We start from the raw sequence: 72,089 nt of genomic DNA on the forward strand, positions 1-72,089 counted from the left end.
TGGCCACCTCATGCAAAGTGTTGACTCATTGGAAAAGACTCTGATGCTGGGATGGATTGGGGGCAGGAAGAGAAGGGGACGACAGAGGATGAGATGGCTGTATGGCATCACGGACTCGATGGATATGAGTTTGAGTAACCTCTGATAGTTGGTGATGGACAGGGAGGCCTGATGTGCTGCTATTCATGGGGTCACAAAGAGTTGGACATGACTGAGTGACTGAACTGAACTGAATATTGACCTTTAAAATAAACTCTACTCTTGACTGGAAAATCCCATGAGCAGAGGAGCCTGGTAGGCTGCAGTCCATGGGGGTCGCTAAGAGTCGGACACGGCTGAGCGACTTCATTTTCATTTTCATGCATTAGAGAAGGAAATGGCAACCCACTCCAGCGTCCTTGCCTGGAGAATCCCAGGGATGGCGGAGCCTGGTGGGCTGCCGTCTATGGGGTCGCACAGAGTCGAACACGACTGAAGTGACTTAGCAGCAGCAAAGATTCCAGGACAATCATTAAGAATAGTATTTTTAGGCCTAGACTATAATAATAACAATGTTTAAGGCTTTGGTTTCAAATGCAAACACCCCTAAAAGTGGAATAATATAATAATATTCATACTGAGGCACACAATGCCTGATGCCAAGTATTTGGTTGGAAGTAGAAGAAGGCCAGGTACATTTTACAATTTCAACTAATAAAGTCTATATATATTACATACCAAACTATTTGAATTCAAAAACTTAATAGGGAACCATCCCTACTCTACAATTTAGATGTCAAAAAAAGACAGACCTACAAAGAAAGTATTGCGCTGTATTGTGAAAGCATTATTAACCAACCAACACGGAAACTACAGTGGAAAAGCCACAAGTCTAGGACCAAAAGTCTAGGACAAATTCACAAAGGAATCAATGTATATGTTGGGACATTAAAAATGAGTAGAATCAAGCCTGGAACATGTAATTTGAAGAAGGCTACTCCTGACAGAGGAAAGAAAAGACCCAAACATTCTACATGTGTTCTCTTTGTCTTGGAGTGAGGTGATGAACAGTCAAACTGGAAATTTCTGCTGGGTTCATAGTTTAGGGCAAATCTAATGTGAATATAGGATTGCTTAGCATCTAATATTAGGCAACTTATATTAAAGCATGGAAAAGAGAGCACAGCAGTTAAAGTATAGGAAAACAATAAATTCTTTGCTATGAATCTTAGGGATAGTCACTGATATTGAAAGTCTGCATTTGACTACAGCATGTATATTATATACATTTAATTGTTATAGCAAAAAGTGCTTGAGAGGCATATGATGGGACCTTAGTTCTTAGACAAAACAAGTAATCACAGGCAGGAGGTTACAACTGTAAGGATTAAAGGAAACACAATTTTTTCTAGTATTGCTCACCCTCTACCTTCTCTAGCAGAATCACAGTATGTGAAAAGATGAGTCCATAAAGAAGTAATATAGCAAATAAGTATGGGTCAAGCTTTAATTTTCATATACTAATAAGTTTAGACTATTGATCTTTTATCCTGAACAGAAAAAAAGTGAATTTAAAGAGCACTGCTTTTGCTTAAAATAAAAACATGAATAATAGCTTTAAATCATATTAATTGTTCTCCTACTGAATGTCATCAGTATAAAAATATGGCCTCTCAAGGACATTGGAGCGGGGGGGAAAGAAACAGTAAAGCAATTAATTTGGCTTTCTTCTCATTAAGTTCTCATAATTACATTCTCGGAATTAAGTGCATTTATGTGAGGGTCATACAGTTTTATTTGGATAGTAAAAGTGACTTTGTTCTGTCTTAAAAAAATGGACTCTTCATATAGGTAATTAAACTCAAATAAAAGTTTCCCTTAAAATGATTAAGGAAAATACAGTTCCTAACACTGCATATTTTAATGATTTGTGAGCACTTAGTATTTTCTAATACACTAAATTTCATTTACATTTACAAGATTATAAAGATAAGTAAATCTGGTGGTTTTTTTTTTTTTTTTTTTTTTTTTTTCCTGTTGAGCAATCTGGAATTCAGGAGAATGTTTGAAATAAATGAAGCTTTTGTCATATGATTAATTTAAAGAGACTGCTATTTTTTGTGTGAATGAAGAAAAAGTCAATTATTTGAATACTTAACATTTAACAAGATTCTACCTTATATTTTATTGGAAAGTATTATGTGGTGAGGGAGGGCATTAAAGATGCCATCTGAGTTTTGAAACAAATGTAATATAAATGAGCAAGATTAAAAGCCTAGATAAATAATGCAAAAGAGAGATGGAAATGCCCTCTCTATTTGTACTGAAACTGGTGGTTAATAATTTGGATTAAATCGGAGGAAAATGTGCTCTCCAGTACAGAAGTGCAGAATATGACCTCCTTATATTCATAGCAGGGAGCAGAGCAGAACGTGTGTGGGAGGAAAGGGGCAAGGAGTCATATATGGTAACTCTTCTCACAGATGGGAGGACATAGGAGGTGTGGAAAAAGAGAACTCACACCCCTGCAAACGTGATGCCCTGAAAATGCGGACCTTTGCAAAGAGAACATCCAAAACACGACTAAAATCCATAGAAAATAAATTATGTCTACCTTGGTCAGTATGTTATAGTTTGCAAAAATGGGAACTCCATGCAAGATTTTTGACATTGCTCTATAATGAGAAATAGTAAAAGTATTTTTAGTAGGTTCCCTACCTTCCATTTTATATGCTCCACAATCTGCTGTCACACACACAAATGGAAGTTATAGTTCTAAAATGCCCCTTGGCCATTTCAGTTAAATAGCTCACTGGTCTCCCCAAGATAAAACCCAAATTCTCCAACAGAAAATATAAAGTGTTCATAATTTCGTATATTACTGTTTCCAAGCACTTCTTAAGTTTCTTCTATATATTTTAAGTTCTAGTCTTACTGGACTTCTTTCATTTTTGAAAATGTGTCATGGCCTTTACAGATTTCAAGCATTCAGGTATGCTATCCCTTGGAAATAGAATGGTGTTCTGTGGTTACTATATTTGGCTAACTCTGGTTATTCTTCTTTCCAAGTTTCAGTTCAGTTCAGTTGCTCAGTCGTGTCCGACTCTTTGCGACCCCATGAACCGCAGCACACCAGGCCTCCCTGTCCATCACCAACTCCCGGAGTTTACCCAAACCCATGTCCATTGAGTCGGTGATGCCATCCAACAGTCTCATCTTCTGTCATCCCCTTCTCCTCCTGCCCTCAATCTTTCCAAGCATCAGGGTCTTTTCAAATGAATCAGTTCTTCCCATCAGGTGGCCAAAGTATTGGAGTTTCAGCTTCAACATCAGTCCTTCCAGTGAACACCCAGGACCCATCTCCTTTAGGATGGACTGGTTGGATCTCCTTGCAGTCCAAGGGACTCTCAAAAGTCTTCTCCAACACCACAGTTCAAAAGCATCAATTCTTCACTGCTCAAGACATCAATTTTCTTTTGAAACAAGATACAAAGATATCTATATATCTTAATATGTCAATATGTATATAAAATACTATGTTTCTTTTGAAATAAGTAAGATATACATATATACATAATATATAAAACTACAAGTAAGGTATATATATCTTGTATGTTATATTATATATATATAGAGAGAGAGAGAGAGAGAGAGAGAGTGAGTCTTCCCTGATAGCTCAGTTGATAAAGAATCCACATGCAATGAAGGAGACCCCGGTTGATTCCTGGGTCAGGAAGATCCACTGGAGAAAGAATAGGCTACCCACTCCAGTATTCTTGGGCTTCCCTTGTGGCTCAGTTGGTAAAGAATCTGCCTGCAATTTCAGAAACCTGAGTTTGATCGCTGGGTTGGGAAGATCCCCTGGAGAAGGAAAATGCTACCCACTCCAGAATTCTGGCTTAGAGCATTCCATGGACTGTATAGTCCATGGGGTCACAAAGAGTTGGACATGACTGAGTAACTTTCACTTTTATATATATATAAAAAGGGGTAGGGAAAAAAAGTATTCTTCCCTCCCCTAGTATATTGTTTTGTGCCCTCAACTATCCTTCTCTGACACTTGATATCCCCATTACTAGCTTGCATCACATGCTGTACAGTAATACTCGTTTACTCACATCTTCTGCTAAATACTTTACAGTGTTCAGCAAAGTGTCTGAAATATATTAAGATCTTAACAGTAAGTTTGGAATGAGTGAGAGACTGAGGGAGTGTGTACATAAATAAATGAGGGAAGGAAGACTTACATGTTATTGCAGCAGAAAGTTGATTTCATAATTTAACTAGAATAGCATTTTCCAAAACACTTAGCTTTTATATGTTATGAACAGAGGCATCCATGAATAAAGTATTTGGAGACCTGATGGACTGGAGAAAGCTAAAAATCTGGCATCAGACCTGTCCAGAGAAATGGGACAATCTTTTATGAGGCATACTCACCAATGGGTTTTCCAAAGAACATTCATATCACCAATGCTGTCTAGAGGATTTCCCCACACACACCTTTATTAGTCCATCAGAACAGTGAATTTCTATCTAGGGGCATAGCTAATAATTTCACAAGATAAAAGGTTTTGTCATATTATGTTATTATCAAAAAGAAAGAGAACGAAGTACAATGGTAATAAAGCAATAAAATATCAAGTAAAAGCACAAATAAGTATAATAAAAAGAGGATTACATTCATCTATATGAATCAAAAATCATCTGCCCTGTGCTGATCTGTGCATTATGCCAGCTGGAATTTCCAGACAAATTGCTCCATCTTTCATAGATTAAACTAATACTCCTGACTGAATGAATGCTGTTTATTGCCAGGGCATATGATGTAGAAATACTTAGACTATGAAAATCAAACAGATGGCTTGGCAAATTAATCCATAAGCAGCATGCCATAAGGTTAGTCAATGACGGTGACAGAAAAGTGTGGTCGTTGATAACGATAATCATAGGAAATGTGAAGGTGAAAAAGATCATGAAAAGGGGATGGGGAAGCCACTCTAACTTTTCTTATAAAACTACCTGATATGTCCATTCTGTATGTACTTTTTTAAAGTGACTGAGAGAGAAGAACTTTACTATTCATTAAAAAACAAGTGATAAGTGGGCTATTTGAAACTTTGTGAAAATAGAGTCTTCTCATTGTCCCAAGCACCTAACCAGGGCTTAGAACAAAGGGTCATTGGTAGAATCAAAGATAAAGTATTATTTCCATTATAAATATTAGAGTAACTTTATGTAGGATTATGTATAATTTAAAATTGTTACTTGCAATCCATCCATGGCTATTATTCCCCAAATTCCAAGAGTTCGTTATTTGTGTGATTAGAAATCTTCTTTAAAAATTAAAACATAAAAAACACAGAAATAATTAATACATGAACACAATCGTAATTAATAACTTTTTCTAAAAATGTTATCTTTGCTCATAAACATGATCATTCAATATACACTATGCAACCTGAGGTTCTCACCTAATGATGTGAGAAAAAGATGAGAAGTACAAAAGCATTGTTAAGTAAGTATACTGAAACAAGTTTGAGTGAGGTATTTTCTATTTAATCAGTGAAATGTGAAGTGAATTCACATTCTGGGTATAAGAAGATAAGTAATAGCTTTGAATATTAACAAAAATCTTATTTGTAGAGCAAAATAACTCCGTTTTTTTTTTCCCAAAGGAAAGATTTCTCCAATAAGGCAAAACTCCAGCATGTATGACTATTACCTGATGCTGTGTGCACATTGCTTAGTACCTGACACGGGTGTTTGCCAAGTTAGAGCACTGCATCAGTTTTTGATGCAAACAAGCCCACCCCAAGAACACAAAACAAGCAAACAGCAACAACAATAACAAAACCATTTATAATTGCTCACTAGGCTGGGAATTCTTCTCATCTAGGCCGGGAATTCTTCTCATCTAGGCCAGCTTGTCTGGGCCTGGGTCTTTCACACTAGCTCACACAATGTCGAATGACTGCTCCATGGCAGTTAAAGGAAGAGATGACTGACCATTTATGTCCTATTACCTTTTAGACTAGTTCTGGCCTGTTCGTGAGGAGTTCTCTAAAGCAGCAAGAGAGCAAGACCCAGTGCCCAAGTATTTTTTATCTTCTGCTTGAATCGTGTTTGCTAAAGGCCTATGTCCAATTTAAATTCATGATTCTAAAGAATTAGATCTAAGTTACTTTAACTATGAAGAGGCCACCTTACTATACACTGATACTGCCTTAAATAAATACATTTCTTATTTTTTAAAAAAAAAGCAGTCAAAATACAAACTCGAGATCTAAAATACTGACCCAGTGTACAGAAGCACTTCCTTAATGTACATCCTTCGTGATTATTTTTAGGGAAACTGATGATTAGAAACTGCCAGATTCCAATTTCAAGTAGTAAATGGGTAAGGGATATTTCAGAGAGATAAGAATTTGTGGATGCTTTATTTTGATTACTTGTATTTCATGGGAGTATCAAATGTTAAATTGATATAAGAAAATGTGACATTTATGACATTTTTGAACTGTATACTTCTTTGAAATAATACACATGAATTTCACTTGATCACGTTAAACAGATCTAAACCACTAAACCAAAAAACAAAAATATTTCTTTGTCTCAGTCAATACTGCTTTTGTGCTAGATCCACACAATATTCATGAAACACTTATCACATCTACACATAATAATTTTCAACTTTAAAAGTGATTGGATGGTAGATGAAAAATGTAATGTAGCCCACAATAACAAGATACTACTGATGAATTAAGGGACATAAACACTTCAAGCTATAACTGGGGAAAACTGGCAGATTTTAAAACATAAAAATTATATCTTCTGAATAAAGGTAAACTACTAATTCAAAATCCAAATGTAAATCAGGAGGCTATTTGAAATAAAAATAAACACACGATGTAAAAAACTGTTAACATATGTAACATAAAGAAAACTGCTGTACATTGATATTCTTTCTGTCTTCTGACAGACTTAATTCACAATTTAAAAAATGCAAATATCTTTATCTAGAAATGTTTCAAATAAAAATTAATATATATCACCCTAAAGAAACTTTGCTCACATGTAAATTTTTATATTAGAGAATTATATTCAAGCACATTTTTCCTTGAAAAGTTGTTTCATACCATTCTTATATTAACTTCCTTCCACAAATATAAAGTGAAGTAAATACAATGTGTCTAAAAATAGGTTTTCTAGAGGAGAATTATTGGCCTTGAATAATTTTTTCAGTTGTATCTTAATAAATAAAATGGAAGCTGATAATTCACACAATCCAGGTGTGAAATAAAATACATGTTTATGGTAAGGTAAGAAATATAAAAATAAAAATTCCCTGCCCTTTGACCTCCTTCTCCCCTCTTCTGTGCATTGTATCTGCATTATATATCAACCAGACTTCTGCATTGGCAGGAGCACCTGTTCAACCATAAAAAGCAACATTCTTCTAGCAATCACAGACAACTCCTTCAAAGATAACATTCCTTCTTAATCCTGCAAGGGGTCATGATGACCTACCACTTTGTACTTGCAGATCTGGATTGTGCAAACTCTAATACACAATTTAATTCATATCCTTCTGTTTCAAAAAAATTATATAACTGTCCTTTGACTTCCAACTGGTGGAACAGTTCTCTGAGCTTTCTAAGATGCTATTCCTAGGTTATAATCCTCAATTTGGCTCAAATAAAATTTTCCATTTCTTTCTTAGATCTACTAAGTAATTTTTCATTGAAATAGGAAAGAGGATCTAGCAAATACTTGATATTTGTAGTTCATTTCCTTTAATATGATAGAATTAGGAAAAATCTGTGTAATTTTTTTAAACTGGATGGATATCATGGGGATATTGTCATTCACAAAAAAAATCTCTTTCAGAATTATTCTGAAACTTAGTTGGGGGCATTCTATGGGGAGGGTAAGGATGAAATCAAGGAATGTGAACAGTACAATCTGTGTTCCACTGTTTTCTGTTGATCTCAGCCTATCCATAATCAGTGTTATGGCTGGACCAGACCTTGGATTTCTTGAGACTGTAAGATGCCCTTCAGCAGTTACCATCTGGAAATTTTGAAAAGCAAAGATTTATTACTCTCACGTTCTGGAAAGCATAGGGCATGTTGCCAAAACTTGGCCTTCGTTCACCAGTATTGAATAGAGAAGTGGAATAGAAAGTGGAGACAGAGTTTTGGGTGAAATAGAAAAGAGAGTAGTTTTTATTCCTTTGCCAGACAAAGAGAAACACAGTGGGCTAGTGTCCTCAAGACAATGTGACCCACACCAGAGGGGCTGTGTTAGTCACTCAGTCATGTCCGACTGTTTGTGACCTCCTGGACTATAGCCTGGCAGGCTCCTCTGTCCATGTAATTCTGTAGTCAAGAATACCAGACTGGGTAGCCATTCCCTTCTCCAGGGGCTCTTTCCAACCGAGGGATCGAACCTGGTAATCCTGCATTGCAGGCAGATTCTCTACCATCTGAGCCACTAGGAAAGGGTAGTGAGGGGCTTTATTCTGTTCAAGGAGCAGGTTGTAATCAGCTCATGGACAATTCTTGGATTGGTTGGTATCAAGGTGAAGTTTCAAGCATTATCGATTTTCTGGTTTCAACCAATCTAGCGTCTATGATCTCATGGTCAGCAGTTTTTATCTGAAAGGAATCTATTTCCTGTAAAAACAACTTAGGGATGTGTATTGGGCCTAATATATATAAATAAATATCTATCTTTAACTATCTATATATGTTGGGCCCTTGATGATTTGCTATGTGGCAGAATTATAATCTAACTCGTTACCAGTTCCTTAGTTCAACACTATTTGTTTCTACATCTTCACATTTTCCAATTAACTCTTTAGTCATCATTTTATTTCAAAGGATCAGGACACAAGGACTTGCACATGGTTTTATGGCACCTATGGCAACACAATGAGGTTTCTAGGGTGGGGGAGAGAGAAGGAGAGAGAGCACTCACACTTGGGGATCTTGCATTCATTGAGGTTGAAGGTAGGGGTCCAGGGCTCTGTGGGCTCACTCTTTGTTAGTGAAATTAAATCGCAAGAGTGGGGAATTTAAAGAACTGGGAAGAGAATAAACAAGTGGCCTAAATGGACAGCTAGGTAAGTCAGCCACGATTTCTAAAACAAAGGAGCCTGGCTCTGGATCTAGTCTGTGGTTGGCATGGTGTTCCCTGGAACACCTTGGAATGCCTCTTTGAAATGGATGTTTCAGCAATCAGAGCTGAAGCCAGATATTTGCTTTACAAAAAAGAAAAATAATTGTCAGGGCTGGCACCCACTGGAGTTGAAACTTTGTAGTTAATGGCAGTTTAGCAAATTAATCTTGTAGTCTAATCAGAATAATTACGAATTTTTTTTTAGCAGCAAATATACAAAAGCTTTGTGACTGCAGAAATGCCCCGAATGACTTATTTTGGATACACTCTCTTTGTTAGAGCTGCCTAAATGCTGTTAAAAAGCTGTACCAAATAAACTATTAAAACAACAAAAACAACTAATGAGGACAATGCTGATAAATCAGACCCCTGGGTTGAAAGGAATTAGACATTGTTTACATCATTGTTGAAAAAAGGAGACACTTATAAATCTATTCTTTTTAGACATTAGCTTCAAAGCAATGTTTACCTCATAAAACAAATGTTTAGTGTCTGCTGATAAGTAATTCACTCATAAACACATACACTTTGCATGCATAATTATCACAGAGTTTTCTGTCCCGCTTGTAAAATGATCATGTGAATGAAAATTCAAGACTTGATGAAAGCTACATTTCCTAATGTTAACTAAATTAGCTTTAACCTTGACTTTCCAAAGTCCATGAAACTTTATGACAAGGCTATATCTTCAGATAAAAAGATGCCATTCCCTATCTGTCTTTCATCATACTTTAGACTACTTAAAGATGGCCTTGAGGGTCTTATATAAATGGAAGAAGAAATACATAGGTACATCTATAATTACTCTCTTATCTCACAAATTGTCTTTCAAAATCTAATATGATAAAGCCCTGAAGGTTTTGGAAAATATGCTGAGTACATGTTCCAAGATTCAAAAGATTTGGATGTGATTATTGTTTCTCTGACCTTTTTTAATGAAAATGTGTATGTAACTCCAGGAAATAAATCATATAGTATAAAAATGGTAATATGAAGAGAAGATGAAAAGAAAGAAGGCTAAAGATTCAAAATCAAGTCAGAATATTATCTTCAAAGTCTGCAAAAAGCAATCCCTATTGATATTTTAGGAAGAAATGACCTTTAACTCTAAATATAGAAATTTCAAACTCTTAGATATTTTACAAGTAATTGTTTCTGGTATTATTAAGAATTTATATCTAGATGGTCAGCTTCTTTTAATGGTTAGAGATAAACTGAGATAATACCACTTCAAACTCTTGGCAATAGTAATGCTACCCCAAGGGCCCTAGATTTTATAATATGGGCTCTTGTGTTCAAAAATGCGGTAGCTAAGCTGACCCTTAATGAATACAAAAGGGTGAGTGATGAAAGCAGGGGTGAGTGATGATGCCATGCAATCAGACAAAGTAGATTAAATAGGCATGGGGTGGACGGTGGCAGTTTTATCTCTATTTGCGTATCTAATTGGTGGCAGAAGCAACTTAAAGGAACCTCCTTCAGAATGGCACAGTTCCATATACAAATTATACTCCAGAGTTTTGCATACCCTTTTCAACTATTTCCTACCTTACCTATTGTCTTGACTATTCTGACATACTTGACTATGTGTCTACCTACCATCAGGGGAAGATTACTTGCTATTTTTGAGAAATAATTTAGCCATATGTCAAAAAGTCAAGTCCTATAATATTCAGAATAATGGTCAGTAAATCTAAACTTTCTAAATTATAGAAAATTACTATGGCTGCCCACTTCTTGGAGAAGGCAATGGCACCCCACTCCAGTACTCTTGCCTGGAAAATCCCATGGACAGAGGAGCCTGGTAGGCTGAGTCCATGGGGTCACTAAAACTATGACACGACTGAGCGACTTCACTTTTTCACCTTTCACTTTCATGCACTGGAGAAGGAAATGGCAACCCACTCCAGTGTTCTTGCCTGGAGAATCCCAGGGACGGGGGAGCCTGTTGAGTTGCCGTCTATGGGGTCGCACAGAGTCCGACACGACTGAAGCGACTTAGCAGCAGCAGCAGCCCACTTCTTAGCATTTATATACATGATTGTTAAACAATCTGTGTTTTATGGTAAACAAAAATATATTGATTTTTTTTTAATCAAGAATATTATTCCAGGTTATAGTAATTTCTCACAGTAGCAATTAATTCTGCACAACACTGTCTTTAATCAGAAATTAAATTATTTTGTTAAGAATCACTTTGTAATCATTAATCACAAGGTGCAGAAATAAGGTTAAGCAATATCTCCTGATCTTGAGTGATTTTTGCCACCACAAGAACAATTCATGAATGAACAATTGGAATGATTCTTGAATTAATATGGTGTTATGAGTGATACAGTCAGAAACACAAACATTAATGGTTTCAGCTCTTTGGTTTTTCACTGTCTACACTACATCTTACAGGTTGCAGCTGTTGAGAAGAGTTGGAAACCTTGAATTGGAAGAGTATGTACTTCCATCTGATATGATGGAATACTGTTTGAAAACTATTTAGGATATCCTTCTTTCTTAACTACCAGCATTTTACACACCGTGCTTATAAACTCACAAACACATGTGTGAATATTCATACATGCAAATATGTATGTACACATACACAAACACATACATGTACAACCTTTCACACTTGTTAGTACTCTTGAATTTCTTCCCATTGGAGGAGCTTCTAGTTTCTATACATTGCTTTATGAAAGAACTGTTTTAACAGAACTACAGCAGAAGGGTTTTGAATTTGAGGTCATGAGTGAAATAAAATTTAGAGAAAAACATAAAAGGGAATCTATAAATTATTATTCTGACTAATAAAAAAAAAGTAATTGAAGTCCTAGACTAGGGGTGTATGCATGCTCAGTCATGTCCAGCTTTTTGTGACCGCCAAGGATTCTAGCCCAACCAGGCTCCTCTGTCCATGGGATTTCCTAGGCAAGAATAATGGAGTGGGTTGCCATTTCCTCCTCCAGGGATATTCCTGATCCAGGGATCAAATGTGGTTTTCTTGGGTCTCCTTGACTAGGTGGGAGACAAGTAAAAAGAAACATAGAGTGAATAAATGCTAACAGGTTCCTGAAAAGGGACTCTGTTTCCCAAACTGCCTCTACTCTTCCACATCGCTCTTCATCCTGACTCAAGCTTGGAGGAAAGCAGTGACAGAAACCACTTGCTTTTGAAACCCAAGGACAGGAGACCTTTGCTTTCTCTCTCAATTAAAGCCTGGGAAGGAGTGAAGACCTCATGGTGAGAATGGCTGCATGACTGGTTTGATCTCTCTGAGATTCCACTATGGCCCCAGCAAGGTGTGGAAAAAGTAGAATTATTTCTGTGTATGCAAAAGCAGCATGAAAATGGTGAAGGACTATCAGAATACTAGGTGAAAAGGCAGTAAAATAGATCCTAGCTATCTAGGAGAACATGAGAAATACTGAAAACTAGGATGCTTCCTCAAATCACTCAACCACGTGCTAGGCTTGACATCTTCATAACAGGAATATAACATCATCAGATATCAGTGGACAATGCATTGTATTATTTAATTATTACAGAAACATTAACATAATTTACAGATGGCACAGCTAGAATTCAAACTTAGAAATCTCTAATCATCGTTATCCAATGATGCCTTAATTATCCTATTTGAACTCTAACTCAGTTCTATTTGTCAACTGAATGCATGAATGAATGAGTGTAATTTAATGAATTTTTCTATAAGAGCAAAGATACTAAATAGATTAATGATAGTAAGTAATTGAAGATTATGAAGCAACTTCAATTTAGTTTGCAAGTGATTTGACAGAAATTTGATTTTGAATGTCATACAATAGTCTAGTCCTTATTTAAATTTCTGTCAGGTAAATGTTGCTTTTAGACTATATCATGAGGTATATACTTTATCCAACCTAGTTCAAGGATACATGTCTGGGAAATAATGGCCATATTCTGGCACCCATGGCTCTATCAAAATTTTCATTTTATGTTAAAGTTAGTAATGCATACAGCCAATTAGTTTCCATTATCCAAACTGAACTATTCTTAAAATCTTTCTATAATATAATCAAGTTTAACTCCATATCTGCAAGTCAATTTCATCAGTGTTATATGCTTGTTGCTTTGTAAAAGGAAAAATTACTTATGTTTTTGAACTATGAGAGACTGGTAACAGGATTATTTATAACAAAGCCAGAAGCAATTGTCTCCATGGAATGAAAAGAGCATGTATTTTTATCTCAGGGAGGCAAGCCATTTTTCCTCTGATGAAACATCCATAATCATATAATAAACACCATGCCACTGACTGATGATGTAAATGATTTTTAAATATTTTTTATATTTTTAATATTATTGTTTTTAAGATATTTCTGCAAAAAGTTTAGATTTAAGTGAAAATGCTTATCTTTCCCAATATTCATTATAGGTCTATTTCTAAGATGCTCTTATTTTTCCTTGCAGGCATCCACTCCTTTTTTAGCAACATTTAATAATCAAACATTATTCCTAGCATACAGAAGTAAAAACTGAAGCTCTAGAGTTTTTCTTTTAAAAAATAATAAATGTTATCATTGATAATTTATTGTCCCATAAATTTAAAAAGTGTCCTCATTCTATCTCAAATGATGATTAAAAATGTATACTATAGTTTTAAAACCAACTATATGCTAATTAAGTTAACTTCACATACATAAGAAAATTCTACTCAACTGAAATGAAAATCTCATCCATATAATGAACTATTATAACCTTAGAGAGTATACTTGATCTTCAAGTACTTACTCTTCTGTTCTCCTAAATGTGGAATCAGCCTGGAACAATTTCAAATTTTTGTTTCACCTTCAGCCACTATGGCCTCCCCTGATAGCTCAGTTGATAAAGAATCCACCTGCAACACAGGATACCCTGGTTCGATTCCTGGTTTGGGAAGATCCGCTGGAGAAGGGAAAGGCTACTCACTCCAGTATTCTGGTCTGGAGAATTCCATGGACTGTATGGTTCATGGGGTCAAAAAGAGATGGACATGACTGAGCAACTTTCACAAGTCTAAGTCAGCCACTATATTTTTAAGCATGTAGGCTCATGGTCAAGAAGAAGATGCGGGAACAAGTTAGTTCCTGTTAAAGAGAAAAGCACAACAGCCATGCAAGAAGCATGACAAGAAATCCTGGAACATGAACTGACAAAGTGTGAAATACAACAGTGACAAAGATGAAGAGTTTTGACACAAATGACAGTCCATTTCTCACTAATGTCTGACGTCTCAGGCTCCAAATCATGAAAGTGACTATAACATGAAGAATCTATAGGAGCTTCCACCCAGAATGGCTGTTGGCCAACAGAAGGATGGAACGGAATAAACTAAATCAAAGATTAAAGGATTAGTACTTAATGCCAGCTGATGAACGACAGAGAAATACTACATACACTAAGCTTCCCCATTTTACTAAATAACACAAAAGTGGCTTGTTATTTAATAGTTATATTTTAATCTTGCCAAATGCATGTAATGATATTATTTGAACTTCTGAGAATATTCATACAACAGAAATAGTTATCAAGTCTGTATATATGGAGGAGAAGAAGTAGCTTTACTTTGTAATTCATTCTATAAAATTACGAAGATTCATGTGACGAAGAGGACCTTACCATTCTCCTTAGCTGGACTAAAATTTAGATAATCTTCTTCCTGACCACAGGACCCCAGCTTCCCTTTTCTTAGAATATATACTTTAGAAAACTTACAGTTGTAAATTCTTTCTCTCTCTGATATTTTGTTTTAATTTCTTTGAGATATATGAAAATCTTAAAAAAAAAATCCTCTTGCCAGTTTTATGACCAGAAATGCCTTTCTCAAGGACCTAGGAGGAAATTCTTTAAAACGATACTGGATGCTTGGGGCTGGTGCACTGGGACGACCCAGAGGGATGGTATGGGGAGGGAGGAGGGAGGAGGGTTCAGGATGGGGAACACATGTATACCCGTGGCGGATTCATTTTGACATTTGGCAAAATTAATACAATTATGTAAAGTTTAAAAATAAAATAAAATTAAAAGAAAAAAAAAAGGTAATCATCAAGAAAGATTAAGACCTGTATGTCTACTCTCTGTTAAGGAATCTAATTTCAGTGGGTGCGAATTAGCAAACACAGAAAGCTTGATCACAAAGAAAACCATTTGCAAACTCAGGAATAACTCAGGGTGCTCCACATTCCTATTGATCAACCTCCGTAAGCTTTCTACTAGCTCCCTCCCCTGCTTAAAAAATAAGAATAAAAAAAGAACAGGAGAGGGAGGGAGAGAGAGCAAGAGAGGAAAAATAGAAAAAGAAAAATAGACGAAGTGTAGACCTCTCACTTTTACTTTTGGTGGAGTTGACCTCAGATTTCTGGGGCTCTCTCCTCTATTGAAATATCCTTGAATTAAGTTTTGTTTGCCTATAACTTTATGCACTGCAAGGTTTGCCTTGACACATGTGTAAGCAGCTCCTTTGCCCCTCCTTTTCTTTCTTGTAGAAAAGGGACAAAGGAGCTGCTTGTTTTTCCTTAAACCTTAATCATAAAGATGAGATCTTCAGGCAACATGTAACTTAGCTCCTAATTTCTGTTTTTCTAAGTATACACAAAACCTTACCTAACTTGTTGTTTCTTTGTCTGGATTAGAAGGAATAAGAATGAAGAATTGAGTAGTCAGAGGATGACTGACTCACTACCCCTGTGCATGTTCAGTCACTTCAGTTGTATCCGACGTTTTGTGACTGCATGGACTCTAGCCTGCCAGGCTTCTCTGTCCATAGGGATTCTCAAGGCAAGAATACTGGGATGGGTTGCCATGCCCTCCTCCAAGGCATCTTCCAGACCCAGGGATCAAATTTGAGTCTCTTGTGTCTCCTGCATTGGCAGGCAGCTTCTTTACCACTAGCACCACCTGGGAAGCCCCTAGCTTCCCCTTAGTAAATTTTCAGGCAGACCACATGGGCAAGAGAACATCCAATTACAGTCAAATCATGAGAACAAGACAGCTTCCCATGACACAATGCAAAAATGAGGAAGAATCTAATCTCCTGCCTTAATAATCAACTGAGATTATTTCCCCTTTAAAAATTGTCATGGTTGAGCAGAATCTTCAGAGTTAGTCTCGAATTAACAACAACAAATAAAAGCACAACATGCGAATTGCAAGTTGTTTTATTTGGGGCAAAACGAGGACTGCAGTCTGGGAGACAGCACCTCAGATAGCTCTGAAAAATTGATCCAATAAGGCAGGGGGGAAGATTATATACATATATATATATGTATATATATATATATATATATACATACATATATATTTTTACAGGCGTTTTCTGCTAGTCACAGGGAGCAGTCATCACCACAGATTTTAGGGCTTTCTATATTTGAGGGGAAGCAGGAATCAGGCTCATAAAATCAGCTCCTGAAAATATCTAACCATCTGAAGACCTGTTCTGCCAGTTTTTCCCAGAACAAAGAGTGTCTCATTTCTACTCTTCCCTCTGAATTTGTTTCAGGGGGTGTTGAAAATTAGCATCTGCAACAGCATCTGATTTAATCCTTGTAGCCCTAGATGGCAAGTGCCCATGGCAAATGCCAACTTGTAGTTGATGTTGGTCTCTGTTCATAAGTCCACCATCTCCCCAGATGGCTTGCTTTTCTGAATAAAGTAACTGTCTTCTCTACCAAAGCTTGCCCCTTGATTTATGGACTATTGAGTGGTGAGCTGCCAAACCTGCATTTGGGTACACATGTATGCATCCATATTTTGCATCTTCACAATCAGAAATCTCTTGATTCTATTTGCAATGTATGAGTGAAAAGTAAGGATTTTCTTTGGAAGAGAAAGATTTTTATCCACTATACAGACTCAAGATCTACCCAGGAGTTTTCTATTCATTTTGTTCCTTTATTTCTCTTGTTTGCTCTTTTGTTTTGCTTGGTTGTCTTCTCTAATTTGGAGTCCTAAAAGGGACCTAAACCCTTTTAACAAACCTGCAAACAGAAACTTGAGAACATTGTTTGTTTGCTTTTAACAATGATTTTGGCACCAGTAGAAGAGCTTTACGGAGAAGGCAATGGCACCCCACTCCAGTACTCTTGCCTGGAAACTCCCATGGACAGAGGAGCCTGGTAGGCTGCAGTCCATGGGGTCGCGAAGAGTCAGACCCAACTGAGCGACTTCACTTTCACTTTTCATTTCCATGCATTGAGAAGGAAATGGCAACCCACTCTAGTATTCTTGCCTGGAGAATCCCAGGGACAGAGGAGCCTGGTAGGCTGCCGTCTATGGGGTCGCACAGAGTCGGACACGACTAAAGCGACTTAGCAGCAGCAGCAGCAGAAGAGCTTTTATTCATTTGTTTTTGTAGTTATTTAATCAATTGCTTCATTGATATTCCTTCCAGTTATTAGCATGCGAACACACAAAGCTGAGTAGGTGCTTTGTCTTTCTGCTCATAATTTCTTAGAGAGGGAGATCTAATTGAAATTTTATGTGTAAATGATCTTTGAGAGAGAGCAGTGGGCTTGAGGCAAGATCTTCATTCCCTGCCCAGGAATTGAACCTAGGTAGCCTGTATGAAGTGGAGAAGAAAAGACAACCCACTCCCACTATTCTTGCTTGGGAAATCCCATGGACAGAGGAGCCTGGTAGGTTGCAGTTCATGGGGTTGCAAGTCAAATATGACTTAGAAACTAAACAACCACCATCATCAGTCTGTATAAAGACTAGGAATCCTAGCCACTATACCAGCAAGAGCTAGAGGTCAGAGGCAAATTTTCCCTGGTTTGTGCCTCTGTTTGAAAGCAGGAATGTGACAAGGAGGCAAAAATTGTAAAGACAGGTGCCAAATTTATTATTAGAGACACAACACAACAAATGGGAGAGCACAGCAAGAAACAGTTTATTCAAGACAGAAGTCAGGCTGAGATACACTTCTAGACAAAAAGGGTGTGGGTGTCCTCTCTAGTGAGGAGGAGCACAGCAAAGAGGTGGTTAAATCATTTACATAGGACTATTCTTCTGGCTCTTTGTTTTGTTGTTGTTTAGTCACTAAGTCATGCCTAACTCTTTTATGACCCCATGAACTCAGCCTACCATGGATTTCCCAGGCAAAAATACTGTAGTAGGTTGCCATTTCCTTCTTCAGGGGATCTTCCTGACCCAGGAATGGAAACCGTTCTCTGCTTGGCTGGTGGATTCTTTACCACTGAGCCACCTGGGAAGTTGTTCTTTGTTTTGACCAATTATCATTTTCCACACCTAACCTGCCAGAAGACTCTTCCTGACTTGGGTGTGCAAATATTTTCCAAGATGGATTCCAACTCAGAGGCCTATGGGAAGCCTTGGCATCACTGATTTTGGGGGTTGTGCCCCCTCCATTTTGAACCCCCAAGGACTCTTTCTGCATATGTACAGTGTCTCCCTTGCACCAAGGATGGGAAATATGTGACCTCTTGATATTTTTCTCAAACAGGGTTTAGTCCCTCTCTGCCCTGTCATAACTGTTATCTTAAATTGTCCAGAGGAAGCAGAGACTACCTTTGCCCTATTCCTGTTATGGATGTGACTGGTGATAGAAGCAAGGTCCAATGCTCTAAAGAGCAATATTGCATAGGAACCTGGAACGTTAGGTCCATGAATCAAGGTAAATTGAAAGTGGTCAAAAAGGAGATGGCAAGAGTGAGTGTGGACATTCTAAGAATCAGTGAACTAAAATGGACTGGAATGGGTGAATTTAACTCACATGACCATTATATCTACTATGTGGGCAGGAATCCCTTAGAAAAAATGGAGTAGCCATCACTGTCAACAAGAGTCTGAAATGCAGTATGTGGATGCAATCTCAAAAACGACAGAATGATCTCTGTTCATTTCCAAGGCAAACCATTCAATATCACAGTAATCCAAGTCTATGCCCCAACCAGTAACGCTGAAGAAGCTGAAGTTGAACGGTTCTACGAAGACCTACAAGACCTTTTTGAACTAAAACACAAAAAAGATGTCCTTTTCATTAGAGGGGACTGGAATGCAAAAGTAGGAAGTCAAGAAACACCTGGAATAACAGGCAAATTTGGCCTTGGAATACGGAATGAGGCAGGGCAAAGGCTAATACAGTTTTGCAAGGAGAACACACTGGTCATAGCAAACACCCTCTTCCAACAACACAAGAGAAGACTCTATACATGGACATCACAGATGGTCAATACCAAAATCAGATTGATTATATTCTTTGCAGCCAAAGATGGAGAAGCTTTATACAGTCAACAAAAACAAGACTGGGAGCTGACTGTGGCTCAGATCATGAACTCCTTATTGCCAAATTCAGACTTAAGTTGAAGAAAGTAGGAAAAACCACTAGACCAGGTATGACCTAAATCAAATCCCTTATGATTATACAGTGGAAGTGAGAAATAGATTTAAGGGACTAGATCTTTGCGTGAACTATGTACCGAGGTTTGTGACATTGTACAGGAGACAGGGATCAAGACCATCCCCATGGGAAAGAAATGAAAAAAAGCAAAATGGCTGTCTGGGAAGGCCTTCCAAATAGCTGTGAAAAGAAGAGAAGCGAAAAGCAAAAGAAAAGGAAATATATAAGCATCTGAATGCAGAGTTCCAAAGAATAGCAAGAAGAGATAATAAAGCCTTCCTCAGTAATCAATGCAAAGAAATAGAGGAAAGCAACAGAATGGGAAAGACTAGAGATCTCTTCAAGAAAATTAGAGATACCAAGGGAACATTTTATGCAAAGATGGGTTTGGTAAAGGACAGAAATGGTATGGACCTAATAGAAGCAGAAGATATGAAGAAGAGGTGGCAAGAATACACAGAAGAACTGTACAAAAAAATCTTCATGACCCAGATAGTCACGATGGTGTGATCACTCACCTAGAGCCAGACATCCTGGAATGTGAAGTCTAGTGGACCTTAGAAAGCATCACTACGAACAAAGCAAGTGGAGGTGATGGAATTCCAGGTGAGCTATTTCAAATCCTGGAAGATGATGCTGTGAAATGCTGCACTCAATATGCCAGCAAATTTGGAAAACTCAGCAGTGGCCACAGGACTGGAAAAGGTCAGTTTTCATTCCAATCCCAAAGAAAGGCAATGCCAAAGAATGTTCAAACTACCACAAAATTCCACTCATCTCAAACGCTAGTGAAGTAATGCTAAAAATTCTCCAAGCCAGGTTTCAGTAATATGTGAACCGTGAACTTCCAGATGTTCAAGCTGGTTTTAGAAAAGGCAGAGGAACCAGAGATCAAATTGCCAACGTCCACTGGATCATGGAAAAAGCAAGAGAGTTCCAGAAAAACATCTATTTCTGCTTTATTGACTATGCCAAAGCCTTTGACTGTGTGGATCACAATAAACTGGAAAGTTCTGAAAGAGATGGGAATACCAGACCACCTGACCTGCCTCTTGAGAAATCTGTATGCAGGTGAAGAAGCAACAGTTAAAACTGGACATGGAACAACAGACTGGTTCCAAATAGGAAAAGGAGTACATCAAGGCTATATACTGTCAACCTGCTTATTTAACTTCTATGCAGAGTACATCATGAGAAACGCTGGGCTGGAAAAAGCACAGGCTGGAATCAAGATTGCCGGGAGCAATATCAGTAACCTCAGATATGCAGATGACACCACCCTTATGGCAGAAAGTGAAGAAGAACTAAAGAGCCTCTTGATGAAAGGGAAAGAGGAGAGTGAAAAAGTTGGCTTAAAGTTCAACATTCAGAAAACTAAGATCATGGCATCCAGTCCCATCACTTCATGGCAAATAGATGGGGAGACAGTGGCTGATTTTATTTTTTCGGCTCCAAAATCACTGCAGATGGTGACTGCAGCTATGAAATTAAAAGATGTTTACTCCTTGGAAGGAAAATTATGACCAACCTAGACAGCATATTAAAAAGCAGAGACATTACTTTCCCAACAAAGGTCCATATAGTCAAGGCTATTGTTTTTCCAGTGGTCATGTATGGATGTGAGATTTGGTCTATAAAGAAAACTGAGCGCTGAAGAATTGATGCTTTTGATCTGTGGTTGGAGAAGACTCTTGATAGTCCCTTGTACTGCAAGGAGATCCAACCAGTCCATCCTAAAGAAAATCAGTATGGGTGTTCATTGGAAGGACTGATGTTGAAGCAAAACTCCAATATTTTGGCCACCTGATGCGAAGAACTGACTCATTTGAAAAGACCCTGATGTTGGGAAAGATTGAAAGCAGGAGACGAAGGGGACAACAGAGGATGAGATGGTTACATGGCATCACCGACTCAATGGACATGATTTTGGGTGGACTCTGGGAGTTGGTGATGGACAGGGAGGCCTGGAGTGCTGCGGTTCACTGGATCGCAAAGAGTCACTCATGACTGAGCGACTGAACTGAAGTGAACTGAAAATGAGACAAAGTTCTACAATCATCCTATTAATGCCAGCTATTTCAAAATGTTAAGAAAGACTCAAAAAGTTAAATAATATATTTTGATAGGAAAATCTATTTTGATAGCCACCTAAAGTAAATCAGGTGTCTGAGTGGCAAAGAGTCCACCTGCCAAGCAGGAGATGTGAGTTCAATCTCTGGGTCGAGGAGACAGCCTGTAGAAGGAAATGGAAACCCACTGCAGTATTCTTGCCTGCGAAATCCTTAGGTGAGAGGAGCCTGGCAGGCTGTAGTCCATGAGGTCACAATAGAGTCAGATGAGACTTAGCGACTGTCCAACAAAGTAAATCTACTACCTCATGTACATTTGATGGTGATTCCCTAATTCAAGGGTGAAAAGGGAAATGTTAGTGGAATCTGTGAAACAGATTAATGCTTTTGGACTAACCAATCAAGAGGAATTGAAATACAAAGCCCATTCACCCAGATAAAGAGTCTAATGAGGTTAAGGATTACAGAATCTCCTATGCAGATTCTGATTATGTGGAACTTCTGCCTCAAAAATGAGAGAACTAAAACACACATTAAAAAAAGAAAAATTGTTAAGACCTAGCAATTACAACTTGTGGATTCCTTTTTACTTGTAAAAAGAGAAGCACAATAAAAGTATGAAAACCTGCTCATTGTACAATAATTTTTAATAAGTAAAAACTTTAAATTACCTAAATGTTCAATAATAGAAGAATAATTATGTAAATAAAGGATGTAGTTATAATAAAAGGAATACTAAGCAGATATGCAAAATCATGTTTAAAAAAATGACACAAAAATACTCACCATATAATTTTAGGGGACAAAAGTAGTGGGCAAATGCAATTTATGCTATTAGCATAAGTATAGGATATCATGTAAATATACATGTAGGCAACATTAAAATTTGTGGTAAAATAAAAATGTTACCCTCTTTGTGTTCAGAGATTATATATATTTTTTTCTCACATGTTTCCTCATGTTTGTAAACTCCTTGCACTAAGAATACCAGACCATCTGACCTGCCTCTTGAGAAACCTATATGCAGTTCAGGAAGCAACAGAACTGGACATGGAACAACAGACTGGTTCCAAATAGGAAAAGGAGCATGTCAAGGCTGTATATTGTCAACCTGCTTATTTAACTTATATGCAGAGTACATCATGAGAAATGCTGGCTGGAGGAAGCACAAGCTGGAATCAAGATTGCCGGGAGAAATATCAATACCTCAGATATGCAGATGACACCACCCTAATGGCAGAAAGTGAAGAGGAACTAAAAAGCCTCTTGATGAAAGTGAAAGAGGAGAGTGAAAAAGTCGGCTTAAAGCTCAACATTCAGAAAACTAAGATCATGGCATCTGGTCCCATCACTTCATGGGAAATAGATGGGGAAACAGTGGAAACAGTGTCAGACTATTTTTTTGGGCTCCAAAATCACTGCAGATGGTGATTGCAGCCATGAAATTAAAAGATGCTTACTCCTTGGAAGTAAAGTTATGACCCACCCATTTAGCATATTGAAACGCAGAGACATTACTTTGCCAAAAAAGGTCCGTCTAGTCAAGGCTATGGTTTTTCCAGTGGTCATGTATGGATGTGAGAGTTGGATTGTGAAGAAAGCTGAGCACTGAAGAATTGATGCTTTTGAACTGTGGTGTTGGAGAAGACTCTTGAGAGTCCCTTGGACTGCCAGGAGATCCAACCAGTCCATTCTAAAGGAGATCAGTCCTGGGTGTTCTTTGGAAGGAATGATGCTAAAGCTGAAACCCCAGTACTTTGGCCACCTCATGCGAAGAGTTGACTCATTGGAAAAGACTCTGGTGCTGGGAGGGATTGGGGGCAGGAGGAGAAGGGGACGACAGAGGATGAGATGGCTGGATGGCATCACCAACTCGATGGACGTGAGTTTGAGTGAACTCCGGGAGTTGGTGATGGACAGGGAGCCCTGGTGTGCTGCAATTCATGGGGTCATAAAGAGTCGGACATGACTGAGCGACTGAACTGAACTGCACTAATAAAATACTGCTTTTATTATTAAAAAAAAAAAAGAAACCTAAAAAAATTAAATAACTACAAAGTTTCAAAGCTAAGATTTTGCTCTACTTGTAAAATTAAACTGTTAGTCTGTCACAACTTCATAGATGCTATAGAAAGAGAGGATTTTGTGTCAGAAGCAAAGGACCTTATTATGCCTGACACAGCAGGCAATGAATTTCACATTCACATGGGGTCTCTCGTCCTGCCATGCTCCACAGTAGTGAGGCAGAGAATGCTGTGTGTAGACAGGAGCCCAGGGATTCAGTTTAGAAATATGGAAGCTTGGGAGCTTCTAGGAAATCATCCCAACCTTTGCCCATTAGAGAGACAATATCATAGCCTTCAGGGAACAAATACGCTCTCTGCCTCAGAGGGAGACACTATCTCTTATCTTCCAAAGCTGTTAGCTATGAAAACATCCTTCAAAAGATAGTTTGAGACATATATAAAATATACTATGTATAACAGCTTTATACTATATATAATAGTTTAATACTATATATTTAGAAAGAGAGAGAGAGAAAAGAGAAAGAGTAAATGTAAACTATGCCAGAATTACTGATGATAGATATTTTTAGGAACTAATAATATTGTCTCCCTGTTTAAATACACAGTTTAGTAGATGCAATTAATAAATATACCAATGAATTTATATATATATATGTGTGTGTGTGTGTGTGTGTATAATGTATATATCAAATTTATTACTATTACACATTGTTGTTGTTGTTAAGTCACTTCTATCCTGTCTGACTCTGTGCGATCCCACAGACGGCAGCCCACCAGGCTCCCCCGTCCCTGGGATTCTCCAGGCAAGATCACCGGAGTGGGTTGCCATTTCCTTCTCCAATGCATGAAGGTGAAAAGCGAAAGTGAGGTCGCTCAGTCATGTCTGACTCTTTGCGACCCCATGGACTGCAGCCTACCAGGCTCCTTCATCCATGGGATTTTCCAGGCAAGAGTACTGGAGTGGGGTGCCATCGCCTTCTCCGACTATTACACATTATATATATATATATATATATATATATATATATATATATATATATGTATAAATAAATACATACACATATATATGCCTCTCCAGTTCAGTTCAGTCGCTCAGTCGTGTCCGACTCTTTGCGACTCCATGAATCGCAGCACATCAGGCCTCCCTGTCCATCACCAACTCCCGGAGTTCACTCAAACTCATGTCCATCGAGTCGGTGATGCCATCCAGCCATCTCATCCTCTGTTGTCCCCTTCTCCTCCTGCCCCCAATCCCTCCCAGCATCAGAGTCTTTTCCAATGAGTCAACTCTTCACATCAGGTGGCCAAAGTACTGGGGTTTCAGCTTTAGCATCAGTCCTTCCAAAGAAATCCCAGGGCTGATCTCCTTCAGAATGGACTGGTTGGATCTCCTTGCAGTCCAAGGGACTCTCAAGAGTCTTCTCCAACACTGCATATATGCCTCTAATATGTGCCTATTAGCCTTTGCCTCCACTCCATAGAATGTCAAGGTAGCAATTTTCAGAATACTGATAATCAGTCCTGTGAAATGATTTGATCATTTTACTATGTTATATTAGGCTTTCAAAGTGATTTATTTGTAGCATCAAGTCAACTTTTACTTGATTGTGATTTGTTTCATCTTTTAATGTTCTTGTCCATTGCTAAATAAAGCATTTTGATATTTGGCAAAACTAATACAGTTATGTAAAGTTTAAAATAAAATAAAATTTAAAAAAAAAAAACAAAAACATTTTCCTATAACATTATTTTAATTTTCTGGCCCTTTGCAGAACCCATAGTAGTCTTCGGGAGGACTCAGAAGCAGTCATATGTATGATTCAGAAACACTTCTGAAGGAGGCAGTTGGATAGCCACAGGAGTCAAGTTCACCTTGGAATGGACTCTGGAAGAGTTATAACTCTCCCTCACAAAGAAAATAACCCCAGGGCATCATTGCAGCTGCCCCCAAACTGTGTGATACGCTTACAAGACACAGTGCCACATGGCGAGAATGGAAGCTTTCAAGTGTGAGGATTGCTGATAAAAGACAGTTGATGGCACTGGAGAAAAGATGTGTTTTCAAAGTAAGTAGAAGTGAGCAGTGCAAATTATACCTTAGAGGATCTAGAGTTCAAAAAGAGTCCTAACCTAACTGTAAGTGAGGAGACAGAAAGTAGTTCCAGCAGCTATTTTTTAACATATTTTTAAATTAATGTAAAAATCGGGAAACAACTGTTTGTTATAGTTAGCATTTCTGGAGTTCAGAAAGCAAAATTTCAACATTCTTTCTTTTATAAGACATCTTTCCAGCCCTCAAATTATGGTTGAGAATGTATTAGGAAACAAGTATATGATTCTTCGTCTAAATCATGTTTGAATTTGATACTGCAAAAGTAAGACTTGTAGAGGGATAGATGAAACCACTGTAGTGCAATGAATATGCTATCACTTTAGCATGTGTGTGTTAAGTCACTATAGCCCTGTCCCAACTCTCTGTGACACTATGGACTGTAGCTTGCAAGGCTCCTCTGTCCATGGGATTCTCCAGGCCAGAATAGTGGAGTGGATTGCCATGCCATCCTCCTGGGGATCTTCCCTCCAGGGATCTTCCCGACCCAAGGACTGACATGTCATGTTTCCTGCATTGACAGGCAGGGTCTTTACCACTAACGCCACCTAGGAAGCCCAGATAATATCCCCTCAGCTGTGTCAGTCTTCAGACCTCTTAAAACCAGGCATCTGCAGATTCCTTAGAATACTCTGTTTATTCTCTACATTATATTTTTTTTTATAAATATGCACTCAGATAGAGGATTCAGTACAGATTTTTTTCCCCCTGAAATTGACCAGCATAGTGCTTTGTATGACATGTTCAATAAACAGCTATTCAGTGGATAAATGCCTAAACAAGCACTTATAGTTGGAAGGGAAAGGAAAAAGATTTAAGGTAAATGCCATAGGATCAATTTTGCTAGAAAAGTCCCAATAAATCACAAATCATTTAGTCTTTACTTCCATGTTAATTTAATAGCATGTCCTACTGGCACTGGAAACTTCCAAATTTGGCTGAGAATCTTGGGCAACTGAAACCATATATTTGAATAAGAAATCTTGTCATTTATTCAAATTGACCCATCTGTTTTATCTGATCATTTCTATTATGAAGTCAAAACAAAATATTATGTAAATATTTAAGCAGCTTTTAAAACAAACATGGGTGATTGCTTTCTAATGACATCTCAGTTACTAAATTGATGTTTTATTAGCATTTCAATATTATCAGAAATAGCTGTATTCTTTGGGAATATGAAACCATACCATAAAGAATTTCAAATTACCAAATAAATGCTTACTATTTCCATTGCCATATGTTTACTCATTGACAATCTCATCAGTTTCTTCTTAATTTTAAACTCAATGGCAGAAACTCAAATTTTAAAAATTAAATTAGAAACATCATGAAAATCAAAGATATAATCTTTTGGGAAGAAAGGCTAATTCCCACATCTTTATTTCAGGAATTTTGTCATGCAACTTTTTTTCTCCATTTTTTTTAATCTTTTCCTAAAGATAATCTTATTTCTTAGAACAAATTTTTATTATGAAAACTCAACTATATATACATAAAACTTTGTTTTTGCCAGTCACATGAAAATGGGATCTTTTTCTGTTCAAGTGTGTTTTAGGTACAAATGTTTGTTATGAAAGGGAGCCACTGAGTGCAGTGAAGAACAGGGCAGGGTCAGTTGGAGGCTCTAACCACAGAGAATCAGACAAAGCTCTTCATCCTGGATCAAAAATCAGGATGAATTGTAAAATACTAGACAAGAGTACAGAGTAAAATTCAGAAGGCAGAATTTTGAACACAAGCCAGTATGTCTCCAGGTTATTCATAAGACTCTGCTGCTGCTGCTGCTGCTGCTAAGTCACTTCAGTCGTGTCCGACTCTGTGCGACCCCATAGATGGCAGCTCACCAGGCTCCCCCATCCCTGGGATTCTCCAGGCAAGAACACTGGAGTGGATTGCCGTTTCCTTCTCCAATTTATAAGACTCTAGAATCTACAAATTCAGCCAAGGTCAAGGGGAAATAGTTGTCTATATTAACTGGGATTCTCTGGATGCAAGTAACTGAACCAATTTAACCAAGGGAAAACAAGAGAAATTGATTTTAAGGATACAGAGGCTGACTTTTGGTATTCAACAATGAGATGGCAATAGAATCTCAGCAGAGGACTGAGAATTAGAGCTGGGAAGTTGGAGGAATCTTCTGATCTGCCTCTGTCTCTCTCTGAAACATTTTCAAAGTTTCTTTCAGAATATGTATTCTCCTTGTTCATCCTTTTATACACAGTAGGTAAAAGACTACCCACCTTCCCTCAAGAAACTACACAAAACTGAATTAGGATTTCCTCATCCTAATTCCAAGTATCCAAGAATGGTAATCTCATTCATTCAGCTTAAGTCAGTTATCAACACCAAGCGTATTCAACCATGACTGATAGGAGACCATTAAGGTAAGAAAATAGGAAAATGGGACAGGGTGGTGGAAATGAAACTCCTCAAGTGTTTACTCTGAAGTCTTAGAGTTCAGATAAGGGCATAATTCAGTGTGGAAGATATTATCAAACTATGTGGGTAGAAATAAAAGCTTCTGGTTGAAAATTTGGAAATGAGCATAAGCATTAGAAAACAACCTGATGACTGAGAAATTATTTTTTAGTAACTCTGAAACAAATGTGTAAGCTTTGCATAAAATGAAGGTACAAGATTGTTAATCACATCTTGTTTACAAGAGCAAAAACAAGAAGAGCCAAACTGGGCTTTTAAAATGGTGGTATAATCAGAGAGTGCTAGGATTAAAATGATACTGAAAGCTCAACAAAGGTCCGTCTAGTCAAGGCTATGGTTTTCCCATAGTCATGTATGGATGCGAGAGTTGGACTGTGAAGAAAGCTGAGCGCCAAAGAATTGATGCCTTTGAACTGTGGTGTTGGAGAAGACTCTTGAGAGTCCCTTGGACTGCAAGCAGATCCAACCAGTCCATTCTGAAGGAGATCAGTCCTGGGTGTTCTTTGGAAGGAATGATGCTAAAGCTAAAACTCCAATACTTTGGCCACCTGATGTGAAGAGTTGACTCATTGGAAAAGACTCTGATGCTGGGAGGGGTTGGGGGCAGGAGATGCTGGGAGGGGTTGGGGGCAGGAGGAGAAGGGGACGACAGAGGATGAGGTGGCTGGATGGCATCACTGACTCGATGGACGTGAGTTTGAGTGAACTCTGGGAGTTGGTGATGGACAGGGAGGCCTGGTGTGCTGAGATTCATGGGGTCACAGAGTCGGACATGCCTGAACGACTAAACTGAACTGAAAGCTCAATATAATGTGAGAATTATTAGTCATTTCAGTAAGAAAAATGAAGTAAGTTTAGAAAATATTTATAATGTATTCCATTGACCCCAGATTGAAAAATGTCTTATTTAAGTTGTGTCTAACTCTTTGTGACCCTATGGGCTGCAGCATGACAGGCCTCCCTGTCCCTCACCATCCCCTGAAGTTTGTCCAATTTCATGTCCATTGCTTCTGTGATGCCATCCAGCCATCTCATCCTCTGACACCCTCTTTTCCTTTTGCCTTCAATCTTTCCCAGCTATCAGGGACTTTTCAAAGAGTCAGCTGTTCACATCAAATTATCAAAATACTGGAGTTTCAGCTTTAGCAACAGTCCTTCCAATGAGTATTCAGGGTTGATTTCTCTTAAGATTGACTAGTTTTATTTCCTTGCTGTCCATGGGACTCTCGAGTCTTCTCTAGCACCGCAGTTCAAGGGCATTTGGTGCTCCACCTTCTTTACAGTCCAGCTCTCACACCCATACATGATCACTGGGAAGACCATAACCTTGAATATATGGACTTTTGTTAGCAGAGTAATGTCTAAAGAAACTACAAAGGTTTGATCTCTTAAATAATAAACATTGATTAATTACAGTTTTTATTTTTTATTGCCAGAAGGCCTAATACACACCAGAGCACTTCAAAACCACAAATCATATCCCTCATTTAGTCGTTGATAGGCAGCTGTTTTAGGAAAGGGTTATATTTGCTTAAGTTACATGTGAATTCCTTTGCTTTTTATGAATTAGCCATTGCATATACATCAGTTAGTCTGAAAAGTCCAAACTTTTTTCAGGTAAATATATATTTATGGCAAGAGTATTCAAACAAAATTTTGATTCTAAAATTTTGAAATGCAAATTGATTTAAAGTGTAAGCACTTTAGCAATTCTGTGATCAAGAAAATGTCTCTCTGAGGACATGAAAACTAAAGTCAGAGAATTGAAGATTATATGCTTATTGGGGAGGGTGAGCAAGATACTGAGGCAAAAGCAAAAACCTATGCAAAGTTCCAGAGACAGAAATATATATATAAATAAAATTGATGTTTATACCCAGAGCATAACAAATCCATCATATCATACCAATATAAATATTATAGTGGCCACAGACTGGAAAAGGTCAGTTTTCATTCCAATTCTAAAGAAAGGCAATGTCAAAGAATGCTCAAACTACAGCACAATTGCACTCATCTTACACGCTAGCGAAGTAATGCTCAAAATTCACCAAGCCAGGCTTCAGCAATACATGAACCATGAACTTCCAGTTGTTCAAGCTGGTTTTAGAAAAGGCAGAGGAACCAGAGATCAAATGGCCAACATCCGCTCAATCATGGAAAAAGGAAGAGAGTTCCAGAAAAAACATCTATTTCTGCTTTATTGACTATGCCAAAGCCTTTGACTGTGTGGGTCAAAATAAACTGTGGAAAATTCTGAAAGAGTTGGGAATACCAGACCACCTGACTTGCCTCTTGAGAAACCTGTGTGCAGGTCAGGAAGCAACAGTTAGAACTGGACATGGAACAACAGACTTGTTCCAAATAGGAAAAGGAGTATGTCAAAGCTGTATATTGTCACCCTGCTTGTTTAACTTATATGCAGAGTACATCATGAGAAATGTTGGGCTGGATGAAGCACAAGCTGGAATCTAGATTGCTGGAAGAAATATCAATAACCTCAGATATGCAGATGACACCACCCTTATGGTAGAAAGTGAAGAATTAAAGACCCTCTTGATGAAAGTGAAAGAGGAGATTGAAAAAGTTGGCTTAAAGTTCAACATTCAGAAAACAAAGATCATGGCATCTGGTCCCATCACTTCATGGGAAATAGATGGGGGAACAGTAGCTGACTTTATTTTGGGGGGACTTCAAAAATCACTGCAGATGGTGACTGCAGCCATGAAATTAAAAGACACTTACTCCTTGGAAGGAAAATTATGACTAAGCTACACAGCATGTTAAAAAGCAGAGACATTACTTTGCCAATAAAGGTCCATCTAGTCAAGGCTATGGTTTTTACAGTGGCCATGTATAGATGTGAAAGATGGGCTATAAAGAAAGCTGAGCACAGAAGAATTGATGCTTTTGAACTGTGGTGTTGGAAAAGACTCTTGAGAGTCCCTTGGACTGCAAGGAGTTCCAACCAGTCCATCCTAAAAGAAATCAGTCCTCGGTGTTCATTGGAAGGACTGATGTTGAAGCTGAAACTCCAATATTTTGGCCACCTGATGCGAAGAGCTGACTCATTTGAAAAGATCCTGATGTTGGGAAAGATTGAGGGCAGGAGGAGATGGGGATGACAGAGGATGAGATGGTTAGATGGCATCATGGACTCAATGGCCATGAGTTTGGGTAAACCCCGGGAACTGGTGATGGACAGGGAGGCCTGGCCTGCTGTGTTTCATGGGGTCGCAAAGAGTCAGACATGACTGAGTGACTGAACTGAACCTAATATAAATAAAGGATTGAATTCATGGATAAATGAAAGAATGAATGAAATAAAGAAAGAAGAAGAGACTAATCTATGTATATAAAAGGGAATCCTCCTACATTGTTGGTGGGAATGTAAATTTTTGTAGCCACTATGAAAACTGTATGGAGGTTTCTCAGAAAACTAAAAACAGAGTTTCCAGATGAAACTGGAGTTCAAAAAAATGCATGCACCTGTATGTTCACAGTATGCACTATCCATAATAGCCAATCATATAAATAACCTAAATGTCCATCAATAGATAAATGGATAAAGAAGATGTGGTACATATATACAATGGAATATTACTTAGCCATAAAAAGAATGAAATAATGTCATCTGCAGCACCATAGAGAGATCTAGAGATTATCATACTAAGTGAAGTAATTCAGAAAGAGAAAGACAGACTCTCCATTACTTGAATGTGGGTGACCTCCTTCCAAAGACTACAGCATGGAAAGGAAAGAAAATCAAACTAGACACTAACTATCTTCAGTAAATAAACATGGCACACACCATCTCAATCAGGTGAACGAGTTTAATGTCAGCAAGGATAAGTCATATTAATAGTATGTACACTGGATATGAAAACGAAGATCATGCCATCTGGTCCCATCACTTCATGGGAAATAGATAAGGAAAGTGTCAAACTTTATTTTTGGGGGGCTCAAAATCACTTCAGATGGTGACTGCAGCCATGAAATTAAAAGACGCTTACTCCTTGGCAGGAAAGTTATGACCAACCTAGATAGCATATTCAAAAGCAGAGACATTACTTTGCCAACAAAGGTTCGTCTAGTCAAGGCTATGGTTTTTCCTGTGGTCATGTATGGATGTAAGAGTTGGACTGTGAAGAAGGCTGAGCACCGAAGAATTGATGCTTTTGAACTGTGGTGTTGGAGAAGACTCTTGAGAGTCCCTTGGACTGCAAGGAGATCCAACCAGTCCATTCTGAAGGAGATCAGCCCTGGGATTTCTTTGAAAGGAATGATGCTAAAGCTGAAACTCCAGTACTTTGGCCAACTCATGCAGAGAGTTGACTCATTGGAAAAGACTCTGATGCTGTGAGAGGTTGGGGGCAGGAGGAGAAGGGGACAACAGAGGATGAGATGGCTGGATGGCATCACCGACTCGATGGACGTGAGTTTGAGTGAACTCTGGGAGTTGGTGATGGACAGGGAGACCTGGTGTGCTGCAATTCATGGGGTCTCAGAGTCGTACACGACTGAGCGACTGAACTGAGCACCAGATATGATGTGAAGAAAATGGTACTTACCTGATAATTTTGCTCCAAAACACCCAGAGCCTCAGATTAACAATCAGAAACAACATAAAACAAACCCAGACTGACATCCCACAAAATATCTAACTAGTATTCCTCAGAATTTTCAATGAAAGTCTGACAAAACATGACTATTGATGGAATATGAAATCTTGGATGTGATACTGAAAAAAGAAGAAAGGCATCAGAGGATAACACAGGAAATCTAAAAACACAGATTTTTGTTGATGATAATGTATCAATATCGGTTCATTAATTGTGACAAATATACCATACTCATGGGTGATGTTAAATAATAGGAGAGACTGTGTGTAGGGTATGAGACAGTTCTTTATACTTTTTTCATAAAAATTCTATAAACCTAAAACAGTTCTAAAAATTTTAAATTCTATGTTAGAAATGGCATTTAAGAAAAACTAAAAGAAGGAAACTGTGGGACTGCTGCATATAAGACAGAAAAACTGCAGCATAAACTGAGAAACATTTATTCCCAAACTAGAAGACTCTTAAGAGTCCCTTGGACTGCAAGAACATCAAACCAGTCCGTCTTAAAGGAAGTCAACTCTGAATATTCATTGGAAGTACTGATGCTGAAATTCCAATACTTTGGTTACCTGATGCAAACAGCTGACTCATTGGAAAAGACTGATGCTGGGAAAGATTGAGGGCAGGAGGAGAAGGGGACAGGAGAGGATGATGGTTGGATGGCATCATTGACTTAATGGACATGAATTTGAACAAACTCAGGGAGATAGTGGAGGACAGAGAAGCCTGGCATGCTGCAGTCCATGGGGTCACAAAGAGTCAGACATGATTGAGCGATTGAACAACAACTAGTGTTACACACGAATTTTCAACTGCTTTGAAGGTTGGCATCCAAATCTCCACATAGTTCAACTGTATTTCAAAACTCTTGATTTATCTGTATTTCCTTGAGCTCTATGAGTTGATGCTTTATGTTAATGAAATTTTTGTAATGCACGTTTATTTATTTTTTCTATTTTTTTATTGAAGGATAATTGCTTTACAGAATTTTGTTTTCTATCAAACCACAACATGAATCAGCTATAGGTATATATATATATATATATCCCCTCTCCCTTGAGCCTCCCTCCCCATCTGGCCCCTCTATACTGATACAGAGCTCCTGTTTGAGTTTCCTGAGTCATACAACAAATTCCGGTTCCCTATCTCTTTTACATATGGTAATGTAAGTTTCCATGTTACTCTTTCCATACACCTCATCCTCTCCTCCCCTCTCCCATGTCCATAAGTCTATTCTCTGTGTTGGCTTCTCCATTGCTGCCCTGTAAATAAATTCTTCAGTGCCATTTTTCTAGATTCCATATATATGCGTTAGAATATAACATTTATCTTTCTCTTTCTGATTCACTTCACTCTGTATAATAGCTTCTAGGTTCATCCACGGCATCAGAACTGACTCAAATGCATTCCTTTTTATGGCTGAATAATTATCCCACTGTGTACATGTACCACAACTTCCTTATCCATTCATCTGTTGATGGACATCTAAGTTGCTTCCATGTTCTGCTGCTGCTGCTGCTGCTAAGTCACTTCAGTCGTGTCCGACTCTGTGTGACCTCGTAGACAGCAGCCACGTTCTAGCTACTATAAATGGTGCTGCAATGAACAATGGGATACAGGTATCTTTTTCAATTTTGGTTTCCTCAGGGTATATGCCTAAGACTGGGATTGCTGGATCATGGCAGTTTTCTTCCTAATTTGTTTAAGTAATCTCCATACCGTCTTTCATAGTGGCTGTATCAATTTACATTCCCACCAACAGGGCAAGAGTGTTCCCTTTTCTCCACACCCTCGCCAGCATTTGTTGTTTGTAGACTTTTTGATGGTGGTCATTCTGACCAGTGTGAGGTGATATCTCATTGTAGTTTTGATTTGCATTTCTCTAATAATGAGCAATGTTGAGTATGTGTTTGTTAGCCATCTGTATGTCTTCTTTGGAGAAATGTCTGTTTGGGTCTTTTTCCCACTTTTTGATTTTTTTTTTTTTTTCATTGAGTTGTATGAGCTGCTTGTATATTTTGGAAATTAATCCTTTGAAAGTTGTTTCATTTATTATTTTCTACCACTCTGAGGGTTGTCTTTTCACCTTGCTTGAAGGCAATGGCACCCCACTCCAGTACTCTTGCTTGGAGAAGCCCATGGATGGAGGAGCCTGTTAGGCTGCAATCCGTGGGGTCACTGAGAGTCGGACACGACTGAGCAACTTCACTTTCACTTTTCACTTTCATGCATTGGAGAAGGAAATGGCAACCCACTCCAGTGTTTTTGCCTGGAGAATCCTAGGGACGGGGGAGCCTGGTGGGCTGCCGTCTATGGGGTCGCACAGATTCGGACACGACTGAAGTGACTTAGCATAGCATAGCATAGTTTCCTTTGCTGTGCAAAAGCTTTTAAATTTAATCAGGTCCCACTTGTTCAGTTTTGTTTTTATTTCCATTACTCTAGGAGGTGGATCATAGAGGATCTTGCTTTGATTTATATCATAGAGTGTTCTGCCTATGTTTTCCTCTAAGAGTTTTATAATTTCTGGTCTTACATTTATGTCTTTAATCTATTTTGAGTGTATCTTTGTGTATCGTGTTAGGAAGTGTTCTAATTTCATTCCTTTATATGTAGCTGTCCAGTTTTCACAGCACCATTTATAAAAGAGGCTGTCTTTGACCCATTGTGTATTCTTGCCTTCTTTGTCAAAAATAAGATGCCCATAGGTGCATGGGTTTATTTCTGGGCTTTGTAACTTGTTCCCTTGGTCTAAATTTCTGATTTTGTGCCAGTACCATACTGTCTTGATAACTGTAGCTTTGTAGTATAATCTGAAGTCAGGAAGGTTAATTCCTCCAGCTCCATTCTTCTTGTTCAAAACTGCTTTAGCTATTTGGGGTCTTTTGTGCTTCCATATGAATTGTGAAATTTTTTGTTATAGTTCTGTGAAAATTGCCATCAGTAATTTGATAGGGATTGCATTGAATCTGTGGATTGCATTTGGTAGTATAGTCATTTTCACGATATTGATTCTTCCTACCCAGGAACATGGAATATCTCTGCATCTGTTTAAATCATCTTTGATTTCTTTCATTAGTGTCTTATAATTTTCTGTGTACAGTTCTTTTGTCTCCTTAGGTAACTTTATTCCTAGATATTTATTCTTTTTGTTGCAATGCTGAATGGAACTGATTCCTTAAATTCTCTTTTTGAAATTTCATTGTTAGTATATAGAAATGCAAGTATTTTCTGTGTATTGATTTTATATTCTGCAAATTTGCTAAATTCACTGATTAGCTCTAGTAATTTTCTGATATTATCTTTAGGGTTTTCTATGTACAAAATCATGCCATCTACAAACAGTAAGACTTTTACTTCTTCTTTTCTGATCTGGATTCCTTTTATTTCTTTTTCTTCTCAGATTGCCATAGCTAGGATTTCCAGAGCTATATTGAATAACAGTGGTGAAAGTGGACACTCTTGTCTTGTTCCTGATCTTAGGGAGAATGCTTTCAGTTTTTCACCATTGAAAATGATGTTTGCTGTAGGCTTATCATATATGGCCTTTACTATGTTGAGGTAGGTTCCTTCTATGCCCATTTTTTGAAGGATTTTAACCACAAATGGGTACTGAATTTTGTCAAAGGCTTTTTCTGTATCTATTGAGATGATTACATGGTTTTTATCTTTCAATTTGTTAATATGGTGTACCACATTGATTGATTTGCATATATTGAAGAATCCTTGCATTCCTGGAATAAATCCAACTTTACCATGGTGTATGAGCTTTTTGATGTGTTCCTGAATTCTGTTCACTAAAATTTTGTTGAGGAATTTTGCATCTAAGTTCATCAGTGATATTGCCCTGTAGTTTTCTTTTTTTGTATTGTCTTTGTCTGGTTTTGGTATCAGGGTGATGATGGCCTCATAGAATGAGTTTAGAAGTGTTCCTTCATCTGCAATTTTTTGAAAGAGCATTAGCTCTTCTCTAAATGTTTGATAGAATTTTCATGTGAAGCTATCTGGTCCTGGGTTTTTGTTTGTTGGGAGATTTTTTATCACAACTTCTATTTCAGCGCTTGTAATTGGGTTATTCATAATTTCTGTTTCTTCCTGGTTCAGTCTTGGAAGATAGAATTTTTCTAAGAATCTCTCCATCCTTCCAGGTTATCCATTTAATTGTCATGTCATTGTTCATAATAATCTGTTATAATCCTTTGATTTCTGCATTGTCTGTAACCTCTCCTTTTTCATTTCTAATTTTGTTGATTTGATTCTTCTCTCTTCTTTTATTGATGAGTATGGCTAAAGGTTTGTCAGTTGTATTTATCTTCTCATAGAACAAGCTTTTAATTTTATTAATCTTTACTATTGTTTTGTTTCTTTCATTTCTTTTTCATTTATTTCTGCTCAGATTTTTGTGATTTCTTTCCTTCTACTAATTTTGGGTGGGTTTTTTTTTTTTTTGGTTCTTCTTTTTCCAGTTGTTTTAGCTGTAATGTTAGGTTGTCTATTTGATATTTTTCTTGTTTCTTGAGGTAGGATTGTATTACTATAAACTTCCCCTTAGAACTCCTTTTGCTTCATCCTATCGGTTTTGAGTGGTCATATTTTCATTGTCATTTGTTTCTAGAAATTTTTTTATTTCCCTTTTGATTTCTTCAGTAACCTGTTGGTTATTTAGAAACATGTTGTTTAATCTCCATATGTTTATATTTCTTACAGTTTTTTTTCTTGTAATTGATATCTAGTCTCATAGCATTGTGGTCGGAGAAGATGCCTGATACCATTTCAATTTTCTTAAATTTACTGAAGTTTGACTTGTGACCCAATATGTGGTCCATTCTGGAGAATGTTTCATGTGCACTTGAGAAGAAGGTGTATTCTGCATTTAGATGGATGTCCTAAAGATATTAACGAGTTCCATTTCATCTAATGTATCATTTAAAATCTGTGTTTCCTTATTAATTTTCAGTTTTGATGACCTCTCCTTTGATGTGGGTGGGGTGTTAACATCTCCTACTATTATTGTGTTATTGTCAATTTCTCCTTTTATGTCTGTTAGTGTTCGTCTTATGTATTGAGGTGCTCCTTTGTTGGGTGCATAGATATTTACAATTGTTATGTCATCCTCTTGGATTGGTCCCTTGATCATAATGTAGTATCCTTCCTTATCTCTTGTAATATTCATTATTTTAAGGTCTATATTTTGGAACCAGTCTGTTGTTCCATGTCCAGTTCTAACTGTTGCTTCCTGACCTGAATACAAATTTCTCAATAGGTAGGTCAGGTGGTCTGGTATTCCCATCTCTTTCAGAATTTTCCACAGTTTATTGTGATCCACACAGTCAAAGGCTTTGGTGTAGTCAATAAAGCAGAAATAGATGTTTTTCTGGAACTCTCTTGCTTTGTCAATGATCCAGTGGATGTTGGCAATTTGATCTCTGATTCCTCTGCCTTTTCTAAAACCAGCTTGAACATCTGGAAGTTCATGGTTCATGTATTGCTGAAGCCTGGCTTGGAGAATTTTGAGCATTACTTTACTAGCATGTGAGATGAGTGCAATTGTGCAGTAGTTTGAGAATTCTTTGGCATTGCCTTTCTTTGGGATTGGAATGAAAACTGACCTTTTCCAGTCCTGTGGCCACTGCTGAGTTTTCTAAATTTGTTGGCATATTGAGTGCAGCACTTTCACAGCATTATCTTTCAGGATTTGAAGATGACACCACCCTTTTGGCAGAAAGTGAAGAGGAACTAAAAAGCCTCTTGATGAAAGGGAAAGAGGAGAGTGAAAAAGTTGGCTTAAAGCTCAACATTCAGAAAACTAAGATCATGGCATCTGGCTCCATCACTTCATGGGAAGTAGATGGGGAAATCATGGAAACAGTGTCAGACTTTATTTTTTTGGGCTCCAAAATCACTGCAGGTGGTGACTGCAGCCATGAAATTAAAAGGTGCTTATTCCTTGGAAGGAAAGTTATGACCAACCTAGATAGCACATTGAAAAGCAGAGACATTATTTTGCCAACAAAGGTCCATCTAGTCAAGGCTATGGTTTTTCCTGTGGTCATGTATGGATGTGAGAGTTGGACTGTGAAGAAAGCTGAGTGCCAAAGAATAGATGCTTTTGAACTGTGGTGTTGGAGAAGACTCTTGAGAGTCCCTTGGACTGCCAGGAGATCCAACCAGTCCATTCTAAAGGAGATCAGTTCTGGGTGTTCTTTGGAAGGAATGATGCTAAAGCTGAAACTCCAATAATTTGGACACCTCATGTGAAGAGTTAACTCATTGAAAAAGACTCTGATGCTGGGAGGGATTGGGGGCAGGAGGAGAAGGGGACAAGAGAGGATGAGATGGCTGGATGGCATCACTGACTCTATGGACATGAGTCTGGGTGAACTCTGGGAGTTGGTGTAGGACAGGGAGGCCTGGCGTGCTGCTATTCATGGGGTCGCAAAGAGTCGGACACGACTCAGCGACTGAACTCAGAACTCATTGCCATTTTCTTAATAGTTTGGGGTTGATTTTGTAGATCTTTTTTCTTCTCTTGTATTTCTTGACTATGTAAGTCCATTTAACATTTGTTTTAAAGCTGGTTTGGTGGTACTGAATTCTCTTAACTTTTGCTTGTCTGAAAAGTTTTTGATTTCTCCAACAATTTTGAATGAGAACTTTGCCAGGTACAGTAATCTTGGTTATAGATTTTTCCCTTTCAGCACTTTAAATATATCCTGTCATTCCATTCTGGCCTGCAGAATTTCCGCTGAAAGATCAGCTGTTAGCATATAGGGTTTCCATTGCATGTTACCACTTGCTTCTCCCTTGCTGCTTTTAATAATCTTTCTTTGCTTTTAGTCTTTGTTAGTTTGATTAGTATGTGTCTTGGTGTGTTTCTCCTTGGGTTTATCCTGTATGGAACTCTTTGTCCTCTTGGACTTGATTGACTATTTCCTTTTTCCATGTTGGGGAAATTTTCAACTATAATCTCTTCAAAAATTTTCTCATAGCATTCCTTTTTCTCTTCTTCTTCTGGGACCCCTATAATTTAAATGCTGGTGCATTTGATTTGTTCCCTGACATCTCTGAGACTATCTTCAGTTCTTTTCTTTTTACTTTATTCTGCTCTTCAGCAGTTATTTCCACCGTTTTATCTTCGAGCTCACTGATTTATTCTTCTGCTTCAGATATGCTGCTATTGGTTCCTTCTAGAATGTTTTTAATTTCAATAATTGTATTGTTTGTATGTTTCTTCTTTAATTCTTCTAGGTCTTTGTTCATTGATTCTTGAATTTTCTCCATTTTTTTTTCAAGGTTTTTGAGCATCTTTACTATCATTTTTCTGAATTCTTTTTCAGGTAGTTTTCCTATTTACTCTTCATTTATTTGGACCTTTGTGTTTCTAGTTTGTTCTTTCATTTGTGTAGTATTTCCTGCCTTTTCTTTGTTATTTTTTTTTAACTTATTATGTTTGAGGTCTCCTTTTCCCAGGCTTCAGGGTTGAATTCTTTCTTCCTTTTGGTTTCTACCCTCCTAAGTTTGGTCCAATGGTTTGTGTAAGCTTCTTATAGGGTGAGATTTATGCTGAGTTTTTGTTTGTTTTTCCTCTGATTGGCAATGCTGAGTGAGGGGGTACTCCTGTCTGCTGATGATTGGGTTTGTATTTTCGTTTTGTTTGTTGTTTAGATGAGGAGTCCTTCACAGTGTGCAAATGGTGGTTGGGTGATGCCAGGTCTTTTAGTCAAGTGGTTTTCTTTGTGTGGCTTCTCACTATTTGATATCCTTAGGGTTAGTTCTTACCTAGTCTAGGGTCTTGGAGTCAGTGCTCCAACTACAAAGGCTCAGGGCTTGATCTCTGGTCAGGAACGAAGCGTCTACAAGTGGTTTGTTATGGCAGCAAATGAGATTAAAACGAATATCCAGAAATGAAAAACCAAAGATGAACCCCAGGCAAATGGCAGTTACAAAATCAGGCAAATGATAATTTATATATATATAACACATATACATATACACCCATGAACAAAGTCAAAACAGTCCAACACAAATAAAGTACAGTAAACTGACCTGGTGAACAAAGGAAATCAAAAATTATATTTACCATTGAAAAACAAAACTAACTAAAGCACAAACTGGAAAACAAAACTAAAGCAATGTAATCAAACCTAACAAATATGTTGAAATGAAAGGAAAGAACAAAAAGAAAGAATAGATATGTAAAGTTAAATAGAGGTAGGTGAAGATTTATATACATTAAAGATTAATTGCAAGGAGAAGATAACAGTAGGAAAGCAAACAAAGGGTTTAAATGTGGAAAATATATAATAGGTTGAAAAATTAAAATTATAAAAAAAAGGAAGAAAAATGGAAAACTCCACAGAACTGCAAAAGCCCAATGTAGAAGCATAGGCTTATAACAACAATAAAAAGTGTGACTGAATATACACATGTACATATACACCCATAACCAAAATCAAACAGTCCAACAAAAATAATTACAATAGATTGACCCAGCAAACAAACAAACAACAAAAAAATTATATCTACCAGAACAGAACTAACTAAAGCACATACTGGAAAACAAAACAAAAGTAAGGTGCCAACTGGGGAATAAAACAATGAAAATAAAACTAACAAATATGTTGAGAGGAAAGAAAGAAAGAATAGATATGCAAAGTTAAATGTAGATAAAGAAGTTTTATATACAGTAAGGATTAACTGCAAGGGGAAAAGAACAGTAGAAAAAGCAAACAAAGGAATAAATTTACAAAAATGATAATAGGTTTAAAAAATTAAAATTAGAAAAAGAGGGGAAAAAAAGGAAAACTCCATAGAACTGCAAAAGCGCAATGTAGTGGCAGAGGTTTATAACAACAATAAAAAATGTGACTGAGAGGGAAAAAAAAAGTTCAAAAGCTTAATTAGGTTTCATAGTGCCAATAAAATGGACAAATATGGGATATCCCATAAATATCCCATTTATGGACAATAAATGGGATAAAAAGGAAAAAAAAATCTACAAAACAAGTCAAAACATAAGAATAGTAAATGTTTTTCTTGAGTTACTGCTGTCAGAGTCCTTTCCCTCACTGGGAGTCACAGTCCAGCTCACCTCCCTAGGATGCCCTCCGACACTGCTGATCTCTGGACCTGCTACGGGGCAGCTCAGATTCTAATCTGGTCCTACTCCTGTGTGTTCTTGCCTCCAATGTCCACAGCTATCAGAACTAGTGTGTTTTCTTTTGTGAGATCTCTCAATGACCTTTAATATATTCCATAGACACAAAGTCTCCTTAGTTGATCATATGGATTTAATATACAGCTTGTACAGAAGGTGGGAAGGCTTTGGGTCTTCTTCCTTAGCCACGCTGCCCCTGGGTTTCAATTGTGGTTTTATTTCCACCTCTGCATGTGGGTTGCCCACTGGGGTTTGCTCCTGAGACTGCCCTGGAGGACGTGGGTTTGCCCCGGTGAGGGCCAGCTGTGGAGGTCATGCGGCTGCTTGGATTGCAGGGGTTCTGGCAGCTACAGGTACTCAAGGGAGTTGGTAGATAGGGCAGCAGGAAATATAGTGCTCTAGAAGGTTATGGCAACCAGCATTGACCAATATGCTCCAGTATTCTTGCCTCGAGAACCTGCCTTACCTGACAGAAGCCTGGCAGGCCACAGTCCACAGGATGACAAAGAGTTGGACACTACCAAAGCAACCCTTTGCACATAGATGCAAGACTTTTTTTTTTTTTGCCTGTGGCAGCTCTGTCCCAGCGAGAGTTGAGCATGAAGGTGGTGCAGTTGCTTGGCTTGCAGGGACCCTGGTGGCGCCAAGTGTGCAGGGACACGTACTGCCTCTGCCTCGGGAGTTATGGCCCTATCAGAGTCTTTTTTCCGAGCATCTTGTAGCTGGCGATCAGAAGGCCTCTTTGGCCAGTCTTTCTCTGTAGTTCAACCTGCTCAGGCTCCCTTGCCTAGGGTCCTTCTCTATTGTTCAGTGCATCAGGCATCAGAGGGGCCCCCCTGGCTGGGGTCCTACTCTGTAGATCAGCAGGTCAAACTCCTAAATGGGAACCCTGGGTGGGCTCTTACTCTGTAGTGCCACACATCAGGTGTTTGATGGGCCTCTCTCTCGTTCAGCTGCTGCTGATGGCCTGTGGGGAAGAGCAAGGCTACGGTGAAGGCTCCACCCTCTATGTGTGACTCAGCGGTATCGCCTTGCTTCCATGGCTGCCCAGTTTTCCTCCACAGGCATTTCCCACAACAGTCTCCTCCCTCACATCCCCTCAGTCCTTCTCTCCACAGTCAACAGCAGCCCTCGCCCTGGGATTGCTCCACAATCCCTAAACTCCAGCTCCCAGTGGCTGCTCCTTTCAGGGGAGCTGCACCCCTGTTTGGGGTATGTAAAACTGTGGCAAGGACTGTCTGATTCTCAGACATTTAGGCTGCCACAGATCAGCCATTTTACTCTCTGCCTTAAATTCTTCTCCTCTGACTCAGACAATTGCCCTGATGTGGGGATCAGACCCCTGCTTCAGTTCCCCCACCCCAGAAGGCAGTCGATTCCTACTAACTCCTGTTTTTCCCCCTACTTCCTTCATTCTACAGAGTTTTGCATGGCTCTATTTTTTTCATTGGTCAGGTACTCCTGTCTGCTCTTAGCTGGTGTTCTGCATGCACTTCTGTGTCTGAAGGTGTATTCCTGATGTATCCATGGAGAGAGATATACTCCATGTTCCCCTACTTCTTCACCATCTTGTTCTCTGTAATGTGCATTTATGTTTATAATGGTTTTATATGCCTGTTCAGTTGTTTATTTAGCTTCATTTTCTTTCACTGATTTTCCCCTTTAATCTAAATGTAATATTATTACATGGTACAATTAGAAACCCCAGTGCGTTTTATTTCATATTTTCCCAAGGCAAGAATATTGGAGCATTTCCTTCTCCAGGGAATGTTCCCCACCCAGGGACAGAACCCAGATCTCTCATGTCTACCTGCATTGGCAGCTAGGTTCTTTACCACTAGCGCCACCTGGGAAGCCCTCATATTTTCTACCTTTATCCAATTTCCAAATTTTCAGTTTTTCTCAAATTTTGTTCTGTAAATTTATTTTTTCAAATTTTGACAACATATTGTTGAATCTTTTAAAATTAATTAGAGAGTTTTTGCTTTTGAATTCATGAACTTGCCTCTTCTAACTTTACCATAAGTACAGGTATATTGAGACTTATTTTTGATCATTATTTTTTTTTTCCATTTCTTTTCTTGCATTTTCCCCTTGCCTATTGATTAACTCTAGTTTTTTTTTTTTCCTGCTTTAAGATCCATATTATTTATTATCTATTATTTTCTGAAATTAATATTTACAGTCATTTTACCTACTTACCTGTTTATACTTGTGAATATCTGCTCTGTTACTATTATTTAGCCTCTAAGTTATGTCCAACTTCTGTGACTCCATGCACTGCGGCCCAGCAGGCTCTTCTGTCATGTGATTTCCAGGCGAGAACACTGGAGTGTGTTGCCATTTTCTTCTCTATGGGATCTTCCTTCATCAGGGATTCAACCTTTGTCTCCTGCATTGGCAGGCAGATTCTTTACCACTGAGCCACTGGAGAAGCCTGTCTGTATTATGTACCATATATTTACTAGAATATGTTCTCATTTAACTTCTAACTACCATACTGAAATAGTGTTCATTTTATTTTCTGAGTCGTTACGGATGTATTTCTTGTTCTCAAATAAGAGCCTTTTGGACAATAATAAATTTCATAAGTTATTTGATCACCTTTTAGTCCCTTATATCTTTTCACACTTCCTGAAATTAATTATCTCCTTTAAAAACTTCATTCCAGAGTATTTGCAAAGTGTATTTCTGTATTTATTACATTCTCACATTTAAATGAAAAATGTGCCGGCTATAAAATTACAGGTTAAAAATCCTTTTTCATCTATCTATAAACAAGAGCAGGCTACAGTAAGTTTTTACAATAAACTAGCCTGAATATCACAGTAAAGTTTATTTGTTGGTCATGTCACAGTCTGAGGAAGATCAGGCTGCACACCCAAACATCCCTCTCCACACAGGGACTCAAGGAGCCAGGACAGAGAAGAGAGAGATCTTCACTTTCTACTGAAGTATTCCCCAAGTCTAGAAGAGTGCCAAGCACTTAGTGAGCACTCAATGGATACTTGTTACATTAACTAGTGAATAAAAAGTAAAGGAAACTATAGATAGAAAATAGGAAAAAAAAATGTAGAGTTTTGAGTACTACTGAGGGAGTTAGTATTTGTAAAATAATAGGTGGTTTATTTAATGTGTCAACATATGCTAAGAGGAATCACTTGGGGACTTTCTTCTAATTTAGAACACAATAAATTTGCATCTTTAACTGAGTGTGAAAAGATGCCTAGACATGTAACCATGGCGGTGGTTTTCTTAACAATGTGAGAACACTTCTTAAAATTCTAGTTCATTGTTGGATGTGAAAAGTCGGAGAATATAGAACATATAAGTCTTGCTGCTGCTGCTGCTACCGCCAAGTCACCTCAGTCGTGTCCAACTCTGTGCGACCCCATAGACAGCAGCCCACCAGTCTCCCCCACCCCTGGGATTCTCCAGGTAAGAACACTGGAGTGGGTTGCCATTTCCTTCTCCAATGCATGAAAGTGAAAAGTGAAAGTGAAGTCACTTAGTCGTGTCCAACTCTCTGAGACCCCATGGACTGTAGCCTACAAGGCTCCTCCATCCATGGGATTTTCCAGGCAAGAGCACTGGAGTAGGTTGCCATTTCCTTCTCCATTATGATAAGTCTTATCAGTTTTCAATTTCTCCATCTCCTTCTTTAAATCACTTTTCCTCTAATTATGCTCCATAGTTTACTATCCCACACATTTTCAGTAGAAGTGTTGGGTAATATTTATTTTGATTTTGTTAAAAATCCAAAATAAAGTGTAGTCATTTTTATTATTAAATCAGGTTTATTCATTTGTATTTCTAATTGTCATAAACTTAATTGTAACTCTTAAAGAAATATCAGTTTATAAAATATATCTTAACATAAATAAACTTGTTTAGCTATAGAAATGTACTACCTAATAAGAAATCACAATCTTAACTATCACATCTTTTATTTTATATTCATGGCTGCACATTAGAAAGCTCAAAATGTGGATTTAAGCAAAAAAAAAAAAGTTACATTTTCAAAGAACTTTAAGAGAATTATTTCCACTGTACTTCCTATTAATAAGTGAATAGTCTATCAATAAATCATTGCCTAAGGAAGCACTGGAACACCCTATAGAGGCAACTTTGCTCTTTTATGCTTCTGACTGTAATCCCCAAATTGCTGCTCCTTTAGCAAGGTGGATTTTCTGACATTTCATATATCATTAATTCTTTTTCTATTTTGCTTAATCTTACCACCCTCAGTAATTTGTCAGATCTTTTGAATTCAGACACACACGGTTGTATGCTAAAGGGACTGAAACACATCAGGAATCTAATTTTTCCTGACAATTACATTATGTCACCTCGAGCATTGGTATATTTTACATTTCCATGTTTCTTCCTGATTTGATTGACATTCAACATACTAAATTGCCTTAGCTTTTGAATATATTTTCTTGATTATAGCCCCAAGAACTCTACCCCGATACATGCATATGCTCTGATTTTCAGAAGCAAATATTCTCATAATTAAAGAAAGCCTCTCTGTTATCCTTACTTAGCAGTGCCAAGCAATGGCTTTTAATTTAGGATTGGAGCCTTAAAACTTATTGGCTTATGAATACTATAATTCAATGTGATGCTTGGAGTAACAAAATTTCCCAATTCTTTAGCATTTAGCTTTTAGTTTAGGTAAAATCCCATAGTATTTATTGTCTATTCTATAAGAAGTACTAACTTGAAGTCTTATTTTTAAATGGATGTCTGAAAAAAAATCTAATTAATATACTGACTTCACCTAGCCACATTCCAAGCCTACACCATAAATCATTTTCCTGAAGATAGCAAAGTGATAAGGAAACTTCATTAAAAATTTCTTTAAATATGTGAAAATAAGACTGTTGCCTTTCACCTTTGTAGGGGAGCAAAACATGCTATTTGCAAATGCTTTTTGTATGTGGATTATTTTGAGCTGAAGATAATCAAGGACCAAAAAGACTCTTAGGAAGAAATTTTGACCTTCCCTTTAACTGCCTAAAATAATTTAGATAGAGGGTTTATTTCCTTAATAGAGCTATCACCAGAGATATCTGCAAAGAATACTGAATGAGTATGATTAGGAAATTCCACAGGGCCTAGGAAAGAGTCCCCTTTGTGTCTCATTGTGTCCAGAAGGCACTGCCAACATTTGTTTACAACACATTCACTCTTCCATCTCCCTGCAAATTGCCTTCCTCCCCTTTTAAGTCCCAAACCACAGCCGGAAGCCCTCTTCTGTCTTCAGTTGAAGATGGTATTTAAGGTGAGGGCTTTGGCCTCTTTGGTGACTAACTCAGCCTTCCTGGCTCTCTCATGTATATAAGTTATTACCCATTTGTTTGATTTTCTCCTATTAACCTGTCTCATATAAATTCAATTCTTATACCAGCCATAAGAACCTAGAAAAGGGTCTAGGATTTTTTTTTTCCCCCTCCCTGACACAATGATACAATAAAAAGGACGTTTTAAAAAGAACAGGGATTTAAAGAATTTGAATGAAAAAATAAATTGCTCATGGTTTCGGTACTAGCTTCCTACGTCTGCCATATCAAATTACCCCAGACTAGGTGGCTGAGAACAGCAGAAATTTATTCTCTCACAGTTCCAGAAGCCAGAAGTAGAAAATCAAAGTTTCTTCAAGGCCATGCCTCCTCTGTAGGTTCTAGGGAAGAATCTTGCCTCATCTCTTCTTTTTTTTTTTTTTTTTTTAATTTTATTTTATTTTAGACTTTACATAACTGTATTAGTTTTGCCAAATATCAAAATGAATCCACCACAAGTATACACGTGTTCCCCATCCTGAACCCTCCTCCCTCCTCCCTCCCCATTCCATCCCTCTGGGTCGTCCCAGTGCACCAGCCCCAAGCATCCAGTATCGTGCATTGAACCTGGACTAGCAACTCATTTCATACATGATATTTTACATGTTTCAATGCCATTCTCCCAAATCTTCCCACCCTCTCCCTCTCCCACAGAGTCCATAAGACTGTTCTATACTTAACTTCTATCAGCTTCCAAGAACTGCATCACATCAACCCCTGCCTCCCTCTTCACAAGGTCTTCTCTCTAAGTCTCCATCTCTGATTCTCTCTCTGTTTTCTTACAAACATACCATCATGGATTTAGGGTCCACCCTAACATAATAAGGGTTTCTCTGGTGGCTGAGAAGGTAAAAAATCTGCAATGCAGGAGATCCAGGTTTGATACCTGGATTGAGAAGATCCCCTGCAGTAGGGAATGGCTACCCACTCCAGTATTCTTGCCTGGAGAATTCCATGGACAGAGGAGCCTGGCAGGTTACAGTCCATGGGGTCACAAAGAATCAGACACAACTGAGTGGCTAACATTTTCACTTTCACTAAAATAATACCAACTCTTCTTAACTAAGCAAGTAGGCAAAGACATTTGGCTCAAATATAATCATATTCTGAGGTTCTGGCTAGACATGAAATTTGCAAAGCACTACTCAAATTGATCTCAGGTGGCCTTGGTCTGCAGTGGTTTGAAGCAGGGCTTTGGTTCCTCATCAGAGATTGAGGTCAGGTCATGGCAGTGAGAGAGCTGAATCCTAGCCACTAGACCAGTGGTTTGTGACAAGGCCTTGGCCCTTGGGTTTTGAAGAAATGAATTTCCACAAAGATGGAAAGTAGTGAAACAAGTAAAGTGTGTATTAGTAGGAGGAAAAGGAGTAAAGTATGTGTGAAAGGACACAGGGGTGGACTCAGAGAGAGCTGCACCCTCATGGTAGTTGACATCAGTTATGTGGGACATTTCTCCCTGATTTTCTTTGGTGATCATTTTGACTTGCCTGGTTCGAGTCCATATTTGATATATCTCAGGATCCTCCTGTGTGCACATGTACATCTCTTAACCAAGATGGATTCCACCCAAGAGACGTATGGATAGACTTTTTACCACCAATGAGCTTTCTAGTTGGGAAGATTTCCTTGACTTCAAGAATGAGAAATATGTGGTCTCCTACCTTTCATCTGGAGCTTCCCTTGTAGCTCACTTGGTAAAGAATCTGCCTGCAATGCATCTGTGCAGGGCTCAGCCTCTTCTCTAGATTGTCCTGCTACTGATATTTTGCAGTTTCCATCCACAAGGAAAGAACTCAAATGCTTTCCTCGGTGGGCCTGGGGAGGTCCATCTACCTCCTACCTCAAAAACTTTGTAATCTCCATTTATAAAGTAGAAGGCTCTACAAGAAAATGCTTCAATCAAATGACTCTCAAAGATGAATCATTTTTAAAGCTAAGATTAACTCAATCATCCATTCTTCATTAAATCCTAGTTAATACTACCATACTTGCTACAAGCAAACACACCCACACTACCTACAGCAGCATGTAAGGGACACCCTAGTACTGTCTGTGCTCTGGCTGGGACCCCCCCTTCCTTGGTGTTGGCACTGCCAGCTTAATCATTACAAATCAGTCATTTTAAAGGCTAATTATAAAAAAAGGAATCTATAATTAGAGCGGGTTGCCAGCTCACTTCTAACAGAACACTCAGCACAAATCCCATCTGTTTTTTATACCTATTTATTAATAACCTCACTCATTTGTAAGTAGGGTGATCTTATAATTGAGCTTCCAAATTAGGATACTTCAGAAAGTGCAAGGAAGTACTATTAGAAATTACACTGAAATAACAAGCATGAAAGAAAGTAGGCAATCAATTCACTCTCCCAATAATTGCCCCTTATCAGCCAAGTCTTTCTAGAACTCTAGCCACTAGACTAAATACAAGTGCAACTCCACTCTCTTCATTTCAAACCCTTCTGTGACTGCTCCAGTGTGTACGGGCCATCACTAGTGAAGTGGATTATAATCCCAAACTCACTCTGAGTGTTCCCTTCACCATCTTGTTCAATATGAAACACGGCAGCAAACCCCTCCCATGTGAATTATCCTCACATTTTTCCTACTAAGCAGTCAGAGGTTGAAATAAGTGTCCTCCTTGTTTTTCAGAATGCCATTTGCTCAAAATACCATTTCTTTCATAAAAGGCATAATTGACATAATACCACTGAGACACCCAACACTTCTGGGGTTATCCAGTGACCTCCAAATCATGCCCCCTCCTTTCTTGGAAATTTTATTGTTCGGTTCACTATTTCTGTCTCTCCAGTACTATTTTCATTGTGATTTTAGTGACTAATGATTCCAACTGTATCACCCACCAAACACACTGGTTGTTCAGCTCCTTCGGTTCATCACTTCTAACAATATTTACCTCCATCTTTCATTAACCACCCATTCCCATGCAAGACAGCACTCTTCCTCAGCAAAATCTCAGTTTTAAGCACTCACTCTCAAAGCATCATCTCCTATTTCTCTAGAGTATTGTTCAGTTTTCTCCCTGTTCCTCCCACATCATCAATGCATCCACTTTTACTGGAATATTCTTATTACCATATAAACACTGCTGCAATATTTTTCATCTAAAGGAGGAACATGCTCTTAATTCCCACACTGCATCTCTAGCTCCTATCTCTTTACCTAATTCACTTCATAGCAAAACCCTTGGTAAACATTGTCTACAATCCTTGACCAACTGCCCTCTATAGTCAATCACGTTATGCTTTCATCCCAATAAAACTTCACTAAGGTGGGAGGAGGAGGATCTCTTGACATTCTAGCCAAGTTTTCACCTTGTCAATATTTTTGGACTTCTCATGAGTACTGACACAATGAATTCTTCCCTTCTTCTAGAAATACTTACTTCACTTGGCATTCTAGACACTACATTCTCCTATCTGTCTTCCTGCTTCACTGTCATCTTCTCCGTATCTTTTGTGAATTATCAACACTAAGTTGCAACAAGACTACTACTGTTTTCCTTCCTCTTCACTCTTTCTATTCACTCCCTGAGCCATCTCTTTCATTACCCCGGTTTTATGTTTCTCATATATGCTATGATTATTACACTTATTTTCCTCCAACCTGGATAACATTACTGAGGGTTGCAGACTCAGATCATCTACTTTTGGAAGTCCTGATATACATCCCAAGTTGAACACAGCCAGAAAAACTCCTATAGACACCTTCAATCATTTTTTTATTCTTCACCAACCTTCTATTAATCAATAATATCACCATCATTCACCTACTTCCTCAGTCTAAATATTTAGCAATCAATGTTGCAGTTTTTCTTTCCTTCTCATGTCACATCCAATTTATTAAAATGAGCGTACTTTAGAGATATTGTGGGTTTGGTTCCAGACCATGACAATAAAGACAATATCACAATAAAGTGAGTCACACAATTTTTTTTGTTTCCCAATGCATAGAAGAGTTAAGTTTATACTATATTGTAGTTTATTAAGTGTGCAACAGCATCGTGTCTGAAAAGCAATGTGCATACTTTAAAAAAGACTTTAGCTGGAAAAAGCTCACCATCATCTGAGCCTTCAACAAATCATAATAATAACCTCAAAGACTGCTGATCACAGAACATCATAGCAAATAACATAACAAGGAAAATTAAAAAGACCGTAAGAATCACCAAAATATGACACAAAGTGAGCAAATTCGGGGAAATGATACCAGTATACTTGCTCAATACAAGCTGCCACCAACTTTTAATTTGTTTTTTAAAAAAAGTAATAAAGCAAAGCTTAATAAAGTGTATTTATTTTATTATACACAATACAAGGTTTGTATTGTTGGATCTTATTTCAAAATATACTATACATCAGACTACTTCTTTCCATCTGTTACTACTCCAAAACTAAGATGTAGTCATAGTGTTTGTGAAATACAAAGTATCCTTAGGGGTCTTTCTTCCTCCTACTCTTATCTGAAAACTATTTTCAGCACAGCATCCTCAGTAATTGTTTTCAAAAGTAAGCAGCATCTAATCCCTCCCTTGCTTCATCCTCTCTATCACACTTAGAAAATGTCAATTCTTCATTTTGGCACACCATGGCTGACTTGGTCTACCTGCTGCTTACTGCTCCAAACTCACTTCCTACAATGTCTTTTTTTTTTTTTTTTCACTTACCTCTCTTCAAACTGACTCTCTTTCTTGATGCTTCCTCAAATCTACTTAACTTTTTCTATTTTAAAATCTTTCCAAATTTTCCCCTCTTCCTTGAATGTTCTTTCCCTAGAAATTCAAAGAGTCCACACCCATGTCTTTCAAATCCTCTCAGCTCTATCCTCAATTCATTCTTTCCTCCCTCCAATAACCTTTTGTAAAAGGTAAAATCAAGACTTTCATAGAATTAGAACCTCAGCAAGAATAACATGTCAAAAGCTATAGTTCATTAACAAAGGGGGAAACTAGTAACATATTACAAGTAGTTCAAAGGAGAATTCAAAGACTCATACATATATTTAGGCAATAAGGAATTCTGAAGTGAATGTATAAGCAGATGCCAAATCAGTCTAGCCACAGGGCAAGGGTCAGTAACATTCCACCGTATACATTCTACTTGAAATTTTATGAATGCAATTTTTATTACTACCAGTTTTATCCATTTTAGAGTTGTAAATTAGCTCAAAGGCAATGAAAGAAAGAGATTCCTTGGAAGAGTGCACTGAACCGGAAACTCAGTAATTATTTTTCCACTTTACTGGAATTGTTTACTGACACTTACCATCTTTAATGTTTACTGACAAGTACCATCTCCCTATATTCCCTTACTTTTATTAGTGAACTTATCACTCCCTGAAAATATTGTATGCATGGTATACAATATGGTATACATTCACACTTTTATTGTCTGTCATTCCTTTAGAAAATGATCTCCATAAGAGCACACAATTTTAAAAGTGCTTGGCAGAGAGGGATTCCTCATAATTTGTTGAGGGACTGTATATATTTCATAAAGATTTTAAAACTATCTGTTAATGAATATATATTTTTTAAAAAGGTAAATCATGACTCTCATCAATATCAACCAAATACATGTCAAAGATTTTACTTAAATCTTTAGTTAGCCAGTTAGATATTAAAGCTAGTTCAAAGGGGAATTCAGAGTAACCACAAATACTTGGGAAATCAGGGATGCTGAAATAATTTGGTTATGGATATAAAACTAGCTCCGGGGAGCCCATCATACCTTAATTGGACACATTCATTTTGCATTTCTATGAAAAATAAACATTGGTATTACTATCAATTTTCTACAAGTCTGGAGGGTTTTAAAATAGCTCAAATATAATAAAATATGCAGATAACCTGAAATAGTAGATGAAACACCTAGTAATAATTTACCCCATTTCAAAACCTTTAGCAATTTTTTTCCAACATCATATGGACCATAAAAATATAAGATTACCATCAACATAAGGGTTATTCCCAGTTACAAAATATACCTAAACTCTGAATGCTAGTCCTTAACCTAATATTTTGTATTTTCATTATTGCATATCAATTATCAGTCAAATAAAACCATGTGATAAGTGAAAACGTGTGCTTTTTTACCACAAATTTTGTATTTTTATGTATGTTTTGCTAATTACCTTATCTGTCTTAGTTTATAGAACAATAAGTTCAAGTATTCTAGTTTGGATCTCTATGGAGACTAGTGGGCTATTTTTTCTCTTTCTTAGTTATATTAAACCCTTTAGTTAGTTCTACCTCTCTTGTATAGTAGACTCTTGACTGCAAGGGATTGTGGAATATATTCCCAGATTTAGCATGAATCCATGCTCATTCAATAATTCCAACTAAGAGTATAACATGGCATGAAGAGACAGGATTCTAGAATTGGTTCCCCTTATCTGTTTACATGAGCACCAGAATCTGAATTCTTATAAGAAAGTGGGGACCATCTACTCCAAATATTTATGTGTGAGATAATACATAGGATGCTTGTTTATACTTTCATGAATATGATAAACAATAAATTTATTAGGCATTTAATTGTGTCTCCCAAGGAAAGGCAATGCCAAAGAATGATCAAACTATTGCACAGTTGCACTCATCTCACACACTAGTAAAGCAATGCTCAAAATTCTCCAAGCCAAGCTTCAGCAATAAGTGACCCATGAACTTCCAGATGTTCAAGCTGGATTTAGAAAAGTCAGAGGAATCAGAGATCAAATTGCCAACATCTGTTGAATTACTTAAAAAGCAAAGGAGTTTCAGAAAAACATCTACTTCTGCTTTATTGATTATGCCAAAGCCTTTGACTGTGTGGCTCACAACAAACTGGGAAATTCTTAAAGAAATCGGAATACCAGACCACCTGACCTGCTTCCTGAGAAATCTGTATTCAGGTCAGGAAATAACAGGTAGAACGGGACATAAGACTGGTTCCAAATAGGAAAAGGAGTACATCAAGGCTGTATATTGTCAGCCTGCTTGTTTAACTTATATGCAGAGTATATCATGAGACATGCTGGAATGGATGAAGCACAGGATAGCATCAAGATTGCAGGGAGAAATATCAATAACCTCAGATATGCAGATGACATAACCCACATGGCAGAAAGGGAAGAACACCTAAAGACCCTCTTGATGATAGTGAAAGAGAAGAGTGAAAGTTGGCTTAGAACTCAACGTTCAGAAAACTAAGGTCATGGCATCTGGTCCATCACTTCATGGCAAATAGATGGGGAACAATGGAAACAGTGAGAGACTTTACTTTGGGGGACTCTAAAATCACTGCAGATGGTGACTGTAGCCATGAAATTAAAAGACGCTTGCTCCTTGGGAGAAAAGTTATGACCAATCTAGACAGCTTATTAAAAAGCAGAGACATTACTCTGCCAACAAAGGTCTGTCTCATCAAAGCTACGGTTTTTCCAGTGGTCATGTATGGATGTGAAAGTTGGACTATAAAGAAAGCTGAGCGCTGAAGAATTGAAGCTTTTGAACTGTGATGTTGGAGAAGACTCTTGAGAGTCCTTTGGACTGCAAGGAAATCCAACTAGTCCATCCTAAAGGGTATCAGTCCTGAATATTCATTGGAAGGACTGATGCTGAAGCTGAAACTCCAATACTTTGGCCACCTGATGGAAAGAACTGACTTATTTGAAAAGACCCTGATGCTGGGAACGATTGAAGGCGGAAGGAGAAGGGGATGACAGAGGATAAGATGGTTGGATGGCATCACCGACTCAATGGACATGAGTTTGAGTAAACTCCGGGAGCTGGTGAAGGACAGGGAGGCCTGGTGTGCTGAAGTCCATGGGATTCCAAAGAGTCATACATGACTGAGCCACTGAATGGAACTGAACTTATAATTACCTATAAATATTTCTTGTCAATTCTGCTATTTCTCTCTGCTGTATTTTTCAACTGTCTGGTGATAACGTGGTCCTCTCTGGATACTAAACTTTTTTTTTTTTTTTTTTGTAATATTATCTTAGCCTCATGTGGTCTGACTGAGACAGAAGCAGATTTGTTCTGTCCTTTCTTGTAACTTAGACTTCATTTTTATATTGACACAAGGTAGAGCTTCTGATCACTGAATCTTTAAGATGATTTTAATGGCTATTTAACAGTGTAAGTCTGCCTCTTAATGTGGACACTATAAAGGCCTCTCTTCAGTGAATTCTATTCTCCAGTGAGTCCACCTCTGCTCTCTTAACAAGTATCACAGAGCTAACAGGCTAAAACACTTTGAGAAAAGAATGTTACCAGACAGGAGCCCAAAACTGAAATAGAGGTATGTGAGTTGTGTCAAACCATACCCTTTATAACCTCATTAAACCTGTCCCAACCAACATCAGTAGCTCAGAATACTACAAGTACAATATTTTACAGTCTGTATAGTATAAGTTACACTGGGTCAGTTCAGTTCAGTTGCTCAGTCATGTCCGACTCTTTGCAACCCCATGAAGTGCAGCACGCCAGGCCTCCCTGTCCATCACCAACTCCCAGAGTCCACCCAAACCCATGTCCATTGAGTCGGTGATGCCATCCAACCATCTCATCCTCTGTTGTCCCCTTCTCCTCCTGCCCTCAATCTTTTCCAGCATCAGGGTCTTTTCAAATGAGTCAGCTCTTCACATCAGGTGGCCAAAGTATTGGAGTTTCAGCTTTAGCATCAGTCCTTCCAATGAACACCCAGGACTGATCTCCTTTTAGGATGGACTGGTTGGATCTCCTTGCAGTCCAATGGCCTCTCAAGAGTCTTCTCCAACACCACAGTTCAAAAGCATCAACTCTTTGGCACTAAGTATTGGTCATTAACACAATTTACATACATAACACGAGATAGAGCACACTCAATATATCCTGAAAATCTTTTCCCAGGACCACATGAATTTGTATAATATTTCAGCAATCTTTCTATATTATTTTAGCTTGCTTTTCACTTCTCTTAAATATTAGAAAGAATATCAATCAGAGAATTTCCTTGCCCTTGGATCTTTACAACATTGATTTTAACCAACAATATGACACAAAATTAAATTGTATTGCTAACATGTGCTATGATTAAATTATTATTAGACAATAATGATGTAAGCCAAGGGAGATGAGAGTATTTTAGTGTTGGAATATGATCTCTATAAAGTAGTAACAAAACTGATGCTGGCCAGGGCTATAAATAAATCAAACCCAAGTACCTTTATATGTATGTGTATGTATGTGTGTATGTGTGTGTGTGTATTTGCTCATGTGCTCATGCTATTCTTTGTCTCTTCTTCTATCCTTTGATCTTTATTTAAAAAATGCATAATCTATGGCAACACATTTACCTAAGTACATGTTGATTTAGTTTTATATTTTTTAATCAATACTACTTGGCATAATTATGTATCTGTACATAGTTTATGTGCATATAAATGTGTATATAGATATTTAGATAGATATAGATATAATGGTTTTATCAGAGTTTCTAAAGGTGGTTTTACACTAATTTATCTCATACTCCTAGAGTTACCTGGAGGGTATTTAAACAAAAACATCAAATACTAAATATATCAAAGAGCACAGATTTATATGCTATAATTCTTAGCATCTTAGCTTTTCTTCATTTTTCTACTGGCTTTCTATTGTCCTCTATGATAAATATAAGTGTAACAGTAAGTAGGGGAAAGAATATCCTGTAATAGATACAAGATATGAGCAAATACACACACACATACACACACACACACACACACACATACATACACATACATATAAAGCAGTACTTGGGTTTGATTTCTACGGGCTTTCTATTGTCCTCCATGATAAATATAAGTGTAATAGTAAGTAGGGGAAAGAATATCCTGTAATAGATACAAGATGTTCTGTAAATAAAAACACTGTGGTGATGAAACATCAATCCCTCCAGGAAGTCTTGACTGACATTCTCTCTGAAGTGACATGATACTATTTAATGTATAATTGCTCACCTGTGGCCCTGTGGCCTCAGGAGAGAAAGCTCTTTGGAGTGTAGTAACTGGGCTACTAAATAGTGCGTCTATTTCCTAGCATGCTGCCTACACCAGATCCAGTACTCAATCTATATCCTCTGATAAAGAGGAAAAGACTACATAAGCAAAGAGCTGAAAACAAGTGCACTGGGACGACCCAGAGGGATGGTATGGGGAGGGAGGTGGGAGGAGGGTTCAGGATGGGGAACACATGTATACCTGTGGCGGATTCATTTTGATATTTGGCAAAACTAATACAATTATGTAAAGTTTAAAAATAAAATAAAAAAAAAGAATTAGCCTTAAAATCAAAAGGAGAACAATGATTAGAATTGATGTTTATATCTCCATTGAAATATGCTGCCTCACAATCATTTCAACAAAGGTAGATTAAACATCAATTATTAAAATTAGTATAAATGGACTAGGTACTACATAAGTGTAAGGGTCAAAGGTGTTTTTCCTATATCTGAATAAAATATGACATGTGTGCATGCATGCATGCTAAGCAGCTTCAGTCATGTCCAATTCTGTGCGACCTATGGATTGCAGCCTGTGAGGCTCTTCTGTCCATGAGATCCTCCAGGCAGGAATGCTAGAGTGGGCTGCCATGCCCTCCTCCAGGGAATCTTCCCAACCCATTGATCAACCTCAGGTCTCCTGTGCCTTCTGCATCACAGGCAGATTCTTTATGCCTAAGCCACTGGGGAAGCCTCCAAAACATGACATAGTCCATTAATTTTATAGGATGTATTCTATGTAAGGTGTACAGTTTATGGGAGAGATGAAGAACACTGATTACAGCTAAAGGAAAAGGAAATATGAGAAAGACATCTGAAAGGAGCAGAGCATACAACTGAGTGTAAAATAATCAGTGCCCCATAGGAGTGGGCTCTCATGATGGCTCAGAGTGTACAAAGCCCACCTGCAAAGAGGGAGACCTGGGTTCTATCCCTGGGTTGGGAAGATCCCCTGGAGAAGGGAATGGCTACACACTCCAGTGTTCTGGCCTGGAGAATTCCATGCAGAGAGGAGTCTGGCAGGTGACAGCCCATGGGGTCACAAAGAGTTGGACACAACTGAGTGACTTTCACTCTCATTGCATAAGTGGAATTTGGAAACAAATTATTGCTTTTATTGATTGATCAGTATTAATTGACTCATTCCTTGTCTCACTCTGTACTGAGTTCATTACCAAGGAGACTGTTATCCTTGGTTATGATAACACACTGTTATCATGTGTTTTTACCTAGCAAAGTTAATAATAAGAGGGTGGCAACAAATTGCAGTTCCAGGACTTGACATAATAAATGTTTGAGGTAGGAAACAAAAGTATTTAATTTCTTGATTTGAGGTAGAAAAATTTATTTTCTAAGAAATTAAGTAGAAAGCTGGTGCTGCCAAGTCTCTGAATTACAGTATTCTGATCTCTGTTGTGACAATTTTTTACAAGGTACAGTTGAGCAAGTATCATGTACCTAAAATTATTCATCTATGTTTCTTTTGTCCTTTTACCTCTAAGGGCTTCCCTGGTGCTCAGTGGTAAAGAATCTGCCTGCTAATCCAAGAGATACAAGAGATGTGGGTTTGATCCCTGAGTTGGAAAGATCTTCTAGAGAAGGTAATGGCAACCCACTCCAGTATTCTTATCTGGGAAATCCCATGGACAGAGAAGCCTGGTATGCTACAGTTCATGGGATCGCAAAAGAGTCAGATAGGACTTAATGACTAAACAACAAGGACAGCATATCTTTTGTATCTTGAAATCTTTATCTCAGTGTCTTCTTTTTATGTGCACCTCTAAGTATGTCTGTGTGTTTACATACATGTAAAAGGTCATATACTGAACTTAAATAAATGTGTGTGTATGCCCAGGCACTCAGTTATGTTCAACTCTTTGCAATCCAATTAGTGGGGATCTTCTGACTCAGGGATCGAACCTGCATCTCTTGCATCTCCTGGATTGGCAGGTGGTTTCTTTAACACTGTGACACCTGAGAAGCTCATACAATATTTGAATATACATAAGTATTTATTGAATGGATAATATGTATTAGTCATCATATGAAGACATTAAGGAAAATGAAATTTAGTCTGGTTTCATAGTGCTTGGTCTCAGTATGGGGAGCTGAACACATTCAAAAGTATAAGAATGCACAGTAAACAAGTTTGACAGAGATTTATGTAACAATCTACGGGAAGTCAGGAGAAGAAGTGCGGCAGGATATTTATTGAAGGGAAGCAAAGAGGACTTCACAGATATTAAAATACATGAATGCAGTCTCCAGGAAAGAGAAAGAACACACAGGGCCCACAACAAAAAGAGGTAACATCAGGTAAGAGAGTAGCAGCTGTACAGACATGGAGGGGCCTGAGAATGAGACACTGTTTGGAAAACCACCTGCAGGCTGGTATGACTACCTCTTCACAGATATATACAGAGATTACGAAGATTTAAATAAATGCGTGCAGATTTTTTTCTCTCCATGTTTGGTATATATTCGTCTCTATCTTCCCTCTAATAATTGTAAAGAAAAAAATGTTAAATTTTCAAGGACATACATAAGAAACCTGGCTTCTACTTCCTCAAAGCAATAAAGCGACAGAGCAATGTAATTCAATCCAACAGTTTCAGGAGACTCTACTCCCTTTCATTACTCCATAAAACATTTTGCCTATTTGTGAGGAAGACATTTCACTTTCAACTGAGATTCCAAACTGCTCTCATAAAATAAAGGTGCTTCATGCTTGAATTTTGTTTATTTATTTATCAATGATAGTCACAGCTATCACTTTTTACTTGTCCTAGGAGTAGGCTATTTTCTCCATCCTCCCTAAGTTTAAAAAAAAAAATCACAACCTAGAAATGAAAAAATAAAATCTCGATTTACCAGTTTCAGCTTTAGTCCCTGAAGCATTTCCTCATTTCTTTCTAGGCACCTTAAAAAATATTTACATCTTCAATGATACCCAAGGTCATGTGAATCTCTGCAGGCTATCTTTGACAGAATTTTTTTTACTCGGTCTGACAGCAGAGAAGAGAGCACTGAAGCTCACACCTCACAAATGTAATTTGGAGTGTTAATTGGAAAGAACCGAGCTGACCCTGTGATTTCTGCTCCCTAAGAATGGGTGACAAGATGTCTCATCCTTCCTTCTGAAGTTGGTGGACAGAAATGATAAGAATCATGGGGGATCTGACTGGGGAGGAGAGAGATACAGAATCTGGGAAATAGGAGAAGAGAAATGTAAAAGGGAATTTTTGTTTGGTAACGAGAAGTGAAAACAAATCATGTCACTACAGAAGTGATCTGAAAATGGTTTGGATTAATCCAATTTCCATTCAACATTTGTTTAAGATAGTTAAGAAAGAAACCCAGAAGTTCTGTGACAGAAAAGTGAGGGGGAAAAAATAAAAAGGAAGTGGACTTGTAACTTCTCAGTAGGAATAAAGTAGGGAATAAAGGAGGCATCTAATTTCTGATTTCAAAATATTTGGTCTGAAAATAATAGTTAACACTTATTAAGTGAATACAATGTCAGTTACTGGTCTAAGCACCTTGGAAATATTAACAACTTAAAACCCTATGAAGTAGATTACAAATATCCCCCACCCCCCCCACCCCCACCATTTTCTATAAAAGGAAACAAAAGCACAGATGGAGCCAGTACATTTAATTTCCTGTGGCCCCACAGGAATAAGTGGGAAAACCTGAAATCAATTGCCGTCAACTTGGCTTCAGTGGCTGCCTGAGACTGATTTCTCCGAAGAATCACTCCTACTTATATTTTTAGACAAGAACAGAAAAACTAGTTATGAAACAAATATATTTTAATGACTTTTCCTCTAGTAAAACTGGCAAGGAATTGGAATTGAGTAGTGTGACAATATCAGCAATTTGAATACTGACTAAGCTTTTAACACTTTTAGACACAATTTTTTAGCACAATTAGACAAGTTGAGGATTTGAGTTCAGAAGACTGAGAAGTACCTTTGATGCCTCCCTGGTAAAGTTTAGAATCATAGGGTAAATGCAAAGCATCTTCATATACCAGCTAATTGGATGATTACTTAAGCTGTTAATATTGTCATAAACTTGTAGGGTCCATAAACTCCATGAATCCTCATGACAAAAGTCCCTTGATATCTACTAGATATTTAGTAGATATCTAGTAGATATCAAGTAGATATCTAGTCTAGCCAGGATATCTTTGGTGGTTGAGATTTATTATATCCCAGAGCAATACTTTCCGATTTTGGAAAAATTTGTCTCAAATTCTTTATTAATTTGAACTGAAACAAGTTAACCAGTAGCATTTAAATTGGCCTCTTTTCTAAATCCCATGAAGGAGTCTTCCAGGAGAATCAACACATTTACCTTATCATTGTAATAAAAATACTGGATATTTTTGCTTCATAAAATTATAATTAATTAGTGGTTGATATTGTTGAGAAAAATCACCATTTGTAGAGCAGAAAATGGTGAATCATTTAAAGTGCTGAATGGAATTTTTCAATTAAAGTAGCCACATTCCCTTTTCTTGGTTGCAGGTTTTGAAATGTACTTATTTTACATTTCAGCTTATAAATGAGGGACAGAGTATTTTTAAGGAAACAGGATAGAAAATATTTCTCAATAGGATTTTTTATCCTACAAAGTTAGATATGCTGTGTCATCTAGACCAGGCAAGCATGAAGAGCTTAATTCAAAATTATGGAAAATATGATCCAGGGACTTCCCTTTGATCCAGCAGTTAAGAATTCACCCTGCTATGCAGAGGATATGGAAATGATCCCTAGTGGGAGAACTAAGATCCCACATGCTACAGAGCAACTAAATCCATGTGCCCCAACTACTGAGCCTGTTCTCTACTACTGAGCCTGCACACCACAGCTAGAGAGCTCATACAGCAACGCTGCAAAGGAAGATCTGGCATGATGCAACAAAGACCCAAAACAGACAAATAAATAAATAAACATTTAAAAATATATAAATGATCCAAGGCAGAGGTAAATAGAAATTTCCAGGGCCCAGAGAAAGTCCTGCTAAGCACACTAAAAGTGCATAAGGGCACTGGGTGCTGAGCATGGTGGTGTGGACAGAGCGGAAAATGCTATGAATAAAGCGAAGAAAAGTAACCCAAGGACAGAGACAGGCTTGTGCCACTTTTCTCCCAAGTGAACAATTTTCTTACTCATGAATGTAACCTGTTGAATGAAAAGAAATTTTACTCTGAGTAAAAGTCATGGCATATGCAAGGGGAAGTATACTTGTTTAGATCATACACTCTTTGAAATGAAGTAAGAAATTGACAAAATTTATCCTGTAAGACAGGCTTCCCAGGTGGCACTGGTGGTAAGGGACATGCCTGCCAATGCAGGGAACATAAGAGATGTAGGTCGATCCCCAGGCCAGGGAGATGCCCTGGAGAAGGGCACAGAAACCCACTCCTGTATTCTTGCCTGGAGAATCCCATGGATAAAGGAGCCTGGTGGGTTATAGTCCATAGGGTCGCAAAGAGACAGACACTACTGAAGCAACAGCATGCACACATGCATATATCCTGTAAAAGTTCTATCAGTCAGATCAGATCAGATCAGTCGCTCAGTCGTGTCTGACTCTTTGTGACCCCATGAATCACAGCATGCCAGGCCTCCCTGTCCATCACCAACTCCCAGAGTTCACTCAGACTCACGTCCATCGAGTCAGTGATGCCATCCAGCCATCTCATCCTCTGTCGTCCCCTTCTCCTCTTGCCCCCAATCCCTCCCAGCATCAGAGTCTTTTCCAATGAGTCAACTCTTCGTATCAGGTGGCCAAAGTACTGGAGTTTCAGCTTTAGCATCATTCCTTCCAAAGAACATCCAGGGCTGATCTCCTTCAGAATGGACTGGTTGGATCTCCTTGCAGTCCAAGGGACTCTCAAGAGTCTTCTCCAACACCACAGTTCAAAAGCATCAACTCTTCTGCGGTCAGCCTTCTTCACAGTCCAACTATCACATCCATATATGACCACAGGAAAAACCATAGCCTTGACTAGACGAACCTTTGTTGGCAAAGTAATGTCTCTGCTTTTCAATATGCTATCTAGGTTGGTCATAACTTTTCTTCCAAGGAGTAAGCATCTTTTGATTTCATGGCTGCACCATCTGAAGTGATTTTGGAGCCCAGAAAAATAAAGTCTGACACTGTTTCCACTGTTTCCCCATCTATTTCTCATGAAGTGATGGGATCGGATGCCATGATCTTCATTTTCTGAATGAAGCTTTAAGCCAACTTTTTCACGCTCCTCTTTCCCTTTCATCAAGAGGCTTTTTAGTTCCTCTTCACTTTCTGCCATAAGGGTGGTGTCATCTGCATATCTGAGTTCTATCAGTACGGACTACTAAATAGATTGAGAAAATAATTTCTGCTACTGGTCTTAAATTTTTATAGATGTTCCTAAAATGTTCATTTAGCTCACCTCTGCTAACAGATTGAGCAGAATGATTTATGAACAAGGCTGATTTCCATACCACTGATGGATGCTTAATTCACTTAATGATCGCTGGCAAGCAGCAGCTACTATAAAACTTCAAGTATCACTAATAGGACTTTTTAGCTCTTATACTGTAAAACACAATTTGTTTTTTTAAGCATTGTTTTTTTTTAAGACATAAAGCCTTAAAGAAAAAGAATTTTACTTTTTCCATGTACTAAGCATTTTAACCTCAGATCATGTGTCCAAACATTTGACTGCTGTATTTTCAAATAGTATAAATACATGCCAGGATAGATAATGCATTAAGTATGGATAAAATACTAAGCTATCTGTAGTTAAGAAAGAAAACCTGTAATGAAAACAAATATCTTCCTCTTTTAAAATTATATACCTAAATGTTATACCTAAGTAGCTGATGTTCAATAAGAATAAACGCAAATTTAATGCACTGTGCACCACATACTATATGTTATTTTCAGGTGTTTCATTTATTGTAAATATGTAATTTTAGGATTTGGATTCAGAAATATTTTTAATATAGTCTCAATATATTTGTCTGTTTTTATAAAGAGGATTTAAATTTGCATGACTTTAAAAATCAAAGGAGCTTGTTACATACTCTTAGTAATTCAGAGGCCTTTGCCATATTTGCTCCTAAATCAGTGATTTATGGTATGTACAGTGAGAAGGGATGGTGTTTGACATTGTTTTCCATCTGATAGAGGGCATCATGACACCACACTTGGTTATGTGGCTGTGATGTCTCAATATTCTAATTTGGGTATGGAGGAGTGTGGACTAGCTCATCTCAAAGGACTCTGACATCTCATATATTATACAAACTTATAAACCCAGAACATACAATGAAACACTCCAGAAATCTAAAACAGAAATATGTGTGTGATAACTGACATTCCCTAAAAAAACTTATTAAACCCATTTTAAAACCATAGTCTGAATTATATGCTAATAGAAAATAAAAATTATATGAGAAAAAAAAACATAGTCTTATGTCAGATGAGGAGAGATATTTTTGAAGGGGTTAGCAAAATAAAGGCTAAAATAGGTGATGCTGAATACACATTCCAAGGGTCCTAATAGGAACCCTATTGGCTGAGTGGAGCACTGGAGGACTTCAAGTAGAGAGCGATTCCACAGAAAAGTTTCTTAGAAAAGCTATCTATTAATGTACATTTGACGTTGTTTTAGCTTTTACTATTTAACCAACAACTATGAAGACTTGCCAACATAAAATAATAAACATTAATTTCTAAAAAAAATTAAAAACAAACAAACATACACTCACTCTTTAGGGAGTGTATAGGGATTTGGAATGAAACGTATGAGTATTGGGCTTTGTAGGAGGGCACCAAATTAGAATTTGTCTGGTATTTTCCCTGGTGGCTCAGTTAGTAAAGAATCTGCCTGCAATGCAGGAGACCTGGGTTTGATCCCTGTTGGGAAAATCCTCTGGAGAAGGAAATGGCAACCCACTCTAGTATTCTTGCTTGGAAAATCCCATGGACAGAGGGACCTGGCGGGCTACGTCTATGGGGTCACAAAGAGTCGGACATGACTGAGTGACTAACACTTTCACTTTCACTTTATGAGTATTAGGCCCTAAACTACAAGGCCGATGGGATGGTCACTTCCTGTTTTCAGTGTACATCTATATAGCTAAGGCAGAGCATGGTTATACATCAAAGCACGGCTGCCATTTAATTTTTCCTAATATAAGATCAATTTCTTTATGGAGTGCCCATTTCCAAGGTGATGGGGAAAGGATTGGGAAATGCTGATTTTGCACACAGTGAAAGCTGACATACCCCTTGAGAAATGTGACAGTTAAAGTTCCCACTCATGCATGGTGCCATTCATCTTAAAATCCTTTTAAACTTCCAGATATCAGAGGATGTGTTTTGGGGGAGAAATAACTTTGAGCTGAATAATCTGCTGTTAAAACTTCACCTATAACCTAGCTTTTTATGTTTTAGCTGAATGAAAGTGTTCTTTGACACCCAAATTGAAATATGATGATAAAAAAAAAAAAAAAAACACAATGTGACATCAACTGGAAACAGAAGGATTAGAAATCTTTTCACCTATATATTTCTTCACTTTTCTCTCCACTTCACCAAGTTGCAAGAGTTATATATCAGGACTGTATTTGTTTAGAGAGAAGAGCTAAGACAGAGTTCATTTCAGGAGCTTGAACGGCATAGACAAAATCATTTATCACATAGGTTCAAAGGTAGGTAGAATCTTCTTGAAACAAAATATCACCAAAAATGTTTGATAAGACAGTGGAAACTGAAAGTGGGGAACTGAAAGAGGTCAAGATCATGAAAGGATTGTATTATGGATACCTTTAATCACATCCCACTCCATGGACACAGAAACTTCTGCTTTGCCATGTAATAGTCTCCCAATAGGAACCACTGTTCTCAAGCAAGTTATACCAAGTCACTACTTGATCTGTGTTTCCCAAAGGCATGACTATGGACCGAGCTCCACATCTCTGTGTCCTTTCCAGCTCTAAACAAAGCATACTATCTCTGAGATCCATTATCAAAGGACCATACAATAGCAAGTTGGAATTACCAGGGTATTAATTGAATTTTTTCTAGCATTTATTCCTCAGCATTTGCCTAGCATTTCCTTGTTAAGGAATACAAGGCAAAGCTAATCCTTTTGACTAAATGTGGAAATATAAGGCTCTAAAATTTTCCATTCATCTTTCTAAAAAGAATACAGTGACACTTTTATTAAGGGTATTATTCTTTGGAAGATACAGTCCTTGGATTCTTGGAAAAGTGAAAAACAGTCCGTTATTCTAGACTAGAAGGATAAAGGAGTATCAAAAATTACAAACTGTGAAAAGAAACTTGCAAGATTGCTATACCAGTTAATGTCACAGTTAGCTGCAAGTAACAGAAAATCTTACCAAAAAAGTGACTCTAATAAGAATTGAATTCACTTACATGACAAGAACCCTGGAGACAGTCTGTAGTTGGGGAAGCTGACTAATGACTTCATCAGAAATGCAGTCTCTCTAAACCCTTCTTCAGTGCGAGATTACTTTGCAGTTTATGACAAGATGATAGCTCTTGTTTTAGGCAAGAAGTATGTGTATGAGGGCTTCCCTGGTGACTCAGCAGTAAAGAATCCGCCTGCAATGCAGGAGATGAGAATTTGATCCCTGAGTCAGGAATATACCCTGGAGAAGGGCATGGCAACCCACTCCAGTATTCTTGGCTGGAGAATCCCATGGACAGAGGAGCCTGGTGAGCTAAGGTCCATTGGGTTGCAAAGAATTGGGCATGACCGAAGGGACTTAGCACATGCTGTATTATCCAGGTGGGCCCAATTTAGACAAATAAATCCCTAACCATGAAGAACACATCCAGGCCCAGAGAACCAGAGAGATGGCAATCAGAAAAGAAATCACCTTGCCTTTCCCTCTATTGCTGACTTGGAAGATAGAGGAAGGACCCACATGAGACCGAGTGTCAGTTATCTATGTGTATGTGTGCACACTTAATCATTCAGTAGTGTCTGACTTTTGTGGCAGCAGGGACTGTAGCCCACCAGGCTCCTCTGTTCATGGAATTCTCTAGGCAAGAATTCTGGAGTGAGTTGCCATGTCCTTCTCCAGAGGATCTTCCTGACCCAGGAATCAAACCCAGGTCTCCTATATTGCAGGTGGATTCTTTACCATCTGAGCCACCAGGTAAGCCCTGTCAGTTATCTATACAAGCAAGGAACATAAGGAATGGATTCTTCCCTTGAGCCTCCAGAAGGAAATGCAGACCACGTAATACCTTGATTTTAGTCAAGTGAGATGTGTGTTAAACATTTGATAAACAGAAGTGTAGGGTGACACATTTATGCACTTATGTTGTTTAAATTCACTAATTCGGTAGCAATTTGTTATAGAGATAATTAAAAAAAATACTAATACATTAGCTATAGGGAAAACTGCACATTTAAAATTGCTAATTAAAAAATAAATAAAAATAAAATAAAATTGCTAATTAAGGTCATGAAAGGAATGGTCCTTAAACGTGAATGTGCATTAAAATCACCTGAAGAGCTTTTAATATTTACAATGCCCAGAAATCAATGTCCAGCCCAATTAAATCAGAATCACTGGGGCTGGAACCCAGGCAACAGTACTTTTAGAGCTCCCTTGATGATTCCAGTGTGTAGCCAGGTTTGGAGAACCACTCATAGATGGTATTTTGAAGAAGAGTATTTCAGATGTTGATGCTATACCTGAAATATTAACAGATTGTTCCACCAACCTCTAAGCATTGGCTACTTCTAGTTGAGATGGTATATTATAAAACAAGTGAATCTCTCTTTCTGCAACGCAAGGCCTTATTTGAAAGATAGAGGCACTTTTTAAAACAGCAATGTTTGTTTGCACAGCATTTTATAATATAGTATTTGAAAGCTAAAGTTCTTGAGTACATGTTCTGTGTTTTATATTTTTGACATGGGATTAAAATAATTTGATAGAGGGATCATTTTAACAAAAGAAGGAAAGGACAACCATTTGTAAACTGAATGGGCCCAAAATGGTAAAGTTTAGCCATCAAAATGGGGCTACTCTTTTTATCAAGTGTAGTAGAAAACCTTTTGTGTACATATATAAATAGCATTTATAATATATATACTTTAGAAAATTTATGAATTTTTAATCTAACTAAAAAAATTATGGTATTTTGATTCCACTTGTTTGACTTAGTATGAATAGAATGCTAGACTTCTAATTTAAAAAACAGATATGCAAGATGTAATGAAGGTTTATTGTATAGCACAGGGACCTATAGTCAATATATAATAATAACCTATAATGGAAAAAATCTGAAAAATAATATATGTATATTTCATATATATATATACATACACACACACATAACTGAATCACCTTGCTGTGCACCTGAAACATTGTAAGTCAGCTTCTTCAATAAAATATATATATTAAGAAAAAAAATGGGGCTTAATATATATATTAAGAAAAAAATATACATATATAAAGAAAAAATTTGCAAAGAAAATACACTAGGTATATTTATTCTTGATGGAAATTAACTTATATAGATGAAAAGAAATGTATTTTTATTTTTATTTTTTTTAGAAATGTATTTTAAAATATGTGTTTTTTTCAAAGAGCAACTTTATATTGTACTTCATGCCTTTCAATTAACACAGCAAAGAAACTAAATACAGAAAATTGTGCCTGTTCTATTTGTATAGTTATTTAATGTGAATTGAAAGTGCAGTTCCTATAAATGTGATTGTATTTATAGCAAGATATCAGAGTTAACACTACAGGAAAAGGTTAAATAATAGTTTAATAACCTGGCAGCATAGTGACAATTACTATGAATATTGGACTGAAAGTCAAGTGACCTAGGTCCTTATCCTGGTTCTATACTTGACTTACTCACTCATGAATGTGGGAAAAGAGTGACTCTGAGATAAAGAATCTGCCAAGTAAATGAGGTACATTAAAGCATATTCATAGGCTAAGTTTAAGATTCTATTATTTGAAGATGTGACATAATGCTAAAAATAAAATATAGTGTTGAAAAGAAAAGCCACTGACCTACAACTCCATATCCATCGAAATTATCCTTCAAAAGTGAAAGAGAAATGGAGACTTTCTCAGACAAAGGAAAGACTAAGGGAATTTATTGCTAGTAGACCTGCTCTGAAGAAATGTTAAAAGTTCTTTAGGGAGCAGAAAATTATATAGTTCAGAAATTCAGACCTACATAAAGTAAGAACATCTGAGAAAAACTGAATGGAGATAGATTAAAGTCATTTTTCTCATTAACTGATCAAATCAAAAACAAATTTATCGATCTAATTCATCAAAGTAATAACAGTAACAGTGTATTGGGTGATAATAACATATGGGTAAGTAAAATGAATAACAGCAATGTTATAAGTAATGGGAGACAAGAATTGGGGCTACTCTATTATAAGGGACTTGCGCAAACAGTAAAACACAATAATATTATTGATAGTGGATATAGATTAGTAGTGAATGCATATAATAAAGTTTAGAGTAACTAACCATGTTGGGTCCATGAATCAAGTCAAATTGGAAGTGGTGTTCACTGTTTCCACCAGGAGATGGAAAAAGTGAACATCAACATTTTAGGAATGAGTGAATTAAAACGGATTGGGATGGGTGAAATTAATTCAGATGACCCTTATATCTACTACTGTGGGCAAGAATCCCTTAGAAGAAATGGAGTAGCCATCAAAGTCAACAAGAGTCTGAAATGCAGTACTTGCATGCAATCTCAAAAACAACAGAATAAAATCTGTTTGTTTCCAAGGCAAACCATTCATTATCACAGTAATCCAAGTCTATGCCCCAAACAGTAATGCTGAAGAAGCTGAACTTGAACAGTGCTATGAAGACGTACAAGACTGTCTAGAACTAACACCCCCAAGATGTCCTTTTCTTTATGATGGACTGGAATGCAAAGTAGGAAGTCAAGAAATACCTGGAGTAACAGGCCTATTTGGCCATGGAGTACAAAATGAAGCACATCAAAGACTAACAGATTTTGCCAAGAGAATGCACTGATCATAGCAAACACCCTCTTCCAGAAACAAAAGAGAAGACTCTACACATGGACATCACCAGATGGTCAACACTGAAATCAGATTGATAATATTCTTTGCAGCCAAAGACAGAGAAGCTTTATACAATCAGGAAAAACAAGACAGGGAGCTGACTGTGGCTCAGATCATGAACTCCTTATTGCCAAATTCGGACTTAAATTGAAGAAAGTAAGGAAAACCACAAGAATATTCCTGTATGAAATAAATCAAATCTTTATGACTATACAATGTAAGTGACAAATAGGTTTAAGGGATTAAATCTGATAGAGTGTTTGAAGAACTATGGGTGGAGGTTTATAACATTGTACAGGAGGCTGTGATCAAAACCATGACCAAGAAAAAGAAATGGAAAAAAGCAAAATGATTGTATGAGGAGGCCTTACAAATAGCTGAAGAAAGAAGAGAAGCTAAAGGCAGAGGAAAAAAGGACCCGTGGTGGATTCATGTTGATGTATGGCAAAACCAATACAATATTGTAAAGTAATTAGCCTCCAAAAAAAAAAAAAAATTCGATTCTACCCTGAAAGAAAAAAAAAAAGATATACCCATCTGAATGCAGAGTTCCAAAGAATAGTAAGAAGAGATAAGAAAGCCTTCCTCAGTAATTAGTGCAAAGAAATGGAGGAAAACAATAGAATGGGAAAGACTAGAGATCTCTTCAAGAATATTAGAGATACCAGGGAACATTTCATGAAAAGATGGGCACAATAAAGAACAGAAATGGTATGGACCTAACAGAAGCAGAAGATATTAAGAAGAGGTGGCAAGAATACACAGAAGAACTGTACAAAAAAGATCTTCATGACCCAGATAATCAGAATGGTGTGATCACTGACCTAGAGCCATACATCCTGGAATGTGAAGTCAAGTGGGCCTTAGAAAGCATAACTATGAACAAAGCTAATAGAGGTGATGGAATTCCAGTTGAGCTATTTCAAATCCTAAAAGATGCTGTGAAAATGTTGCACTCAATATGCTGGCAAATTTGGAAATCTCAGCAGTGGCCACAGGACTGGAAAAAGTCAGTTTTCATTCCAATCTCAAAGAAAGGCAATGCAAAAGAACGTTCAAACTCAGACAATTGTACTCATCTCAAACACTAGCAGAGTAATGCTCAAAATTCTGCAAGCCAAATGTCAACAGTATGTGAACCGAGAACTTCCAGGTGTTCAAGTTGGATTTAGAAAAGGCAGAGGAACCAGAGATCAAATTGCCAACCTCTGTTGGATCATCCAAAAAGTAAAAGAGTTCCAGAAAAACATCTATTTCTGCTTTATTGTCTATGCCAAAGGCTTTGACTGTGTGCATCATAACGAACTGTGGAAAATTCTTAAAGAAATGAGAATACCAGACCACCTGACTTGCCTCCTGAGAAATCTGTATGCAGGTCAAGAAGCAACAGTTAGAACCGGACATGGAACAACACACTGGTTCCAAATCAGGAAAGGAGTATATCAAGGAGATTCAGCCAGTCCATCCTAAAGGAAATCAACCCTGAATATTCATTGGAAGGACTGATGCTAAAGCTGAAATTCCAATACTTTGGCCACCTGATGCAAGGAACTGCCTCATTTGAAAAGATCTTGATTCTGGGAAAGATTGAAGGTGGGAGGAGTAGGGAATGACAGAGGTTGAGATGGTTGGATGGCATCA

This window comes from Bubalus bubalis, chromosome 16 (genome assembly GCF_019923935.1).
Source record: "Bubalus bubalis isolate 160015118507 breed Murrah chromosome 16, NDDB_SH_1, whole genome shotgun sequence".
In the NCBI taxonomy this organism is placed as follows: Eukaryota; Metazoa; Chordata; class Mammalia; order Artiodactyla; family Bovidae; genus Bubalus; species Bubalus bubalis.